Source organism: Sparus aurata, chromosome 3, assembly GCF_900880675.1.
Source record: "Sparus aurata chromosome 3, fSpaAur1.1, whole genome shotgun sequence".
Lineage (NCBI taxonomy): Eukaryota > Metazoa > Chordata > Actinopteri > Spariformes > Sparidae > Sparus > Sparus aurata.
Window position 1 is genome coordinate 16,014,903 of NC_044189.1, and position 60,682 is coordinate 16,075,584.

The following is a 60,682-nucleotide window of genomic DNA, read 5'->3' on the forward strand; positions in this document are numbered from 1 at the left end:
CAAGCTCTGGAGGCGTGGATGGGAAATTAATTTGCTAGAAATGAAGTTCTCGCTCTCGCTCGCTCCCTCCCTCCCTCCCACCCTCCCTCTCTTGTCTGGCAGGTTGGAACAGATGCCACTGGCTGGAGATGGAAAGAGATGGGGCAGCTATGGATTCTTAGTGCAGCGATGACAGGGAAACGGGATCTCACTAGATTTACCAGGTATTACTAGAATTTCGTCAGCAGTGTGTGACTTCACTGGGCCAATACGCCAGTCCTGTCCTGTCCTTATCTAGCTTGTGACATAGAGTTTTTGTTCAGGTGTTTTAGAGAGGTGTTGATTTCGTCTTTACGGCCGTTTCATTGAACTGTACTGCATAAAACAAAGAAGGGTTTCCATCATCGAGCCCACCCTTTTTGATATACATGAGGGGGACGAAATAATAGAAACACCTGTCAGGACAATACAATACCAAAATGCAGTATTCTAAAAGTATAACTGTTGAGTCTTCATGTAGGGTCAATATTGAAAACTTTGCGCTGCCAATTATATATCACATCCCTGTACTGACACACCAATGTGAAAAAAAACAGTTCATCCAGGTATTTACACTAAGAAGTCAACATGTACTGATCTGGTATCATCTGCTGCAATGTTTATTCTCTTATTGGCAATTTCATTAAAAGCTGCAGTTGGCACACGCCACAGATACACGCCACATGTTGTCAGGGCATCAAGACAGAGTCCAACTACATGGCTACACTGTTTTCCGTGTTCATTGGATGCCACCTAGTGACCGCAGAGTCTAATGACATCTGTGAGACCTGAAAAAGGCCAAAAAACCCATACACTGGAAATGGTAGCCCCATATCATTGGTGTAAGATTATTTGAATCTTTTACTTGAGTAAAAGTAACAATACAGCAGTGTAAAACCAATATCAGTAGAAGTAATAGGCCTGCATTCAAAAAGTTAGACTGCAGAAGTATTGCTAGCAAGCTTTAGAAATTATCACAGTAAAGGTATTTGTTTTGGTCCTGTGAGTGATATATTATCATAACTACAGTCAGTTAATCAGGCAGATAAATGGGCTGATGAAAAATAAACAGTATTTCCCCTTGAAATGTAGTGTTGTAGAAGTCAGTGAAAATGGAACTTACACCTGTCCAATTCATATTCAAGCATATAACCGGAGCAGCTAACTGCTGCTGACTGTAGCTGTCATTTGCTCAGTTGGCCATACAGCTAGCGGCTGACTCCTGTTAGCTGACCCTCGCAAGGCTTTACTAGTGGACTATCACCTCTTGATGTACAAGGTGTTATTATATGAAGGGACAGCCCAGGGCTAGCTGGTTAGCATGCTAACCTCAGAAGATACCTCTGCGACACAATACATAGATGTCTTTTAACAAGTCAATGGCTTAAAGTAAAATTCTGAAACACTGCATCTTTAAAGGGGACTGCGTAGTTTAGAGAAGAAATTCAAACTCAGAATGTTAATATTTTCAAGATTAATGAGGCAACATTACAAACTCAATAATGTTGTTTTTTTTCTATAGCTGAATCAACAAGCTGGAAAGTAAGGTCCCCAGAACACTGCTTGAAGCTGTAAAGGTGGCAGGGTCCGCCACATATAAACAAAGTCAATTGTGCTGCCCTTTAAGGTCAGTATGATTATTTAGTCCTGAAAACAGTTTGGTTATCCAGTTTGTTTCAAAATCAGTCAATGAAGACCCCTTCTTCTGTTGAACATTTCTTCCCCAAAGCTACATAGTGCACCTTTAAGTATTGAAATTGAGTACATATACTTTGTTACTTTCCACCACTCTACCACAATATTATACTTCGGCGTGTAACTAACAAAAATGCATCTTCATGTTGAGGTCTTTTGTTAAATTTGTGTAAATGCAGATCAGTGTGTACAGTTTTAATTCCAAAAATGAGATGTGATAGTGATTATACTGACGGATGGCACCTTTTCAATGACCTTGTGTTTATCTTGTAGCAATACCATAGTAGGAGTGTCCCTGCGTATTTAAGCACTTGTATGAGCAAAGAAGGGCGCGGACTGGAACGACCCGAACACTCGTCATCTTCATGTCCTGTAAGACACATGTAAATACGACATTCAGTAACACGAAGAACCACATATTCATCTCTTCATTATAACGAGTATATTTTTGCACCTTCTTCGGACTGATAAAATGCACACACTCCAGCCAGGTGGTGAGGAAGGGGTTCAAGCAAAGCTCACAACAGCTGCCAGCGGCCGCCAGGGCAGTTAAGGCCGGGTAGTGAGGAAGCATCCTGTGGACCAGAGAGGACCTGATCCTGTCCTCCAGCAACACAAATCTGGCAACCAGTTCCTGGCAGAAAAAAAATGAAGCGAGAACAATGAGGTGATTTCCTTGAAGTGTATAATGTTATGTGTTATTGTTAGGTGTTGAAACATCAGTTTACCTTTAACGAGAGCACCTCTGCGTCCTGCACCGCCGACATCGGCTCACAGCGCACAAACCTGTTGCCTTCACAGTGGAGCTCCCTCAGGGGCAGCAGGTGAAACTGCACAGAGGAATGTCCTGTGTCATGCAGCGAAGTTGCAATTTCTTTTTATTTTTTGATTTCACTGTGCCACAGCCTTGTGCTGCTGAATTCTAATGTATCACATACCCGAACAGGGAACATGAACAACTTGTTACCAGCCACATCCAGAACTTGGAGTTTTCTCAGGGCCCAAATTCCCTGGGGAAAATGTAAGGCAAGTGTGTGCTTATGTAGCCGCCAAACCGTACAGTAAAAAAGCAAAGCTGAAGTTAGAACTTGACTGATATGTGGGTGGTTCTTAAAGGGCAATTTCACCATAAAATCAAAAAAATGTCCAACAATTTTTGGTCTTGCCTTCTACAGGGTTCGTACACATTTTTCAAGGTCAAATTCAAGCACTTTTCAAGCACTTTTAAGGGTCATTTTTAAGATTTTCCAGCACCTTACTGCTGGGGTAAAATACGTATCTAAAGGAATATATATACTTGTGATTTTTTTCTTCACTTTTTATCACAATTATGTACATTGTATTATGCTGTAAACATCTAAAATTATATTCTATCATAGCAAAAACTTCAGAAATTAATTATCCAGTCTGAACCCAATTTTGTAAAAGACACAGAGTTATAATGTCAAGCACTTTCAAGCACTTAAACTAAAATCCAAGCACTTTTCAGACCTTGAAAACACAACATTGAAATTCAAGCACTTTCAAGGATTTCAAGCACCCGTACGAACAATGCTTCTAATTTAAACTGCAAAACAGACACGAAGCCTGTTCGTATTCTGCATCAAAAAACAGTGCTGGTGAATGACATTCATCATCACAGCCTACACCAAGAGGGTGGGTTACTGCAATTTTGGCGTTACTGATTGTACATCGTACAGAGGGCAAGATTATGTAAAAACGATAATCACTCTACATCTGGAATTACTGGCTGCATTGTTAGCTAGCTTAGTTAGCCTCGTTATTTAGCCTCTTGTCCGCGAGTAACTGCACGCTTTTCAGTCTGTGAAAGAAAGTAGTTCCAATATAAAACTGTTCACAACAAGGTCTGTGCATTATGTTAACTAACCGGGTCATGGTTTTCAATACCTTTTCAGTCCATTACATTAGAGAAAAGCAGAAACCTCTATGGCGTTATATCTCTATGTTTCCAAAACTCACATTAAAATAATCTAGATGGATAAATGGCACTACAGGTAAGAGGAAAAAATATGTATTTTATATTTTATGGTGGATTGACCCTTTAATATCCTAAAAAAAAAAACTACCTAATTTTGAACAAGAATAGGAAAGAGCTGTCAGATGTGATGAGAGCTCTCTAACGTCTCTGCTGACGGCGTTCTAACGATCACAGCGGCGAGCGAACACCCACCTCTGGTAGGCTGGTCAGCTTGTTTCTGGCTAAGTACAACTTGGTTAGCTCTTCACACTGGTACAGCTGCTGAGGGAGCCCAGACAGATTATTGGAGGTCAGGTTCAGCTCAGTCAGACTGGTGAGCTGACCCAGCTCAGCGGGGACCTCCTCCAGCTGGTTGTCCAGCAGACTGAGATGTTGAAGCCCATGCAAACTGATGGGAAAGACCAGGTTTGCATTAACATATAAATTCATTATGGAGATGTATATTATACACGAAATTCTTCAGAGATACAGATGTCATCAAGTTAATTCAGCCTTGCATCGAGAACAGATGTTAAATCAGTGGAGCTCTTGGATACAGCGGCGCCGTAAAGATACCTTCTAATCTCTGGTGGAAGTCTTTGAATCTGGTTGTGGTTCAGATTGAGCACAACGAGGTTGTGTAAGCCACCTGTAAAGCACAAATTACAATAAAGTGGTTCATTTACAGTTCTTTTTTAAACAAATCTTCCAAAGGTGCTAATCACGCAGAGGAGTGAGAGCCTACCCATCACCTCAGGTGCCACTACTGTAATTTGGTTGCTGAACAGATAGAGTTTCTTCAAGGACTCCAGATGGCCCAGAACAGCGGGGAGCTCCTTCAAGGCATTATTCCCCAAATGAAGCTCAGCCAGCTTGCAGGCGTTGCATAAGGAGAAATATTTAATCACAAATCTGCACGCCGTGTAACACATTTAAAGAGTTGTCTTGGAAGTGTTCCAGCAGACAGATGAGCTCGGGAGCAAAACGAACGAAAAAAAGAAGGGAGACTCACGCGTCGGAGAGAGCGCAGCTCCGCGGGCAGGGCGCTGATGGAGTTGTTGTTCAGCTGGAGGACCGAGAGCTTCTTGATCCTGAAGACACACTCGGGAACTGCTTTTATTTTCCGAGAGGTCAAATTCAAAGAGGTCCCCTGGCCATACAGAACTCTTGCCACAGACTTTTCCATTTGGGGGAGAAAAAAATAAAAAAACAATGTCAAGAGGCCGCGCTCAGGTTTCCATGGCGACAGGACGCTCGTTGGCTGGTCCGTGACGATCAGCTTCGAGATGGTAGTGGCCTCTAGCGGTGCAGCGGAGTATACCAAAAGACAGAAATTCTGCTTCCACGCCGATGCATGAATTATAAAGATCCACACAAAAATAAAAAAAATGTAAAGATCAAAAATGTCTGACAGCGTGTCATTTTCAAATCCGCTTAATGGGTGAGATGTTATTGAATGCTGAGCTGAAGACAACAAACAGCATCTAATGTACCTGTTCTTATTTTCAGGGTGTGTGAAGGAGGACCTTTATTAGAGCGGCTGTGGCTCAAGGGTAGAAGCAGCATCTTGTTATCGGAAGGTTGCTGGTTTGTTTCCCCTGGTCTGCATGTCAAAGAGTCCTTGGGCAAAGATACTGAACCCCAAACTGCTCCTGATGTGCTGCTCAGCACCTTGCATGGCAGCCACCGCCATCAGTGTGTATATATGAACGAATGTAAGTCGCTTTGGACAAAAGTGTCTGCTAAATGTATTAGAATAAATCATATTTTTCTCTTAATCTTGAAAAGCAACTGCTGCCTAAGCAGTCAAGTAATTGTAAAGCTGTGTCAAGAACCAAATTTCCCTCTGAAATGTAGTGGAGCATAGGTTTAAAGTAACATAAATGGAAAAATAGTCAAGGGAAGAGTTGAAGTACCTAAGAATTGTACTCAAGTAGATTACTTTAATAAATTAAATAAATGTGCATGGTTACCTTCCACCACTGGCATTTCCAACACAACTTATGGACAATATGAAAGGCAGCTTTTGATTATATGTGTGTGTAGTTTATCACAAGCAGATAACATATACATGTTTGACCATACCTTAATTTACTTACTTACTGTACATTAACCTGAGGGAGACCATTTGTGGTTAAAAGGCTTTTGGGGAGAGACTGAGACAGTAGTGTGCAGATACTTCTTCAGCTTTTTGTGCAGATATCTGTTGCTTAACAACTACAAAGAAGCCTTAGGTTAAAGAAATATAACGTGCATATTTCACAGTCTCACATTGAAAACAGTAGCAATTTAAAAACAATGAATATCATTTTCCTCATCGTAAAAAATGAATAAAGCAGTGACATACGTCAGTGGTATCGTATATGTTTATGTAACACTGATATGAGTTACAAGTTCGACAATTCAGTTCATTCAAAGATCACTGAAAATCCAACAACCCCCACAGTGTTGACATTTGGTTGAGTGACATGCACGCTCAAAAGCTCTTACATCCTCTCCTGCTCAGGTGGATTTTGATTTTTAAATTTTTTTTTAAACACGTGTTACACCTTTTTCTTCTCAAAATGAGCTGAAGGGAGGGTGGGAGGTCTTTGGGACGGACTAAGAGAGTCCGGTGTAAAATCATTTACACGTTAACTTCCTTTCTATGCTATTTTCATTAGCACGATGACACTGCTCCCAGAGGTGAGGAATTCTGCTGGATTTCTCTCGCCCCACTGATTTCTTTTGACTTCAAAACATAAAAGCACTGTTAAGCATCAAATGCAACATTCTCTGTCAACCTCAGCTTATCAATGTCGTCAATGAGGGGAGGTCTCCCTCCAAATACATTTGTATTCAGGGCCCCTTGGTGTGAGTGGTTCGAACACTCTCTGCGTCACACACACGGGTTTATGTCACACCAAGACTGGGCCGTCTCTCAGCTGTCCTCTGCATTGACAGGGTCCTTCAGCTGCTCCACAGAATTGTAGTGCTCTCCCAGTCCATAGGCGTGACGCATGTAACTGCAAAAGAAGGAAATACGTTGAGAACTAAGAAGAACTTGACATACGTTATGCATTGATTTGATGGAAGTCTGTTTAACACTGATTACACACAAGTATATTGTGTAATAGTCATGGTGCTATGCTCCATGAGAGAAGATTATTGTTGAGCCTTTAGAAAAAGCTTTTTTTTTTTTATTTTACATAATTACAGTTTGTATTTAAGGTATCCAAAATAAAAACATGCAATTAAAGCCTTGGCTTGTTTGCCACAGCAGCTTTTAACTGTCATACATCCAACCCTAATGTCTGATCTAAATGCAATGTTTCAGATAGATTATATATATATACACACACATTTTTCTACTAATTTAGCTCTATATACTTGAACAATCATGCCAGTAAAATCCCCTACCAAACATAACAACATATACACAACATACACAAGAGTGATGGGGTCACTATCAAATTCCTCCCCGATTTTTATAGTCGAGGCGTCGGCCTGGATCACTTCTATAGGCAACTGGAGAACTTGGGTCAAAGCGCGCAGCTGTTGGGGAAAAGACACAAAGAAGAAAAAATATGTATTTTTTTCATATCTTAATTTGCATGGCTCAAGAAAACATGAACATTTATCCGACATATGACTTGAAAAAATGCTTATACTGCACTCGATTTATGTAACTAGGCAAAGTGCGGTAACTTTAATCTTAGTGTCTAATTGTTGTTCTATTATTAAATTAATTCAAAATTTATTTTTTTCCTTTGCATTTTTTAAAAAGCTGTAATAGATCATACTTAATAAATAATTAAGAAATGTTCAAGCAATCTTCAAGTATTATTTTGGGTTTAATCTATTAAGATGACTTGATATGTCATTTTAATTGTAAGATTTATGTCAACATGTTGTAGCATCTGCTCCCTCAAACTCCTATCTTTTAAGACAAATTTGTCAAAAGACTTCTTTTAAAATAGACATTTCAAAGTTGGATTTCAGTCATAACTTTCCACCAAAATTATAGTTACTGTGCTTTGGCTTTGTATGCAGACCATTTGTAGGACAAGAACAGATCACTGTATCCGTGAATTTAAACCACTCACCTCCAGTTGTCCGCCCCATGCTGCTGTGTGCTCCACATCACTGCAGTATTTCTCAAACTCATCTAGAAATCAGTACAAACACTTCTATTAATACGGTGCACACACATAAGTACTTTCTAAAAACAGAATATGTCATTTTAAATCTGTATGGCTGGCACACTCGTACCTGTGGTCAGATTGTTTCTGCCAACCAAAACAAAGATAGAAGTGTTACCTGTTGTGTACATGTCCCCAGTGTTGGGGTTGGTGAGGAAAGGCAAGAAGTCATCGGCGTGGTTTCTCATGTGCTCGGCAGTGCGAGACCGCAGTTCTTTCACACTCTTTGACCCCGGCTAGAACAAAACAGAACAGAATATGTACTCTCTGTGTAGGAACTCATAACAAATGATTCAACTTTTATGGTCATTTGTCATTTTATTGTCATTGTCACTTTTGCCCATCACATCCAGATAGGTATTCAAACCACGGCTACATCCGTTAACACTCCAAACACTGTGTGTACCTGTGATCGCTGTGCCAGTTGATCTTCAACAGCTCGGTACATGCAGTGGCCATCAGAGGAGATCTCCTTGATCTGAAGCTGCTGCTGGGAGAGTTTCTGAGCCAACATCAAACCCTCCTGGTGCCTCACACCCTGCAGGTTTTCCACCTCGGCCTCAGCTATCCGGCTCTCCCTCTCCTTCTCCTGGGCAGCCTTCTTGTCCTGGAGAGGATCATTGAATATAAGACACCTTGAATTAGTAGTTGGCAAAAAAAAAAAGATGGTCGATTAAATTATCGATTACAAATGAAATGTTAAGGAACGAACAATAATCATCCTGCTGTCTTAGACATTTACATATCGTTCATGATTTGTGTATGGGAGTTCTAGTAAATAAAGGTCATAGATTATTAACCTGGAGTGTGCTTCCATTTTACATTGTTGTGTGCAATAACAAATGGGATTTAAAATTGTTTCATTCGAAGTGGAACATGTATCTCACCCGTCTCTTCTGGGCCTTGGACACACGTGACTGTTTGACCTCTTTTTCATCTTCATCCTCCATCTTCACAGTGTCCACTCCATTTATCACCTCCTCCACCTTGTGAGAATGAGAGAGGAGAGTTTTGGTTGTTTTGAAAATTGTCATTAATGTAACAAACAGACTTATCGTAAGCATTTATAACACTTGTTGTGCAATATATCATAAAGGAATTGCATTGAAAAGAGTACATATTTTAAAAGCAGTCAAGCCTCATAATGTGAAATCGTAATTAATATTCATCATCTGACCACAGACTTTTTACCTTTGTGTCAGTTGTAGGCTTGAGTTGCCTGATTTCCTCCTCATGTTTCTGGCTGAGGTCAGCCTCCAGTTTGGCGATCTCTTCCGTCAACTGTTTCCGCTTTTTCTTGTCGTTTTTGGGGACTGCATTTTTCATGCTCTGGATTTTGGCTGGAAATGAAGCACAAGAGTTCATAATCTGACAAAACAATACACTATATACAGAGTAAAGGTCTTGGACTGTGCTGAATCTTGAATGGAAAAGTGAAAAACTAAAATCCATGTCAGGGTGACCAATATGACAGAGGAAACACCTTATTAAAGCACCTTAGTGTTAGGTTGTTGTGCATTTTTATTTCAGCAATAAAGCAATGTGTTATCGAAAACTGCTGTTTGGGAGTTGGGGCGGATGCGGCTCACGGGCACAGCCAACTAACTTCTTGGTGTCGGAAGGTTGCTGGTTTGATTCCCCTGGTCTACATGTCAAAGCGTCTTTGAGCAAGATACTGAACCCCAAACTGCTCCTGATGTGCTGGACGGCACCTTGCATGGCAGCCACCGCCATCAGTGTATGAATGTGTGTGTGAATTACTGTAAGCCACTTTGGACAAAAGCATCTGCTAAATGCGCTAAAATGTAAAACTGCACTGCTCATATGTTAATGTGTTAAAGTAACGCAGCTTCAAAACCTCAACCTCTGCTGTGACACCACAGCTTGTATATGTCATTTGACATTAATGTAGGGAGTGCTTCCATCATAATAAAAAGCTTGACAGTATTAACCCACAGTGTTTCAGTTCTCTGTCCTCTGTGATTCTGTGTCTCACCCCTAAAGCTACAATCCTTGCGAGCTGCTAGTCAAAAACACAAACTGTACAAATGGACTGACAAATACATTTGAAGATTCATGAAACAGTTATTATAGTTATGGGTGCTACATTGTCCCCCCTGTGGTATAATATTTCAGTCTGCTGGTGGCTGAATTGGGCTCAACTCCAGGAAATAAAACAAAGACGTGAGCTGCAAACAACCTCATAGAACATGTTGAATTTGAACCACAAACAACGCCAGAGAACAGCTGGTGTTAGCTACCTTGCATGTCTTTCTTTTCCTTGCGGTGCTTCTTTGCCAGCAGCTCCTCTGGTGTCCCCACTGTCTCCTCCTCCATGACTGGGTGCTGCTCACTGTCTTCAATGGAAGTCTTTACGAGCTGTACGAGACCATAAACTAAACGACGTGTCCTGCTGTGTTATAAAGTCTGGCACAACACTGACAAGAGGTTCAAATATATATTCCACAATGAATAAAATGTGCTGATATGGCCTTAACCGGAAGAGACGAGGGAGAAGGGCGGAGCTTTGTTCTTCTTCGCCGGCGGGACTCCGAGATTAACGATGCTGTACCGCTGGTACCGCCCCCTGCGGCCAGTTAGTATACTGCAGGTCTGACTTGTAGCAGCCAGCCAGTCAGGTTTGTGATAATATAATATAATATAATATAATATAATATAATACCTTTTAAAATACACGATTAACCATAAAAACACCAATAATAATTATAAATGACAACTATTTTGCTTCCCGCATGATCATTTCAGGTTAAAAAAAAAAAATCATATCGCATTTGGGACAACATATACACAGATACCAATATATCAGCTATAGGCAAATGCAGCAAACCAATATATCAGTTGAGTTTTAATCATTATAGCTTCTTTCTTGTTGAATTTGGTATATCTTCACTTCTACATGCCTATTTAAGATAATACAATGAAACAACCTCAAAAGGGAAAATCCTCACTGCTAACAACTCATGTCCACATTCCAGGTGTAGTCTTAGTGTGGATGTCTGATGGGGGACAAAATAGAATGGGCCAAAAGGTGGATGAGAATGAAAAAACATCTCTGTATTGGATACATTACACGCTCTTCTCTTCTTAATTTGCATATATACGAGATAAAGGTATGTTTATTGTACCTCGGCTGAATTATAAATATTAGATTTGGCTATTAACAGTGCATTATTATCTAAATATCAGAGCCGGACTGATAGGTCAATACTGGCCCATCACAGGTGTATTGTATAGGCATAGTTTTACATATAAATAATGCAGAAAAATATGTTTTGGATAATTTTCAATACTTAAATTCCAAGTGTCAATTTTGGCAATATCTAGTGTAGTGTTAAACTGTCAAATATTCTGCCTCTGTCAGTGTGTGATAATCACATTTGACCTCCTAGCTGGTATCATCATCTGTGCCAAATATTAAGCATCTGTCAGGCGAGGCAATATATTCAAAACATACATGCAAATATTAAACCAATGATCCTGTACAAACATAGCAAGCCCTTCATCTGCAGGCAAATACAATATGCAATAATAATATTACATAAATGATATCTAGCAGTAAAACTTCCTCTGTTTTATTGGGATGTGATGGGCTGACAGGCTGACTTCTGGAGGGCAGACGTGATGTGTGACGTGGCACGGGGGGCGGAAGAGCTTGTTTGTGTTTTGGTTCTAAGGGGAAGTTGCGAGAAGAAAGAAAGGAGGAGACGTGACGGGATTGTTGAAATTATTTTCTTGGTTCCCAAACACCGCCTCACCACAGTGTCCCGGGTTCTGTGTGTAAATACTACAGCGGTGGTATTCAAAGTTCAAAACATCGTCTGGCTCTCAGGTAGCGTACTTGACATGATTCGACAACTTGTGGTTTCCAGTTGGCTGACTGGCTAACGCTAACGTTTGCCCAGTTGTCATCGGGGACTAACGCTAGCTAACGCTGTCGCTAGCTGTCTCCAGCTAATGTCGGTGATGTTTGATAGCTAGGGGAATGCAGAAATGCAGGCCGTTGTCACGTCCTGTGTAGTCCAGCTGTCTCCCTTCTGTATTGATGCTGTGTCATTAGCAAGCCTCTGATATTGTAAGCTGTACAGTTGACTTTGTCATAGCTAATAGCTAACTGGGTGGAATCAGGTCAGTGGGTGGAATGCTATCAGCGCTAGCGAGCTAACATTAGTGTTTGTCAGTTGAGGGTTTGGCTACTCCCTATTAAAACATTAGCAAACTAGCAAAACATTTCAGTTTAACACTATCAACCAATACAACGACTCGTTATTTAACCCATGGCATTCCCTCTGGTTTTGTGCAGCTGAGCCTGTCGCTTTAATGTGCTTTTCTGGAAGTGGTTGAGAAGCTGGCGTTACTTGCCAGTGAGAAAGCTACGGTTGGCTAACAGCAAGTAAGCTAACTAGCTAGACAACAACAAAAAAAAAGAATTTGGAAAATGGCGTCGCCTTCTAAAATCAAAACAGATTCAGCTTCATGACACCAACTAACGTGAGTGAAGTGTGTAACGTTACAGTCAATTAACGACAGTCAAATCCAAATATTTGTGAGCATGGCAGTGCGCAGCGTTTGTTGACAGTCCCTGTCATCAGTCTGAGTGAACGCACTTACTGTTTTTCCGCAGGAGTTTCGCATATGTGTTGGTTTTCTCATTGCTTCTTGGCAGTTTTATCTTGGTAATTATAAAGGATACACGCCTGAACTAACTGCCTCGCTGGTCAGCTTCATGGGCTTTGTCTCCCTAAAGCCTTTCATTTAAGAAGACACGTGGATATGTTTTGTATTGTTAGAAAATAACTTGACAGGTGTTTAAAATTAATTGTTGTAGGCTTATTTTATTATTAACACATGGGCTATTTTTCTACATATCAGATATTTGCTTCAGCTGTCCTATTTCTGCACTTGAAAAAGGGTGCTACATTGTCCCCCCTGTGGTATAATATTTCAGTCTGCTGGTGGCTGAATTGGGCTCAACTCCAGGAAATAAAACAAAGACGTGAGCTGCAAACAACCTCATAGAACATGTTGAATTTGAACCACAAACAACGCCAGAGAACAGCTGGTGTTAGCTACGTTGCATGTCTTTCTTTTCCTTGCGGTGCTTCTTTGCCAGCAGCTCCTCTGGTGTCCCCACTTGAAAAACACGAACATTGTTGTCTTAATGTGTAATCAGGAGATTATATTTAACCTGTTCATACTCTGATGTATTAATGGCTGACATAACCTCTGCAGTCATGAAACAGGCAGTTGACAGACTGACACAATACCACTGGTGATTAGACCTGATAGTTTTATATATAGATATACCACATCCCCTCCGTAATATACATGATATAATAAGCAGCTGTATGATCTAATACAGTCTAATTCTGCAGCCTTATATCATTTGATGCAGTGCAACATAGGTTGAGGTCTCGCACGTATCCAAGCCAACCCCTTTATCAGCAAGGGTAGTTTTTTCACAGTCATTGTACTTTATTGGTTTAAAAAGTATGTCTGAGAATGATAAGGGATCTGTGTCATTGTCAGCACACATATTATCTGTCTCCAGGATGAGGGAGGTGTTAGTGGTTGCCTGTTGGAACTCATAATAGTCAATTTTGTGGTCAGAGATAGGATTGCACAAAATAGTGCTCAGGACAAATTCTCCCTTCGACATCAACACAGACAGCAGTTTTCTCCAGACAACAGCTATCTGTTGTATTCAAATAAGTCAGCAGTTCAAACCTAAATAAGTTACTAAGAAATGCATGAATGCATGGCATGTATCCATACGGAGGTTCTCGCAGTTGTAAACAGGCTGGAGAAATGTGGGTGGGTTAAAACTCTATGGTGGTTCTTGACAAGGCTTCCTTTGCTAACTGTTACTGTGTGTGGCTGTGGTGTGGTTGTTGCCCTTTTTCATTGTGTCATTTGGATAGACACTGTACCACAACTGTGAAAAAACAGTAAATGATTACATTATTATAGTTTCAAAGGGCTCTGCAGATTTGAAGTGCTTTCAACATGGAGTTAATTGCTGTATTTGAATGGCCTGAAAAAAGTTTGACACATTTATAAAAAAATGTGTTCATTTTTTTCTAGGGTTTCACAAGATGGTCAGAAAAATTACATTGCCATCACATTATCTGTCAAAATGATCCCAATGTAATTAGTTGGAATGATCATATTTGCATCACAATTTTAATTTCACATTCACATTGATGTGACATTTGTTCTTTGGGGTCTGGACCAAACGAAAAGGTTTTCTGACATCTAGGGAAAACGAGATTTGTTGGCCAGTACATCTCTCCATCACTTCAGTACTTTATTATAATGCTGTGTTGTCACACATTTTTACCTTTGTTAAAAGACTTGCCACCTCCTGCAATTTTGGACATTGCATTTAGCCATATTTTGACTTTGATTATATTTTGATTAATTGTGCAGCCCTAGTTTTTTATAACTTGAAGACAAAAAGGAAGTGCAGTTACTATATACATTTTAAGTACCATATATTTTGTTAGCTTTTTATTTTATGAAATGTATCATTTTAATGTAAACCTATTTATTGCCTTCAAATGTTAAATTGTTCACTCGTTTTTTTTTTTGCAGTGGCAAATGGTAACCAGAAGATATTCTGTGTTGCTGTGGAAGCTCTGTAGAAACCTGGTGTTTATTGAAATGTCCTCTGCAAAACGTGTTAAGTTCACGATGTAAAGAAGTGTGATAGTACTCAGCTAAAATTCCAATTTGACATGTGAAAATATGGGTGTGATGCGTCACTTTGAATGAACTGGCTCTGCTGTGAGTGGACTCACAAGCATTGTCACTCAAAAAACAGGCAGGACCTCACAATACCATCAAAATGTATTAATAACAGCATAGAGAGTGTTTCTCACTACATTGACTAATGGTTCTTATGCTACTCCACTACATACAGTGTTAGAAATAGAGTAGAGCCTCCATGTTAATTACTAGGTCTAGTTTGTGAGCTTCAGATGATTTCGATGTACTGTTGTTAATTTTTGTCTCCGTGAAATTAAATGTTTAAACTAATTTATTATTCTGCCATAGTTTAATCTCGGAAATTGCAGTAGGCCTTATGTTTGTCCTCAGAATTCTTGAAATACCCAGTGTCACATGTTGATTAAGACATCCAGTGAAAAGGTCACGGCTTAGACTTGTGTTTTGCTCAGTTAGGGTAACATAGCCTGCACCCCGTTGACTTCAACGGAAGTAGACGAGTCTCGCTTGATACCCTTTTCTATCGTAAAGTTTATTTCTATAGATTTTTTATGCCTCACCTTTTGGCATGCCTGTATCTTGAAAGCACTGCAAACTGCCCACACAAATTGATTTGCTGTCAGTAGGCTTTATCTTTTCCTCTTATTGCACTCAGTAATACTGTAAATCTCTCGCCACACAGTGTCTCTCATCATATCAATTCGAGGAAAAAGACAGTTTCACAGTTAAGTCTAGTTTTGGAGCTGTTGACTTCCTGTTTCACTCTAAGCGGATGTTTATACGTGGAATTGTTTCACACATGTCCATTACTTGTATATGTTCATTACTTGTTTTCTTCTCCTGTTTCTTGAAGCAGAAGTCCTGATAGTGAGGTTTGGCACACAGGACACCGGGGGATCTGACTAGGTCATGGCCAATCGGGGAGGTGCTACGAGACCCAACGGACCCAATGCGGGGAACAAGATCTGTCAGTTTAAGCTGGTGCTGTTGGGGGAGTCAGCCGTGGGCAAGTCCAGCTTAGTGCTCCGCTTTGTCAAGGGTCAGTTCCACGAATTCCAGGAGAGCACAATAGGAGGTGAGCTTCAAATCAAAAGACCAGGCTGTTTCTCATGTGCTGCCAGTTGGTTGCAGATCAAACGGGTGTGTTTGTGTCTGTGTTTGTTGGATTTTGCTTTTGCTGAAGTACTTGCCTAATTATGTGAGATTCAAGGCAGCCAAATAAGTGCTCTGATATTGTAATTTTTATAATTTGAAGTTAGCCATTTTGTTTTGTAGTGAAGATCATTGCCACATTGTAAAATGGAACTTAAACCTCACAAACATCTGTTTCTTTTCCACTTCAGCTGAAATGTTATACTCCAGTGTGGGCCATAGATTGTGTCACGTAATGGAAAAACTGATAATGCTTTGTTTGGATATATATTTATGACCTCTTTTGTTTACAAAGTATTGTGTTGGTGAGGATATTGATTGTCTAACACTCGTTAACCCCTCACTTTATCCTCTTTTCAGCGGCTTTTCTCACTCAGACAGTGTGTCTAGATGACACAACAGTGAAGTTTGAAATCTGGGACACTGCAGGTCAGGAGCGTTACCACAGTTTGGCACCCATGTATTACAGAGGAGCGCAGGCGGCCATCGTGGTTTACGACATCACAAACGAGGCACGTTCGCTCACCCTTGACTAAGTGGTTAATTTCATACATTTTCCCAAACATACCTTGGAGTTCCACAGATGCTGCGTGACATATTAATGTGGTAAAGATACAGTCAGATTAGCTCAGCACTGTATAAAGAGTTGTAGTTCAAATACAGATGGTGGCTTATATGAAATGTCTGACTTGTTGCTGATAACATGACGGTATTAACGGATTGCGCTATTTTCTTCTATTTGCAGGAGTCCTTCGCACGGGCAAAGAACTGGGTAAAGGAGCTGCAAAGACAAGCTAGCCCTAATATAGTCATCGCCCTGTCAGGCAACAAGGCTGACCTCGCCAGCAAGAGAGCTGTCGACTTCCAGGTCAGAGCAAACAAACTGCGTCTTGGAAATTAGTCCTGTTTTTTTGGATTTCTTGGGAATACTCACCTCCTACATCTAATAGATATTGCTGTGGTTCTATTTGATTTGATTAAACCCAGAAGCTACATTAAGAGTGATTATTCCATTAGTCTTTGCAGCCAAGACTTGCAATCTCAGTTCCAAGTCTGATTGTCTCGTCTTGCCCCTGAATGTGTGAGAATGGATATGTGAGCGCGTATTGAAATCTCACGGTCGTTTATGTGTGTTGACAGGATGCCCAGTCCTACGCAGACGACAACAGCTTACTTTTCATGGAGACGTCGGCCAAGACATCTATGAATGTGAATGAGATATTTATGGCTATTGGTGGGTACTTTCCTGACACTTTATTCAATGAGTTTGCCAGTGCATTTGTAAAGTTGTAAACTTGAGCCAAATTGATTCATCCTGTTGGTATTTGTTTAAGTAGTAGTTCATGTTTATTCTGCTGAACTGGAGGGTTGGCGTAGAGATTATGAAAGTGACTTAATTTTTAACTTTTGCTCCCTGCATGTGAGAAGTTTATTGTCGTTTAGCTTGATTTGTTCCCCCCCTCAGCAAAGAGATTGCCGAAGAGTGAGCCTCAGGCTGCAGGAGCCAGTAGCGGGCGGAACCGGGGAGTGGACCTGACAGAAGCTGCCCAGCCAGCCAAGGCTCCGTGCTGCAGTAACTAACGTGAAGAACACCCCCCCCCCCCCACCCATCCAACATGTATAGCAGTAACTAATGCGGCTGATGCCCCGAATGCCACTGCAGTTGCTAATACAATGTGTTGTAATCTTATCTCTCATTTGCAAAGCAAGAAAAGAAGCTCCCCCCCCCAATGCCATTACACTGATTTCTGCTTCTTTTCCTTCATCACGATTCTGCTGCTACCTGGTTATACCCTCTGTCCATTTTTTTCCTACTTTCTGCCTCTCACCTTGTCACATCTATCAGTTATTATTGATAGATAAAGGATATTAGAGACGTTAGTGCACCCCGCCTTCCATCATCTTCCTTCTAATGTGAAGATATGAGTTTCATTAAGAGGAAGTGGTCACTTCCTTTTTTTCTGGGATAGCTTAAGACTTTACTACTGCATTTCTAATACCAGTCTTGTTTTTGTTCTTTTTTTAAAATAATTTTGTTAATTGTTTGTTCTACTTTTTGTCAAAATTATGGGTGCACATACTTGTATACTTACATGGCCTAAAATAGAAAAAAAAAGAAGTTTTACCTTTTCGTCTGCATTCGCACAGAAAAAAAATGTTTATGAGAGGGGTGTATTCTTGTGAGTCTGAGAAAGGCGGGGTTGAAGAACAAGAGAGGAAGCTCCACACTGCTCTCTTGTAATGGGACCCTTTTAACTTGGAGTTTAAAAACATTCATGAACTGTCCTCTCATATTCTGTGTCTTTCTCTCTCTCTTGGATTCCCTCTGCCTGCCCATGTTGGCCATGTCCTTTCCCCCACAAAACCTCAAAGTAGCACGAGTGTACATACTCTTCTACCACCCCCAAAGCTCCATTCTGGGGCCATGCCTGCTTCTTACTGTCCCTAGTGGCATTGTGCAATGTTTCACAGTATTTACTCTGTGACCTGAGTGTCTGCAAGGACCTATGCAGCACAGCAAAAAAAAAAAAAAAAAAACTCTGTTCCACCCAGCTCTCTCAACAACAAGGCACAGGGGCCTCTGAGATGCACATAAGTGTCACCGCCTCCCCGTCTCCTAATGCAGTGTCCTTTCATAAATCTTGAGTAGACCATCCCTTTGTGGTCACACTGGGATCTCTTGGTTTCTGTCTTTGGATGATTTAGTTGATGCAGATGTCCTTTTTTGTTGTGTTAATGTTGCTGGACCTGGTTTAAAAAAAAAAAAAAAGCAAAGGTGATGGTATTGAGATGGGAGTTGCAATATGAAAGGCTGCTTCATTACTCACCTTTCAGTCATAATTATTTGTTATCTCCTCTTGATTAGGAAGTGCTTTAGACACAGCCGTGTGTCAGTGTGTACAAACTGGGCCTATGCTGGCTGGCTGATGACAGATTTCACCCATAGACTCTGATCACATGTGCCCATTTATATGTGCTTGTGTGCTGTTTGGACACACGTTTGCACACGAACACGCACGTCACATTGACCTCTTCCATCGGAAAGAACTGAAACATTATTGTACATAAGCACACACGCACACACACACACACACACACACACACACACACACACAGTCTGTTACACCTCTTCCTCACCTTACTTGAGCACACCCTTTTTTCCCTGTCCCCCCACTGTACATTGTTACACACACACACACACACACACACACACACACACACACACACACACACATAAATATATACATAACAGTACATCTGGTCAATAACTCTTTTTACAAGTCTGTCTTACTCATGCCTTGCACTAATGATGCTCATGAATATATCCTGTCATAACAACAGCCAGTGTGATATAAATATACATATATAAATAAATATAAATATATAAATAATATACTGTAAATAGGGTGTTGCAGTGTAGTCTACCTTTTTTTTTTGATTTACCAGTGACAGGACTAATGCTTGCTAGGAAGTTGTCTAGATAATCAAAAAAAAAGAACTGTACAGTTAGCAGAAAAACAGCTACAATCTGGGTTTGGAGTTTTGTTGCTGTTCCTTTTTTTCACACAAATGGTTAAATTATAATCAGTGGTGGTCTTTATAAATGTATGTAGTGTTATTAACAAAAAAAAAAATGAAATTGCATTTATTTAGTCGTCTGTCTTGTATCTTTTTCTCAGAAGGAAAAAATAATAATATCCAAACATTTTGGTTTTCTATTTTTTAACATGATCTCTTTCGTGCATTTCACTAATTCTGTTTTTTTTTTTTCTTTAGTGGTGTCAGGCTACGATGCCATACTAATTCCTGTGAGTAGATCTGAACTTGCAGAGCCACCGTTTGTAAAAAGCTCCAGAATTTATCAAGCCAGACACGACCCGAAAACAGTTTGATTAACCAACTGTCTGCCCCACCTTCATAACATCTCAGTAACCTTGTGAAGACTTTGTAGGAACAGTGTAACAACTATCAGCAGGCAAGATGGTGATTTCATGAATAAATGAATTAACACATAAGGATGTAAATTGTATGTTTTTCTGTTTTGGTTTTTTTTTCTCCTTTTTTTTTTTGCCGTGAACACTTAATTGCAGCCGAAAACATTTAAATGCAAGCATTTTACAGTACTGTTATGTAATGACCAAATAAAAACTGAAATAAATTTGATCATTTATTATTGTACTCAGGCTGTGTGTGTGTGTATGTGTGTGTGCACGTGTGGACAGTTTGAGTTTGATCAGCTTATGGTCTTTTCCTTCTCTGACTTTTAACCTGACAATGTCTCTATAATGTCAGAATTTGATTAGATGCCATGTTTTCCTTTCTTTGAGAGAATTTGAGAAATTCTATGAACACATTGTATTTCTATTTTTTAATGTAACACTGGGATATTAAGTTTTTAATAGTCTTATTAGGATCAATTTCACTTATTGCTTTAAGCGCCATGATATCAGCCAGATCCACCAGACACTGCTGAGACATGGACCCGCCACATTTATTCTATTCCATTTGACCTTGAAATTTCGCTACAAATGGTTGCATTTTGTGACCTCTCCTCTCTGAATTGTGCTGGAATTGGACTATTCCATTTGAGTCCCCTAGCGGAGGAAAATGGGCCTACAGTGAGAAATTGAAAATAAGGATGAGCGCCATGTCTGATCCTCCGCTTGTGGAATAGAGCTGACGGCAGAGCGAATATTTCCCGGGCCGGGGGTCCCGTCCGGGGGTTCGGTGTGAATCATGGCCGACAGCGCTGGGATTCAGCAAGGTTCGCCGGCCATCGGGGCGGCGGGCTTGGTTCCGGCCGCTCCTGGAGCCGGGGGGACGGAGGGCTCCGGCGCCGCTGGAGGATCCGCACGTATCGCCGTGAAGAAGGCGCAACTCCGCTCCTCACCGCGGCCAAAGAAACTGGAAAAACTCGGAGTGTATTCGTCCTGCAAAGTACGCTCCATCTGCAGATAGCAGACTTTCTAAACACGGCGGTTCCGAGGGTCGATCCTGTATAGGTGGTGTTTCCTGCGCTCGGTTGCAATAGTTTACAAAATGCAAGCGCAGCAAAGGAAGCCATTGCCCTTCATTTTTTTTTCATTTGCATGCACGAACCACTTATTTTGGAAAAGCGATATCAGTAATCCAGCACATCTGAGCGGTATTACCACTGCAGGGGTTTGAGCATTTGTCCTCCAGCTGCAGGCCGTTTGTTCAACATTACTATGTTTCTGTCTAGGTGGGGGGTTGGTGAACGTAAACATTGGCTTGGCGCTTGTGGATGGGAGTAGCTGCTCTGTGCACAAGGGCTGCATCCCAGTGTGTGTGTGTATGAGTGTATATGTGTGTTTGCGCGCCGTCCAACCCTTTCTACAGGACATGTCCCAGCGTCCCCGCACCGTCTGTCAACGCACCGCGTTTCTTAGACAAGGCTTTATTGGGTTTATGCAGTGTATCATCCGCAGAGAGGGACGGGGTCTTTGTTTTGACAGGGTGACAGCTGCTGGGGGGGGCGGAGTTTGTTGTTGTTTCACGGCGCATGCTCAGTGCGCCGGCTCCAGCTGACGGTGACAGGGCCCTTATCCTTCACCCCCACCTCCTGACCCGGTCCGGAGTCAGTCAAAACAAATCTCCATGACCCTGCGCGCCGTGGTCACGTCTTAAAAATGTGCGTGTTCACATGCAGCTGTGGCCTGTTCACTGGTGCCAGCCGTACACAGCTTACTTCAGTGGCACTGATGGAGTCAGAAAGAAAGGGGCATTAACTCCATCAGTCAGTCATGAAGGATTAAAAAAAACAACAACTTCAGAAGTAACTTTGCTCTTAGAAAATAATTAATTTATGCTTTTTTTTCCCTTTTAAGTGAAATGAAACTTTTACTGTGAATGTGGAGCTGCAGCAATTGACTGATTAGCTGTCATTTACCAAACTGATCACCAACTATTTTGAAAGCCGATCGATTTTGATCAATTTAAGTAATTTTTTTAAAGACAAAAAAAAATCACCGATACCAGCTTCTTGAATGTGAATGTGTGTGGTTGTGGAAAAAACACGATTTTAGACGACATTTTCTTCCACTTTGGGAAACACTTTTTAGCATTTTTGTGACATTTTATAGACCAAACAACTAAGCGATTAAAGGAGCAATATGTAGGAATTGTATGCCTATGTGAATTCTTACTCTAAACCATTAAGGGGGGTCAGAGCATCACCACAGTAACCGCTAACTGCTGCTAACTGTAGCTGCCATTTGGTATTTAGCTCAGTTAGCCATGTAGCTCGCCGTCCAGACTGGGAGCTTGGAGCAGCGGAGGAGTTTCGATTTTTACATCGACAACTTCGCACTCCGGCGGGCCAGGGCTAGCTGGTTAGTATGCTATCTTAGCATAGTACCATTATGACGTATCGAGACATCTAATGAAGTTAGAATGCTAACTTGCGAGTCCTGGTCTATAGCTCCTGTGCTAGCAGTGTAAACAGCAACACTCAAGCTTCCAACTTGGAAGGCTAGCTGCACAGTTAACTGAGCTAACTAGCTAACATTAGCTACAGTCAGCACTCTAGTGATTTGCCGCCCCTTTTTTCGTGTGTGTGTTAAATTTCAACAGGATGAGAGTTCTATATGTTGTACAGTTACATTGCAACACTATATAAACCAATATTGCATGGATTAAACAAGTGGATAGTTTGACATGAAGTGGATTTACCCTCCTCTCATTCCTGCTTGTACTCATTTAAACTGTGTTTTTTTTCCCCCTCTAGGCTGAAGGAGCCTGCAAGTGCAATGGCTGGAAAAGTCAGAACCCCCCTCCTACACCTCCACGGACTGACCAGCAGTCCAACACCGTCAACCTGCAGGAGCCCTGCCGCAGCTGCTCCCACACCCTTGGTACGTCAGCGAGTGTAGGAGAGAAGCTAGAGTTGAGGATAATGCTTAATGGTGCAAGTACGCCACATATATGATGACCAACTGACTAACTTTTGTAACAACGGCAGATCTAGGTTCATTCTTCTTCTTTTTTCCTCAGGTGATCATGTGACCCATCTAGAAAACGTTTCCGAGGAGGAGATGAACAGACTTCTTGGTATTGTCCTGGATGTGGAGTATCTCTACACGTGTGTACATAAAGAGGAGGACGCCGACACGAAACAGGTCTACTTCTCCCTCTTCAAAGTAAGCCTCTGCTTTTTGCAATCACAGCATTAAAACGCTGGATTTTACAGCCCGAACTGTGTACAAGTGAACACACCCTCTCCCTCTGCCTGTTCTCCAGCTGTTGAGGAAATCCATCCTGCAGATGGGCAAGCCGATGCTAGAAGCACAGGAGAGTCCTCCGTTTGAAAAGCCCAGCATCGAGCAGGTAATCACTTGTGCATCGGCTGCCGAACAAAAGCAGCACTAATGAGTGTTGTGGTGCGTCCCATTCATTTATTTTGTCTCTCCCAAACAGGGGGTGAACAACTTTGTCCAGTACAAATTCAGCCACCTGCCGTCGAAGGAGCGTCAAACCATAATGGAGCTGGCCAAGATGTTCCTCAACCAGATCAACTACTGGCAGCTGGAGACGCCCTCCCAGAGGCGCCAGAGGGTTCCCAACGATGATGCAGCTGGATACAAGGCCAACTACACCAGGTAGCAGCGCTGCCAGGTGTCCTATTTGCATGCGCCACACCTGTTCACGGGCACAGTGTTTAACCTGAGTTATTGTCCTCGCCATAGATGGCTCTGCTACTGCAATGTGCCTCAGTTCTGCGACAGTCTGCCCCGGTACGAGACCACCCAGATATTCGGCCGGACGTTGCTGCGCTCGGTGTTCACTGTGATGAGGAAGCAGCTGCTGGAGCAGGCCAGGCAGGAGAAGGACAAGCTGCCGCCTGAGAAGCGCACACTCATCCTCACGCACTTTCCCAAGTGAGCAAAAAACAAACGCACAGGAAACCCTGAGATTGCACACAGATATGCTCCGACTAGCATGTAATCAGCCACACAGCAGAGAGGCTCGCTCCCACAGAAGCTGCATATGGATGCTTGACACACTTTTTTTGGAATATAGTAAAGGTGTGGTTGTGGTTTGTTTTCTTTGACTCAGGTTCTTGTCTATGCTGGAGGAGGAGGTGTACAGCCATAGTTCCCCGATCTGGAGCCAAGACTTCTTGGCAGGAGCGTCAGGAGGGCAGATTCCTATCCACACAGGTAACACACACCCCCTCAGACACACCCTCCCACGCCTGAGCCATATTTAGACTGTGTGAGAAACGCCACTTCAGAATATGATATGCATAAACACCTTTTTTTTGCTTTTTTTGCTTTGTAGTTATCAGTGCGCCCCCTGTGGCCAGGCCGCTGTACTACAGCACCAGCCCCGTGTCGGTCGACCCATCCACCTGCGGGAGTGTCAGCCCCGCCCGGAAAACAGCTTCTGTCCTGGAGCCAAACCCAGGTATTAAAATAAAGCCTGCAATTACTCCGAAAGTTGCAGTCATCCCACGCTATTGCACAACATCGCACACGCAGCACACAGTGAGCGTCAGGGTAAAGATATCATTGTGTTTTGCATTTAAGTGTAAAAGTGGCACTTGCACCTGACCCTCAGCAGCCAACTAAGATTCCTCCGTCTGACTTCTTCATGTCAGTCTATTAGGTCAAACAGATCTTTTTTTTTTTCTCCCAACCTGAATGTCCAAAAAGTGCGACTGACCCATTTCCTCAAATACCTACTTGAAATCTGGCCTAGAAACAGAAGTGAAATACTGTCAGAGCTGCTCCCAACACACTGAAAGTAAGTCAGTTCTGCCAACAACTGGAGACGAGACCCGCAGTAAGCTGACCTGGTGCGGTGGATTTAGATACAGTGCTCAAGACGTAAAAAACAAAAAAAGAGCCATGTAACGACGTGGATCACCTTCCTCTGTGTCCGTGCACCCTAGTCGGAGAAAAGCGCAAACCGTCGGAGCCTCTCCCCCATGAGGAAAACAAGAGACCCAGGGTGGTGGGTGACATCCCCATGGACCTCATCAATGAAGTCATGTCAACCATCGCGGACCCTGCTGCAATTCCAGAGGTGAGCAGTCATCCTTTCGTTACGATTTCACAGTAACAGGAAATGAAGTAACCCCTTGAACAAAGTAGACAACAGAGACGATATAAGCTTTGTCACACTGTCCGATAGAGGACACATCGCATCACGTTAGTGTACGTTTTCGTCAAATCACTTTCTCAGACTTTGGAAATATGATGCAAAATATGTAAAATGGCCTCACTGAAATTTGACCCCAAACTGTACAACCCGTGCCAAGTCTCATGCTTTTGTGAAAAAACATTCACCTCACATTTGGTACATATAACCTGGACAAGCGTCACTTAAATCCACTGCTTCGGTCGATGTAATAGATATAAGGCAGAACAAAGGATATATGTTTGACGATGTTTTAATGTTTCACTCCTGGCAGTGCTTCATACTGTTAATGATCTAATTGTACTCTGTAATAGTGATCCAGACCCCTGTAAAGATATTTCTTCTGATAGGGACACTGACTGAGGAACAAATGTGATCCTAATTATCTTTCTCCCTTCTTCCCCTGCAGACCAGCCTGCTGTCGGCTCACTCTGCACGCGACGAGGCCGCCCGTCTCGAGGAGCGCAGGGGGGTGATTGAATTCCACGTCATCGGTAACTCCTTGAACCAGAAGCCTAACAAGAGGATCCTGATGTGGCTCGTCGGCCTCCAGAACGTGTTCTCTCACCAACTGCCCCGCATGCCCAAGGAGTACATCACGCGGCTGGTCTTTGATCCGTGAGTGTAAAACCGTAACCGCAGTTTATCGATAAATCCTAAATTGTCATCGGATTCAGGGATTTAAACAAGGTTTATCCTGACCGCGTCCCTCTGTTCGACAGGAAGCACAAGACGCTGTCGCTGATCAAAGACGGCCGTGTGATTGGAGGGATCTGCTTTCGGATGTTTCCCTCGCAGGGCTTTACGGAGATTGTGTTTTGCGCTGTCACTTCCAACGAACAGGTCAAGGTGAGAGAGCTTTGTTTCCAGGCTCGGACTGGGCTGCAATTAATGATTAGTTTCACTATCGATTGGTCTGAAGATTAGTATGTTACATCCACCATTTATCAATCAATCTTTATTTGTCAAGCGCCAATTCACGACAAAAGTTATCTTGTGACTCAAAAAGTCAAATATTATGAAAGATTTCTCATCGCTGCCCAAAGTGACATCTTCAGATTGCTTCTGTGGTCCAGCTAGCAGTTCAAAAACCAAAGACACTTCATCACCGTCATAAATGACAAAGAAAAGATTCAAATCATTACATTTAGGAAGCTGGAAGCTACAATCCTTCACATTATCTGATTCATTTTGACTTTTGCCTTGTGTCGTCGCAGGGTTATGGGACCCATTTAATGAACCACCTGAAGGAATATCACATAAAGCATGAAATCCTCAACTTCCTCACTTACGCTGATGAGTACGCCATTGGCTACTTCAAGAAACAGGTAACGTGTCGCGTCCCTCGGAGTGCGTGGCACAGTCTTGTCACATGACGCACCATTCTTTCTTTCCTGAACATCTCAAGAACTTTCCAAAGACAAGTGGGAAGAATTTACCCTTTGAATTAGGACGACTTCACTTGTTTGCAGTGCAAATCCGCTTGTTGTCAAAGTCTAATCGTAAAAAATGAATGTTCGAGTGGTTGCGTGGCCTTGTGTGAGCGGCCGCAAGAAAACTAGAAATCTCCTCCCTCTCCAGGGTTTTTCAAAGGACATCAAGGTTCCCAAGGCCAAATACGTGGGCTACATCAAGGACTACGAGGGAGCCACACTAATGGGCTGCGAGCTCAACCCCAGCATTCCCTACACCGAGTTCTCTGTCATTATCAAGAAACAGAAAGAGGTGTGTGTTTTTCCCTCACATTTTGATATACAAGTTTATAAATGTTTACTTCTCTGTTTTCCGCATCTTTCATTCCTCTCTCACCTGTCGCCCTCAGATCATCAAGAAGCTGATCGAGAGGAAGCAGGCTCAGATCAGAAAGGTCTACCCAGGGCTTTCCTGTTTTAAGGAAGGAGTTCGGCAGATTCCCATTGAGAGCATTCCTGGCATACGTACGTTACTTATTGGCAACTGGCGTGACAATGCGCCATATATCTTTCTCACACGATATCTCACATTCATCTTAAAGTGTGAGAGATGACACTGATTCATGGTTTCTTCGTATAAACAGGTGAAACTGGCTGGAAGCCTGTGGGCAAAGGGTACGTGTTACTCTACTCTTAGAGATTCTAACTTAGCAGGGGGCCCTTTTCATCCGTTGGTTTGTCTCGCCCCTCATCACTGTCAACTTGTTTGTGTTCCCCTGTGCTTTAGGAAGGAACTGAAGGATCCGGATCAACTGTACAGCACTCTGAAGACCATCCTCCAACATGTGAAGGTGAGGGGGCGGAGTCACATAAACATGCAAGAGCGCCTGTGACGCATAAACGTGCTTTGTTCTCACCAGACGGGTCTTTATGTGTCTCAGAGTCACCAGAACGCCTGGCCGTTCATGGAGCCAGTGAAGAAAACCGAGGCACCTGGGTACTACCAAGTGATTCGCTTCCCCATGGGTACGTATGCAGAACGCCAGGAGGGGAGGATATGAAGCAGAACACATCGTCCAATAAGAAAACCTGATTATTTACAACAATAAGTGATTCAAAACCACTCGGAAAGGAACAGGATCTAACGAGCGAGATGCCGTAGATGAGGTTTCGAGGACACATTACAGATGCATGCTTATAAGGATGGAGTTCCATAACGTCTACAAAATATTTAACTTACTCGCTGGCTTGGGTTGACTGAAAATCTACTCAGTACTGCAAAAATGAACTTATCTAAATATAAGAAGTAAAGCAGTGATTTAAGAAGACACGGATTAAAAACACGCAAAGTAACAGCAATATTAGCAAGAAGGCTTTGCTTGACAAGATGTTTAAAAAAAAAGTTGAAATAAGTGAGAAAAGAAAAGGAAAAGCTGGTTCCTGGATCCAACCCACTTAAGTTCATGTAAAATCAGATACTTAACACTCGAGCACAATTCATAAATGTGACTTTCACTTTTACCAAAGTAATATTTGGGCACGATATCTTCACTTTTTACTCAAATATTACTCATAGGTACTTTTTTTTTTACAACGCTACGCATGTCCCTGTCTTCTTCTGTTGTTGACGCGGTGATTGCACTATCCTAAACTCGAACAGCAACGCTTTGTGCTTCATAAGAGAGAGCGCTACACTTCTGTGCAACATGTGTGTGACACGCTCCAAATGTTTCAGCCCATTCGTAAAATGTTTGCTCTCGTGTTTTCGGAGTATCTTTTGGAACGAGTACTTTTTAGCACATTCTGGCGGTTCTCATTCATAAGCGCTGTCCAGTGGAGGTCAGGATATGAATGGCGTGGGTCCTGTGGGCATAAAGAAAAAAGAGATCAAAAGCTTGCGCGCTGTATGAATGATAGAACTTGCTTCTTTCTCTCCCCCCTCGCAGACCTCAAGACGATGAGCGAGCGCCTGAAGAGCAGGTACTACACGACGCGCAAGCTGTTCATGGCTGACATGCAGCGCATCTTCACCAACTGCCGCGAATACAACCCTCCGGAGAGCGAGTACTACAAGTGCGCCAACCTACTGGAGAAGTTCTTCTATACCAAGATCAAAGAGGCGGGCCTCATCGAGAAGTAGCCGAGAGGAAGAGGTTTTTTTTTCTTCCCCTCACCCTAGCGAAGGATGTCCTCACACTAGGCGATGGTGAAGTTGTTACGCTAAAGACAGCTACACTGAGAAATAGGACTACTGATTCTGGAGCGGATAGGTTTCAGAAAAAAAAAAACATATCTTAATGTAAGAGGTGAGAATCAGCGCTTGTTCAATGCTGGATGCACACTGGCCCAGATCCTGAATCAGTAGCTCCGACTGATATTTACACTGAAAGACGGGCCACGAGGGGACGGTCCAAGCTGAAGGCCTGCAAAGACTTTTGCTGATGTTGCGCGGAGGAAACACTGCGTCGCCATATTTCATCACATATCCCAGAGTCCCACGGAAGAACAGGGCAGCGTTAAACACATATTAAACAGGGCAAGGACGCCTCCGTTGTTATTCCTGCGCTCGCCGCCGAAAGGCAACGCAGGACGACAGCTGATTGGAGATTCACCACACACACCTTATTACTTTGTCTCTCTCCATCTCCCCTCTTCTCCAGCCGCCTGCCTCATCCTCTCAGCAGACTCAGGTGGAGCTGTCATCTTACAGTGCGTTAAGTCATTAGACAAGTGTTAGGAGCGCGACCGAGAGTTCAGCTCTGCTCCCGCGAGCGTGCGCGGCATCAGCGAGGTCGACGCTCGTCCGTGATGAGTTCTGATCCTGCCAAAAGAGGAATACGTAGTTTAAATTTGTACAGATTTGAATTATTTTAAAGCACTTATACCCACTGTATATTTTAAATATGTATATAACATATATTTTCATTTTCAGAACTAAAAAAAAAAAAATAATCCTCTTTTCCCAATAAGCCACGTAGGGCAGTTTGACTATCAAAATGCACTTTTATTTTTCCAAGTATTAGTTAACATGAATAAGAGCGTCTTCTTTTGTTTGACATATAAATTACCGCTGTTGACTAAGGACTAATTCAATTATCTAGAGTTTATTCTTATTTATGTGCTGTAATTTAAATGAATTATGCTAAAGACAAGGTCTTAATTTATTATTTTTTCTTATTTTTGTCCTGCAGATGGAGATTGATAACTTTATACTTTGGAGATAAATGAAAAAGATTGTGCAATACTATGTAGTTTTGCTGTTTTGTAAAAAGGTGTTTGTACTTTTCAAACTTTAGGAAACAAATTACATTTTGTAAAATGTCTGGAAAAATGATTTCATGCTCTTTGTACAATTGGTTTTAACGACATAGTATTAGCCTATTTTATAGACTGAATAAAAGAGAAGTGAGGCTAATGCAGTGTCTGTAGTGTTTCATCACAGGGACATTTAAAGGGCCTCTGTGTCCCAATTCGTAGCAATTTTGATGTTTTAATCACTTTTTTATAGTAACGTAATGTGAAAAATGAGACCTTTACAGTCCTGTGGATGATTTGTTTGACTTGTTTAAAGCCGCTGGACTGTGGATTTCTTTGTGAAGGACTCAGGTCGGAACTTCTGTGACAGTTCAAACGATGGGACGTTCTCCTGTGTCCCTCTCCACAGAGCCCTGATAAGTTGTTTTTTTTTTACATCGTTTTCCGGTACAAACATGACAGGGCACTGGGGCTACAACTAACAATTATCTTCATAGTTGATTCAGTTGGTTGATTAATCAATTAATAGTTTGGTCTATAAAATGTCAGAAAATACCAAATACCAAGACAAGGTCCTCAAATATCTTGTTTAGTCAGCAACCAAAGTATAATGAATTTACTGTTGTGGAGGCCTGAAGAAACCAGAAAATCTTTACACTGAGAAGCTTGAAGCATAGAATTTTGACTTTCCCCTTTTCTTAAGACTCAAAGAGTCGTTTATCAACATAGCTGGCATTTAATTTTAAGGATTTTCAGATTAAACAGAAGACTCTCCTCCAGTAAAACTCATATTCATTTATTTCATGGTCATCATGTATTGTGACATCACACAGTAGAAAATACGATGGACAAAGATACAAGGTGGAATTTATTAAATCACAGTGATATACACTCATATTCAGGATCTCAATCGAAACGAGAAGATGAAGACGATGACATACAATTGGAAAATCATGCCATATTAATATAATAGCCATCACTACATTTAGCTTAGCAATAATGGAAACGAAATGAAAAGATAAAAAGAACTGCAAAATAAGCAGCCGACAACGTCACATAAATGACATCTACGAGTGAGCACAGTTCATCACACACAGAAATATGACCTTGAGACCGAGAAACAAAATGATCACATTAAAACGGCAATGCCAGCCAACAGTGAGGGTTCAAAGAGGACAAACCAGGTAGCTGCTTTCAGCGACATCCAACAAATGACTCATTGTATTTCTTGAAAGGCTGCTGGCCGCTCATGGAGTTCCTCGATGACTGCACAGACTTCCTGCTGCCGGACTTCTGCTTGAAAATAGGCGAGCGGAGGAACTGCAGGTCTGTGAACTTGTCTCCACGCCGAAGTTTCCTGTTGAGATAAGAATGGGATTGTTTAACTTCAAAACTGAACACATCTTAAATCTTACACAATAAGAGCAGCGTTAATGTGTGGACTTACGCATTAAGTGTGGGCTCCTTGTAGTCCACCACCATGGTGCAGCGCCTTTTGCGAGACGGAACGGGGGTGGAGCATCTGGCGTCGGAGGGGCGTGAGCCGCCACAGGAGAACTTGCGATAGGCTGCAGGGGACAGATTGGTCACATCACACAGACTCAAGCCCCGCCCCGCTGGCCTTACACCAAGCCCACCTGTAGAAATGTGGAGGAAGATGTGATCCGAGAGCAAGGAAAACAGGAGTTGTGTGTGTGCACCAGTGAGCAGCTAAAACAGAGTGCAATGAAGCCAACACAAAGAAAGGTGACAATACAGTGACTGTGTGATCTGGCCGAGCCTCCCAAGTGCTCGCTGATGTGATAAAGCACTCGTCTTTCAGCTTTAATACTGTGAGGTTTTATAGAAATAAACGTACGTTTCTTGCATGTCTTGACCCTCTGGGGTGTTTGATGGGGTACAAGAGAAGGAGCCTCCCCAGACGAATCTCCAAAATTGGACAGGACGCTGTCTATTCTGATCATCTCAGCTTCTACCAGAGGGCTGACGGGAGGCAAACAATCCTTCTCTATGACCCTTCCATGAGGCTCTGAAAAACCAGGACAAAAACACATTTACGCATCTTTAATTCACAAATAATCAACCAAAAATATCTTTGTTTTAGGCAAAGGGAGTTGTCAAACAGTGAGATCGTGAAACAAGTAAGACAAGATGGTTATACAAGGCCAGCTTTTGGATTGCACTATAGATGAAAACATAAAGCCAGATAAGGATTTTACGAGGGGGAAAAAACGAGGATTCCTAATTATGTGCCATGTGTTTTTTTAATTCAAAAAGACACAATTAGTCGGTTAAAACTGAAAATCCTTCATTCAACAGGAACATGACAGACGGACAAAACCCTCTTTGTCTGACATGTCTGGCAAACAGAGGGATGTTTGTAAAGTATCACACTGACTGAAGGTTGGATTCTCTGTGACACCTTTTATATGTCTTTTCACTTTAACGATAATGGTTCGTTATTAATATTTTCATCTAGTAGCTCTGACAAATCCAGTGAATGCTCAGCCCGGTACGAATGAATATCCCATTGAAACAAGTGCATTAATACAGTGTTCACAAATGGACATCGAAAAGGGTATGTAAAGGCAACATACAGGGTTCGTACACATTTTTCAAGGTCAAATTGAAGCACTTTTCAAGCACTTTTAAGGGTCATTTTTAAGATTTTCCAGCACCTTACTGCTGGGGTAAAATACGTATCTAAAGGAATATATATACTTGTGATTTTTTTCTTCACTTTTTATCACAATTATGTACATTGTATTATGCTGTAAACATCTAAAATTATATTCTATAATAGCAAAAACTTAAGAAATTAATTATCCAGTCTGATCCCAATTTTGTAAAAGACACAGAGTTATAATGTCAAGCACTTTCAAGCACTTAAACTAAAATCCAAGCACTTTTCAGACCTTGAAAACACAACATTGAAATTCAAGCACTTTCAAGGATTTCAAGCACCCGTACGAACCCTGAACATACATCTACATATCTGCACAGTGTTTGTTTTTTTTTACTCTCCTTTGTGGTATTAGAATCCACTATAGCACTATAAATAGCATTATAGAAAACACAAAGTCAACATGTTCCTGATCATTTACTCACCTTGGGGACTTTGTTGTCCTAGTTCCACTGGGTCAGGGCTGTTGGAGAAGCTGGGGTCAGGGGAAGGATGCAGATGAGCTTCTTCTTTTTCAGGCTCAGCAGCCTTAGGAGTTGACTCCTCTCTAAAGACTGCAAAACAATGAAAATAGTTGTTTGATTTCAACAATTCAATTTCTAATAAAGACAACGACATGATAAACATGAGGTTAAGGGAGCAGAACCTAAAAACTCACTAGAGATCTCCTGAATTGGAGGGATGTTTTCTTTCCGTGTGACGACTTTAGAGGGTCGGCCTCTACGGGTGGTGATCCCTTTGTTCGAGTCAAGAGAGTTCTGTCTCCTTCTAGTCTTTTGAGGGACATAAAGGCTGTCCTCTGATTCAGAAGACGGTGAGGACAAGCTGGATTCATCCTGTTTGGGAGCCACAGGGGAAGATTTAGTCTGGGTTCCGCCCCTCTGGGGAGTCTCTTCGCTGATGGGCGTGGCAGGCTGATTGTCTTCCGCCTTGGCTCTGAACGGCGTGACATGAACCGTCTCCTCGCAGTCAAAGTCGAATGTGTCATTAAATCCCAGCGAGGTGTTGAGGTTATTCCCCTGTGATCGAGTTGCCGTTTTGACCCGTGTGGCTGACCGGTCCCGACTCTTGGAGCGGGCCCTAGGTTTGGGATTCTCCCATGGTTTCTTTAACGGGGCTCGCTCTGCTTTGCGGCCTCTCTCTGGTCTCCGTACAGCCGGTTCTGGTTTGATGCGGGGCTGCTGCTGGGCTTGTTTCCTGCTGGGCCGCTGCTGTTTTTTGATTGGAGCAGGTTCAGGGGTCGAATGCTGACACTCCTCCATGTCAACGGTGTCTGCGAAATCTGGTTCTGCTCCTTGCGAGGGCTTATCCTGATTACCATCGTCACTGAGAATAGGACTCGCTATCAAGGCACCCAAGCCTGCGACAGGGTCCCCCTCACTCAATGACCCCGCCTCTTGCACACGCTCAGACCTCCTCCGGCTTCTTCTGTCTGCATGACGACGCCTCACACCCACTGTAGACGGCAAGGTGACCTGCTTGTTACCTTCAGACCGTGCATTCTTTTCAGATGGCTGAGGGTCTGTGAAGAAGAAGACAAAATCAATATTTTTATTACAACAACCTAGTTTTTAAGATGCATGTAGGCAATAGCTTAAACAAAAAGGAGTCTATTATACAATATTTGCCATGAAAAAAAATAAAAAATCAAAAGTCATTATTTTCTAGTGATGAACCAAATAACAATATGTCTGATAGCCAATACCAATGTTTTTTTTGGTCATTGCAATGTAAATTTTGGTGCCAGGAAAATAGCTAAGTTTTGTTGGCAGGGATGTCAAGATCTCATGAATGTGTCAGCCCAAAATTGATGTAACACAACAGATAAACACCAGCCACGGCCATCGACCAGTGCCATCGTTTTTGCTGATAGCTGTCCGCAAAGCTCAATTATCACCTACAATAATAACATGGTGTAAATGTGTGATTCCTCCTTTTATCCAGGAAGTGAAGTTTTAATGCCTTTTTATTGATACAAAAGTCAGGATTGTTCAAAATCGGTGAGTGGAGTGACAGGGCACCCATTGAGCCAGTGTTGTGAAGTGCTTTCATCGAGCTGTCAGAGTTGAGGCCATGGTTACGATTTGAAAACAGTGGTTTCCCTTGATGGTTTGACTGATAAATGGGGAGGTCTGATAATGGTATTTCTTTGCATAGAGCTTGTTCAGTTTCTTACCAGAGATGCCGTATTTGGATGGGTTGAGCCACTTAAGTGAGATACTATAGTTGATTGGTGAGGTGATGAAATACACCCTGGGATATACTGGCCAATACAGATGTTTAGAAGGTTTTTTTCGGTCATCCCACTCTTTTAATATTTTCTTTCTTTTTTTTTAAATTACTTCACCAATTGACATTGGACACTAGCCTACATTTAATTTTGTTCTGTGGATTGGTTGAAGAAAAACAATCTTGGCAGAATGTTTATCGACTTAATTAAAAAATATAAATTGTATGAAAATACTAATTTTACAATACTTGGCATATCTTGCGTGTGTGTGTGCGTGCATACCTGCACAAATTGGTGAAGCTTCACACACCACAGGCTCATCATGGTTCTGGCTGCTCCGCTTCCTCCTGTAAATTGAGCGGTAATGTATCTGGGATTTCTCATACATCTTTCTTACCTCACAACCCAAGGATATAGGCCGTCATGAAATGTTAAGTGATTAATTTTTATTTAAAAACCTTACCTGGCAGAATTCACTTGCGGTTGGGGTTGGGGTTCAGCACAGATGCTTGGAGGTTTAACCTACAGCAACACAAAATAAGTCACATTTTTCCCTGTCCAATCGCATTAAGTACTTCAAAATCCTCTGCATGTCAGTTGTGGTCATCTACACAATAACACAGATCACAGGTCTTCTATGTATTACCTCAGAGGCATGCACTGCCAGAGCTTCCTGCTCTTTGAGCTTCCTCTTGAGCAGGAGCAGGTGGAGGAACAGGGCCTGTTGCTCCCTCTTCAGCTGCAGGATCACTGCATTGGCCTGCCTCACTTTCTCCTTTTCAGCTTGCAGGGCTAAGGCGAGCGTCTTGTTATTCAGCTGGACCCCCTTCAGGATGGCGTGGGTGGAGTTAGCCACTGAGAGAAAACATGGAAACATTTTATTGGCATCTTCATCTTGGTATCAACATCTAAGCCACATCTGCATCCATCCCTGTGATAATAACAAGTAGATCCCTTAAGCCTATTATCAACATAGTTTATTACGTTACGATTATTGTATGAAAAGTCCAACAGGTAAAGATAAACATGGTCATAAATGTACCGCTGCTTTTGTTGGTTATTCTGGACCGTCCTCTGCTGGGAGCTGAGGCACTGGCCAGCCGTTTGTTCCGCTTCTCCTTCATCTTCTCCTTGATGTCCTCCAGACTCTGCTGGAAGGACTTCTTCTGAGCCCTTTCTTTCACCATGGCTCCGGATCTTTTAGTAGTACAAAACGTTCATTATTTATTTATTTCTATTTTATTTTACATTATTCATTCTCTCAGCATCGCTGCGTAGTGGTAAACCTGAGCAAAACAAGAGCAAGCTAACGCGCTAGCTAGGTTAGCACGCTATTTAACAGCAACGTCGCGCATTTCAGCAGGCTCTCTTCGGTAGCTGCACTCTGGCTTTTTAATTTGACAGGCAACGTAACATTTAGACTTACCGGTAAATTATTATTGCCAAAGCTATTCGGCGTGTAAATTATCGCCTCAGTAAAATGCGTTTGTGACAGGGAAATGACCCATTTTATCGCAGCTCCTTCAAGTCTCCCCGTGAGTTGACGTTCAAATTTTGAGCCGCGACCTCTGATTGGTACAAACTTCAGTAACGTCATATCCGTCAAGCGAAAAGACAGCTCGCAAGATGGCGCTGCTGTAAAGGAGAAGTTGAAGTGCGCCTCCCTGCAGAGGAGATGTAGCTGATTAGTTATTCATTATTCGTCTGCATACTCCGCTCCTTTGAGACTAAATACTGCACGCAACACAGCAAATATCTAATTATATTTCTTGGCGTTTCAATGAGCCTCTTTTCACCATTTCCCTGTTTGTCTGCAGGGAAACAAACAAAGCAAGCGGAGAACAGTCACCACTGGGGGATGGAACAGTGAATTTCTTCAAAAAAAAAAAAAAAGAAAGAAAGAAAAGAAATTAGATTAATACTCATCAGGGGTCAGGCTCATTCAGCCTCTCCAGAATGACTAATTGAGTATTTATAATTGACTGCTGAAGATAAGGGCTGGAGCGGTGCTGCATGCGGATAGAGCTGATGATTGTGTTTATCTTTTATTCCTTGAGGTTTATTTGAGACTCTTGTGGCTCTTGCAAAATGAGATTACACAGTTGCTCCGAAAGCAAGTCAATTATTAGATGAATGCAAATTTTAATTTGAGCAAGTAAGTCTTATGACACTATGCTCCAGTGTCCAGCCTATATATATATTATGTATATATGTGTGTGTGTGTGTGTGTGTATGTATATATATATATATTTATATATATATATATATATATATATATATATATATATATATATATATATATATATAGACATATATATTTATATTTATATTTATATTTATATTTATACAGGGCCTGTTGCCTACACACACAACCTTTTAAAGGATAAGTTAATTACAGGTTGTTTTTTTTCTACTCTACTCTAAGTCTCTATCTACTTCAGCTGTGTAGGAGAATACTGCAACATTGTTGTGCTGTGAAGCTCCAGAAATCTTCTGTGGAATATTAAACCTCACCTGACTTTCTGTGGGTGAGTAGATAATGAATGAATTTGAGTGAACTTGTCCTTTTAATGAAACCTGCCTCCATATCAATACCATTCTCAGGTTCTGCTTAATAAATGTTCTGAAAATATTTGATTACATTGGATATTTAGCCATGATGTCATTAACTTTCCCAACTCTAATACTATTCCAACAGGCATGTCTTACTTGGCAGAGTGCAGGGAAGAAACTTGCGCCTACCTTTCCTGCTTGGCACCGCAGCTAATGTAATGTCCATTTGGACCTTCTGTCAGTGAGGATCCAAGAAAGTGTCTGTGACAGCCCACTAAATGGCATGTTGAGGCTACAGAGGACGTTTGGGAACGCATGGGTGTTGTCTGTGTCACCCACTGAAAACAGATGACTTCAGCAGGGCACCTCAGCTGTGGAACAGACCTGTACTTTCAGGCGAGACCCTTCAGTAAAGCTGCCAGACTTAGCTTGATTTAGCTGACTTTTCTCACAAATACTTGTTGCTTTTAATGTTCTCACTGGGACTGTGCCATATTGCATATGCAAGGATATGTAGCACTTAAGCTTTATTACAAAAAAATGAACAAGATTTTATTACATTTTTTATTACAGAAAATCCAACCTAGGCTGCAGCTAACATCATGTTTTTTAGAAACAGGCGTGCACATTTAATAAGAGTTAGGGATTTGTGTTGTAGATATGAGCGCCCTGTTACTAAGTGAGCCATACAGACCTGTAATGACTCACTGTTTTAATAATAAGATCACCTCTGTTTACCTAAAAGGTGTATTATTCTGGCTAAAAAGCAAGGAAATGTTAGAGCTGTTGCCTCACAGCAGGGAAATAGTGAGTGGTGCGTTTTGTGTGAGAGGGTGCTTTTGTGAGTTAAAAGGGGGAAAAAAAAGAAAAAAAGACAGACAGAGAAGGAGGGAAAGAAACAGATAGACAGCCAGAGGGACTCCACAGGTTTCAGCTCAGCTTGCTTTAATGGACAAATCAATCACACCGTCATTTCATGCCACCCCTGACTATCCATGAGTCAGATACAGATGGAGAGGAACTTATTATCACAGGCACAGAGGAAGGACAGAATAGAACAGACTGATTAATATAAAAATAGGAGTGAGCAGCCAGAAAAAATTAGGACGCATGTGTAGACACAAAGAGGTGATGAGAAAAGACATCCACACGGATGAATACATTGCCTTTTTTGGTGCAACAGTAGCCGGGACGCGTCCATTTCTCTACTGACGTGTTTCACTGATATCTTTATTAAGAGATCACGGAGACTCATCTCCGTCCAGTCAGATCTCTAGCTCACCCATCGCTGTCCAGACAGTCTGAGCAGCCAATGAAAAGATCATCTGCCTCTCTACCAGATGAAAAGTATTAGCTCTAATCCATGCACTCGCCTCAGCAGAGGCCAAGAAAACACAGCCCTACTTTTTAATATGGAAAATGTGTGCATGGTGCCATACTCACAATTTATGGTAATGAAATCACAACACTGGTTGTGTAATGAACCCCAAAAGAAGCCCTTATGAGAGGAACGGCTTAGGCAATCCGATTATTACTCAATTTATGAAGAAACTGTAGGACAGAGAGGCAGCCACCTACATCTTTATCAAGGAGGACATCAAATCACACAGATCCAACAAATGTCATGAACAAGTCCAAGACTTCGATGTGCAAAAACATACTTTGCCAACCTTTGTTCTGGCAATTGGGTGGCTTTACACAACCATAGATAAGTTTAAATACATTTTTTTAATCTCGCAATGATACGTTTCTTAAGGCTCCTTGTCACAATGCTGCACTTATGCCCTGATAAGGTTTAGGCAAAACACAGAAAACATCTTGTTTTGGCTTAAAATACCAGTTGCATCACCACAGACCAGGCCGCAGAATGTCCAACTTCCAGTCCGATTTATCAGTTTTTTGGCGCCATATTAAAAAGTCTGGAAATTGTCTCGAGGTCCCCGTGAAAATATCTACTGGTGGGACGTTTACAAATGTTGAAAAACCAGGGCGCCCTTAAAAAATATCCAGTGGTTTCACACAGACAGATGTTTCAACACAGACTCGAACCGCAAACTTCCTCTGAGCGTGCATGTTTACTTCGAGACACGAGTTTCCGAGACATGTTGTGCCGAGTTTTATAACGTAACATCTGACAAATTGTTGCAGCAACCTACGAGAGGCCGTTTGTATTTACGACAGTGGCGTAGCACTGAGAAACTGTTTCCGTAAGCATTTTTTTTTTAACTATGGGAATTGGTTACTAATTAAACCTCAGCAAGCACAACTCTCTCTTTAATCTGGTTCTGTGTTCTGTCAGTGTTAGATTTAAGAGTCTGTCATCCAAAGAGGCATCAAACGCCGTCATACACCTTTACTGAAACACAGTCATTCATCTCATTTCTAATTATTCCTAATCATCTAATCTAATAAAGTTGATGTGATAACTGGTCCGCTGGTGCAGTGATTACTAAATCTCCAACACCCCGCATTGCATTCAAATATTGCAGAGGAACTCTAACATGGCAATTTATTCCCCTCTGTGGGTGTGAGGAAGACCAACTGCACTGCTCACAATTCAAATTGGAGGAGCACTCCTTTACCATCACGTCCCTTTGAAACCAGACTCAAAACAGCAGCACTGAGCCCCAGACACGCAATCAACTCGCCGTAGGGAGCGGCTGGGTCATTATGCCTTACAGCCTGCTCTTGAACACCCTGCCGAGCCATTTATTTCACAGCCAGCATCCCCTCCGTTTACTGATCTGTTGCTCCGTGCCACGCTGATGCACTGCCTCCGCAGGACCGGAAAAGGCTTCACTGGGACTAAACAAATCGTGTCTGGGGCTGCGAGGGCGACAATCGCTACTCGTAGGAGAGAACTGGAACTGACAGCTGTGTTTGAACTTTTAACTTTCGCTCCCTCGACGTTCTGCGGAAGCGCGTTGACCCAGACAGATGGTGTCTGTGCCACGGCTCCACTCCGCCCACTCACCTTTTGTCTAGCCACTAGAGCCGGAGAAGCACGGGTATCATGGGAAGCTTTTACAGGTGCTGTGGTGTAGGAGTTCCAACCTTCAGATGTACAATATCGTACTAGATGTATAATGAGGTCTGGACAGCTAAATCGCTATGTTACCTCCCTGTAAATGCACACAATAACACAATGAGCATGAAATCCTCCCCCAGGGTGGGTTAAATGCAGAGAACCAGTTTCACTATGCTGTGCATTTGAGGATATACGATAAATGAAAAATATTCGTCTTGTTCAAGCGGCAATAGACAACTTTTTTTGCTTTAACTTATGATTCCAAAGTAAATGCCGGCTACCCCAGTGTCAAAAATCTGGGTTTCAAGGTCAAATTAAGATTGTTATGGGAGTTTTCATCAGCGGAAGCCATGATGCTAATGCGGTCTTTTTGAGAGCAGCGCCGACAGGTAATGCCACATGGAAAATGCTAGTAGGTGGGAATACGAACCGTTGTCTGATTCTGATTCTGCTTTTACGCAGACCGCGCTGGCTTGCCTCACAAATCAATCTTAAAGGAAATACTTGCTTACTCGCCAAAATTCAGAATAGGAGAAACAGCACGCCTGTCAAGTGTGACAGTCGTATCAATCTTGCCTTTGAACTCGCCAAGAGAGTGCACTTCACCGAAATGTTGAACCAGTCTTTCAATCAGTGCTCCGATTTTTCTCCCGTCTTAGAAGAACTAATGATATCTGCAGAATATATTTCAGTTGACTGTACGATATTGTTGAATTTAACTGACTTTAACATAGAATATGCAACTTTTCCGCATTAAAATTTTTTGAAATCAAAAATACAATTTTGTTGTGTATTTTGTTGATTTGTGAACTTTTCTGCACGTCGCTCATTCTCCGAGGGGGTCTGTGTTTGTTTTCATGCGTGTGAACAAGGACTACGACAAAAATCAGAAGAAGCTGCATTCAACACATTGGTTGGACCTCAAGGATTCTCACAATGCACAAATGTAAAAAGAAAATCCACTGGGTACCTTCAACAACTGTATATATACAACACATGTTAGAGGGCAGACTTTAGAAAGTACTTTGTAAAGAAAGTTTGGGGCCTGAATGCTTATTGCAGTATTTATTTTGCGGTTTTCATACATTTTCTTCTGTCGGTTGCAGTCTAACTTAGCAATGACCGCCTTTGTTTTGTGATAAGAAAATGAACGTGCAATGTGCAGAAGTCAAAATGCTGCATCCTCATGCCAAGAGCTTATTATAGTCTCTTTCGATGCACTCACATGGCATGCACAGCTCTGCTTTGTACCTTTGTACTCTCTCCAGGTAGCAGCGAAGGAAAAAAAAATCCCCGGGTGCCAAGTGAGGCTTTTGTTTTGCTGACATATGTTTGTGCGTGCACGCGCGCTCGCTCGCCGTGGATTCGGAAGAGCGGCGAGAGACAGGAAGGCGGGAGAGAAGAGGAGCCGTGGATGTGTTGTGAGATAACAAAAGAAAGATGACAAAAAGCAGGGGAAGACAAGGCGGTGAAGGCTGGTGAGGGAATAAGCCAAGGAGTTGAGGGGCCAGAGGAGGTCTGGATTCCGACAGCCTGCGGAGAACCGAGCATCCCACACACAGATGTTCACCATCATCACCCCAGACAATTAATAATAATAAAAATGACTGCAGAGGCAACTGGGGAGAATCAGTGACTGATTGGAAGATAATTCTGTGGAATTATTTACTTTGGAGCTGCTGCGGGAGGCAGGAGCAAAAATAATAAAAAATCGAACTAATTAGTTCAGTTTGGTGTCAGTCGCCTGATGAAAGAGCGAAGGAAGGAGGAGGGAGTCTGAGAGGTCGTAGGAAGTTGAAAAAGCAGCCCTTCATCTGATCTCGTGGCAAAAGGTCAGGCTCTGACCTTTGAGAAAGGTTGAAAGCATCTTGATGAGTTCAACATGGAATCTCATCAGTAATCTCCGAAATGTGTTCGTGATTAAAGTTTACAGTAGTTTAACTCTCGCAAAATTAAAACAGAAGGGAAAAAAAACAACCCTGAGACTCTGCTTGAGGTGAATCCAGGCTACCGTAACCCGTAAATCTGCTACAGATCTTCAGGTCAGAGTTTGTACAGAAGCAGCTGTACTCTCCCTCTCTCTCTGTGTGTGTTTCATCTCTATACCTTCAGAATAAAAATGTAACTTAATTTGAAACAAAAGCTTCCCAAAATGAGCTAGACATTGCTCTGGGCTACCAGTGCAGTGAACCTCATCAGCAGGACAGACAATAAAGTCCGACAGAACATTCCTGCTGTGATTTATCTCAGAGAGCGAATCATGAGGGGACGCAGGCAAAGGTCTATCTGTACTACTATCTGTGATAAATAGTTGAAAAATAAAGTCCTCAAAGTGTTTGGAAGCCAAATAAAGCCTGTGAATGTGTCTTTTTCGTTTTTTTTGTTTTTGTGGGAAATACTTGAGAGACATTTTTGCGGGCTGCTAAGTAGCATAAGAGGGCGAAAAGGGCTTAAGTCGTTGTCTGGAAGCGGAGAGTTATGGATTTGGGAGGAGGCGATGCCTGACTGCCTCCCGGCGCGTTGACATTTCTGGCAGTGTCGGGAGGTGAACACGTACGCAAGGGGCTGAAAACACTGACATCGAGGTTTGCTGCTGCATTTGCATCATATTTGTTGGGAAAAGGTGTAACTGGTGAACAATTTATTACTCCCTGAAAGGATATCCAGTGAGGATTTATGTCGAGGTTCTTGAAATAAGCGTCAGTTGACTCATCTTCTCACTATAGTTTGTCTTCATCGATTGACTTCAGTCGCAAACCACTCTAACCCCAACTGCCCAACTTGTAGACTGATCAATTTATAGTTCAGTATGGACCGTATAGTATAGTTTAGTGTGACCTTTAGTGGCTGTGTGCTGTCACCACAATGTAGCTTATTCATTACATGACGTGAAGCTTTTTACTCCTGGCAATTTCATTACGCTTCAGAAGTCATAAAAGTTCAAGATTATCTAGCTGAACAAAATGTGTTTGTATAACACAAACGTGTTTGCAAAAGATGTTATTTCTAATCCCCAAATTATCAAAAATCCCACAGGCTTCTTGTTGAGGGAAACAGGATGATGCTAACTTCCAGGTTAGCCTAGAAAAATACGTCATCCACGTAGCACTCTACTTATAAGAAAAAAACTTTAAAAAACACTAATAAAAGCCTCTTGAGATTCATTTTTTTGCATTTATAATAACATTACAAACACTTATTCTGACTAATCTAACTAGCTTCCCTGTCAAGTCATTTTCAAACCTTAACTCAGTGTTGTGTTGCTTCAGATGAAGAGCCTTCAAATGTTACTCTGTATTTATTAACAGGTAACTCTTCTAAAGTTGAGCTAACAGGTGTGAAGAGAGACGATGCCTAGTGAGGGTTAATGAATCCTTCATAATTCAAAGTGTTTGGAAGCCGCATAAAGCCACTACAACAACTGTAAGAAATGTGTAAGGCTTTTATAGACATTCTTAAGGAGTCCCCTTGTAACAGTTTGCAGCAGTTATCAAGTATTAATCACTTGTTTATTGGCCATGTGTGAGTAAGTTGTGACATGACACGAAATATGAGACCTTCCCCGTCTCTCTCTCGGTTGCCTATACGAGCCTGTGGGGCAACTCTTGAAAGTCGTTTAACGCTGCGGGACTGTGGATTTCTTTGCGAAGGACTCGGGTCAGATTTTCCACGGCAGTCCAAAGGATGTGACTTTCGTGCAGGCTCTCCAGTGCCTCGTCTCAGCGCCACCGTCTGCTCTGCTAACAGAAAGCAACAGCCGCTAACGTTTGTTTAAAAATGGAGTGCAACAAAGAAGTTCCTGGGAACCCCCTTAAGCGACGTTGCCTGTACGTGCTTATAGATGTTGTATAGTCCAAAAATAACACTTGTGCAGTCTTACTAACACATAATTATCTTATAAAGACTTAACGAATGCCAGTTAAGCTATTGCGAATGGAGCATTGAATTGACATTAGTCATTTTCACCAGTGACGCTGTGAAGATGCGATCATACTCAGAAAGGAAGCAAATATGAGTATCCACAGCTATTGTTTATTGGAAAATAATAAACATATTCAGTCAGACTTTATCCGATTCATACTTCACACACACACACACACGCACACACACACAAACACACACACACACACACGGCCACGCACACACAGTTATAGTCATCATTGAAGTTCACCATGATGCGTCTTTCTGAAACTGAATGAAACTTCTTCCTTGATTGTCATATTGATCATGTATTTATAAAACGTGTCTATCACCGGAGGAATGGAGCGGTAGCGCGGCAAACACAATGTTTAAAGCGGGACCTCCATGATGGTTATATCTGTGTGCTCACTCACACGCGCTCACATCAGAAAAGACTTTTGCTCCTTTGCTGCTTTTCCTTCCAACCCAGCCTGCTTCGGGGCTCCCGGTCCGTGACACGCACTGTATCTGTTGTTACGCGGAGCTCGGTGAGCTTTCTCACGTATCACATCTTGCTCAGGTCTTTTTTTAGCCGCAGTTCAGCGCTGATTGAGCTGTCGACGTGGTCAGTAGGGGGAGAACAGAACAGGCGTGTGTGTTGAACAGATGGGTCCAGGGGCCGGATGCAGCAGCGCCTGGGGTGGGAGGGGCTGACTCTGAAACAGGGCGGGGCTCGAGGTGGAGGCGGGGCGGAGGGGGAATGAGGGCAGCGATGCCATGGCGGCAGCGACGGAGAGCTGACGCTGTAGGAGGCAAGAGGCCAGGGGTTTGTTCAGGTCCTGGTTCTTCTGTAGAGCCAGACGGATCTGAGGAGGACAAGACGGACGAGGTTCAGTCAGGGGTTTTATTGTTGAGTGGGAAACCAGAGAAGGACAAAGGGGATAAAGACTGGCCAACAGAAGCACAAACTGTTCGAGTTACTGCCAAACAATCTTATCATGAATCTGACCTGGATTAAAACAAATTCACTGACAATTCGTCTCACTGGAAGCGGAGATGGGAGCTTTCCGGGAGAACACAATGGTGAGGGATGAACGTAGAGAGGACTCACCGCCTGGAAACTCTGGTGGCGCTGGGTGGGAGGGTAGGGACAGAACTTGGGCTTGGCCGGTTTACCTGCCGCTCTGTCCTTGTGTCTCCTGCTGCTGATGTGCTGCAGTGGAAGAGAGGAACGGACAAACACACCCGAAAAAGAACATATAAATCCAGTCAGACACAGGCAGCAGCACAAAGACGAGGTGGACAAAGAGAGCTGCTCAGAGATTTGAATAATCACTGATGAGGAAATTAAAGGAATCCTGATCAAAGCTCCTACTTAGACCATTCAGACTGCAAAGTGTTGATGTTTTTTTTTGCTGCATCTGACGTTGAGATTCAAAATATTCATTAGGGGCGGGTTTGTAAACCTTTCGGATTTGATTGACAAGCGCAAACAGATGGCTACGACCGGCCCGGCACACAGTCAGCGGTGAGCTGCTAAATATTCATGAGCACCTGGCCAAAGTTAACTTTTAAATAGTCGGCTGCGAAGACCAACGCTGTGCATGCATATCACGAACAGAGGCGCTAACACCGCACTCAGATGCTCGCTGAAACAGACCCGGCTTCGCAGCTTTGTGCTCATTATCCCGGGGGATTCATGATTTGAACTCACCTGCAGCAACAGGTGCGAGATGTTCGCTCTGTGATTGGAATAAAATATGCATGATCCCCGAATGGCTGGACGGAGTGATGATGGCTGCGCTCAGCTCGACAGCGCGACAGACCTTTGCATGCCCTTAAATTCATGAGAGGAACTAACCAGTGACGGCTGTTAGGAGACATTCTCTTGTGTCACCTACCAAGTTACAGTTCCTAGGGACTATTTGTTAAGATTCTGCATTGAAAAACATATAATAAGCTTTCGAAATACGTCACACTTTGCCAGTCTTTTCTGGTTTGTGACCAATAGACAATCGACTGTGTTTCCTCAGGGCCCCTCGGCATGTTTGAGATGTTTATGAGTTGTTAGCAGTCCCGCCAAAGAGAGATTCCCCCTCTTAACTTCTCACATGGTTTCATTTAAATAACCGGTCAAGGCCCAAAGATGTAAAATATGCTTCAGTGACAGTAGAAAAAATAAAATAAATCCAAATTCTTGAAGCAGAACGTTGTTTTTCCTCTAGTCCTTTATCTGGGGAGGGGCCGAACCCATATTTTTGGAACAACTGTTTTAATCTACCAACTACACATTCACATAATATGTAAATAACATCAGATACAATGAAATATTTCAGTCATGCCAGGTATATGCTGTTGTGTGACAAGTATTTACACTTTTATCCATTTCAGCACATTTGGCTGACGATACTTCTGAAGGAAAAGTAGGAACACAAATGCAAAACTTGTGCTTATATTTACATATTTTTAAACTCTAGTGTTGGTTCAGGACGTGAGTGCTTTTTTTTTCACCTCTGAAAAAATATAAACATTCTACAAAGTAAGAATTGACAACGCAAACCAGAACTTGTGTTCTGTCCTAAGCTCTACAAAAGTTTTCCAAAATTCAGGTTCACTGCCTGTTGAGCACAAACATAAACAAAATTTGTTGCAACTGACGTTTGGAGAAATTCATAACTTGGTTAGTAAATACAGTTCTTAAATAAACATTTTTGGTTGGACATTTTACGGTTTCACTTGCTAATGAATGTCTCAAAAAGCACGCCATTGTTTGTTAACAGGTAAATAACTAATTCATATTGAAGACCATCTATGTATTAAGTTTATAGGTTTTCAAACTGTTTTACTTTTTTCTTTATATATTTTTAATCATTTGCCCAGTCTGAATAGTTTCATTATATGGTTTGGTTTATTTCTATGTATTTTTGTCTCTGCTACTCAACGACCCAAATGTGTTTGTTTTTACACCAATGTTGAAGTGCCTTGTTGTTTGTATTTACTTTGTTCAATAAAGCATAAATGACAAAAAAGAAGAAAGACAAGATGGTTATTCCAAAGTGTTACCAAACACTTTGCAAAAAAATCTTATATTAATAAATATATATAGCTATAATTATATATAATCTATATATATAAATCTTATATAATGAGCAGTAAAATATAAAACTGACTATGTCTTCAATCTCACAGCCAACCAAATCATTTTCAGCCGCTCACCTGTTTGAGCTGAGTCTCCGAGTTGACGTGCACGTCGCAGATCTCACAATGGAAAGTCTTGTACTGGAGTCCTGTCGACACCTCAGACGGCGGGGCCAGCTTGGCCTTCACCCCCGTCCTCGGGAAGGACTTGATGGCTCCGTCGCCGCTCCTTGCCTCCAGCATTGTCTTGTGCTTAGTGCCTGAGCGGACATAGAGTGACGTCAGCAGAGTGTCAAAAACACAGCGAGGAGAAGCTTGAACGACAGCTTGGCTTCGCCTACGGTCTCTCACCGCTATTGTGGGCCTGCAGCTGGGAGGCCGAGTTGACGGCCACCTTGCAGAGGGAGCAGTAGAGAAGACGTATGGCTTTCTCTTCCTCTGTTTCTCCCTCCGGAGCCGCATCCACCTCTCCGCCTCTTTGTGTATCGGTCTCCGGGGTCGGAGGGTCAGGCGACAGGGAGGGGTCGGAGGGTGCTGTCACGGTTTCAGAGGGGCCGCTGCCCGACGGTGCCGCCTCCGAGGTTGGGTTGGGGGCTGATGGTTCTGAGGAAACCGAGAAAAGTTCGACTTCAACATTTTTCCACTTCTACGAGATTCCTCAACTCTTGCCGCTGACAATGAGAGGCGCCGACTTCGTGACATGCTCGAAGACAGAGATAAAAACTCACCAGGCTACAGGTGATTATGAGCTCTATCAGCTCTCTAATCGCACTAATAATCAATGATTTCCCCTGGGAGCCTCCTCCCAGCACTAAAACTGAACAGTTTTGCACAGAGATGACTCGCCTCTATTATCTTCTGAGCGACTGACTTGAAGAGGTTCCCTGGAGGAGCGCGTGCTGATATAAGGATTCACTCTTTGCTAATAACAATGATTAGCCCTGCTTTGCTGAGTGGGTGTCTGTTTGTTACCATCGATTCCCCACTCTTAGAGGCCAATGAGGTTGTTTGCTCAAGTAATCTTCAAAGAGCTCTCCCGCCGCCGCATCCACTTTGCCGAAGCTACCTCCAAACTGGAAGTGATCACTCGTTCCCTCTGCCCTCGCAAAAAAAAAAAAAAACAAACCCTCACGTCGGCCACGTCGAGCGCGATTCTCCAATCTTTTTTCGCTCTTTAGCTTGCAGCGGAATGTATTATTTTCAGTCCTCGGCGCCCACACACATGCAGGAGTAGCACATTAGGGCTGGCACGCGTTACATACACATTGTCGGGTAAGCAATCTTCCTGCACGAACACGCGCTATACACACATTCAAAGCATTTTTTTCCTCTGTGCGTTTGATCTCCCGAGGCCACCGAGGAGGTCAGTGGATGTAGACATGAGGAAGGAGCAGGAGATAATGCCCAACCTTTAATCTCCTCACTGTGAAACCCGAAGCAGCAGGAGGCTTTTCACATCAAAGAGTTAAAGTCGTGACTGGGAAAGGAAGGTTTGAGCCGCGCGTTCATATATCTAACGCTGTCTTACATTTGATGTCTGCACACACACACACACACACATACACATATACACACACACGTGGGGGGGGGGGGGGGGGGGATTGCGTGCCTGCAGAGACACACACCTCCTGATGCCGTGTCAGAGCTGGAGGGCTGCGTGCAGAGCGACGGGAGGATTGGCGATGCGGTTTCCTTGGCGACCGGTTCAGAGGTCCTGATCTTTGAATCCGGGGCGTCCAGAGCTTTCAGCCTTTTCGCGTGTTTGGTGCCATTATAATGGGAGGAAGCCTGCGCCTGTGTGCACAACAGCAAAACAAGAAGACATGAACGGACTGGACGCAATTATTCAGCAGTGTGAATCTCACCACGTTTTTTTTTTTTATTATTATTCCGAGCCAAGTTTATCGAGGCCGCTATCACTCCCACGTTGATTGACAGATGTGTTAATATACAGACCAGCAACAAGTAAATCACACATTCCTCGTTGTAATGCATGCTTACATCAGTTTCAAGTAGCCCTCTTCTGCGTTTACGTGTTCTTTGTTTTTCCAGCTATTCTTTCTGACAGCGACTCTGTCAGCTCAGCACAAATAAGTGCTTGAATTATGAGTCAGTCTTGAAGCACATTAAAAACAAACACATAATCATATATAGGTGTGCACATTTCATTCGATAATTCTTCTCACCAGGATAAAAGACAAATAACAAGGGCAGGACTCCTAAGCCAAGATCAACTGTCAGGCAAGGGTGTGTATGAGAACAGAGACGCCCTTCGAGAAAAGCAATTTAAAGCGTGTATTTCTCACAGGACAACACCCACATCGGAGTTGAACCTCAGCCGACAGACGCCGCAGGAGCTGGCCTTCCTCTTCAGCTGCGAGGTTAGCCCGAAGGCCGGGCCGATCAGAGTTTTATGGACGCGATCCATCTGCGACAGAGGAGAGGCGTGGAGTTTGAGTCGGGACTTGTTTATGATTGTGAAAGACAGAGTCAAAGTGGTCAGCTGAGGTGCAAATCACATGCTGTCTGCAAGCTGATGGGCTGCTCTGAAGAAAACAAGGAATTTATTACAGCTCAGGTTAGTTTATCTGGCACCCAGACGTGCATGAACACAACAGCAGACACACATCATTCACTCGGAGGACAACATGACAATATAAGAGTGTGTAAGGACATGCCTTGCAACAAAGAGAGGCTACACCTAGAATAACCCCAACGGGTTTATTAGTGTCACTCCACCTAAAACGTGTTGTCTGATGCGGGTGGCTATCAAAGTCAGAGGAGGGATTCTCAGAATGTCAATTGACTCTAGTTACATGTTACAAAACATTTACACAAACCCGCCAAACCACTCCTGTGGCATAATCAAACCTCATCCGCATGTTCTGAACAACCACAAGAGTTTAAAGATTTAACTCTTAAATTTCACAATCTATCAAGCCTGCGAGCAGCAGTGTGTGCATTGGTTAGAAAAGCACCAACAAAACAACTGACTTAATGCTGTGCTTCCTTTTTTAAAAAAAAAATTTTTTTTTTGGCCTTTATCAATAGATCAGCTGAAGACTTGAGAGAAAAACAGGATGAGAGAGAGGGAGAGTGACACGCAGCAAAGGGTCCCAGGCCAGGGGTTGAACCCCAGTCTGCTGCACATGGGACATCTGCTCTACCAACTGAGCTAAAGGGCTGTACTTCCTAAACAAAATGCAGCGTAACTGAATAGCATTATGCAGTGTTATCACCAGATACAGACAGGGCTTAGAAACATTACTCTCAAGGTGCTGTATACCTTTGACATTATGCATTTTTAAATGTGATTTCTGCTGCTAGTGGTCTCTATATGAAAACATAAATAAAAGACTTTTAGTCTGGCGCAGAGCTGGCCCTTCTGGAGGAACAAACACCCAGAGTCACATCGGATTCTGCTCTGACCTGGAGCCCTTCACAGACGGGAGGAGAGCTCAGAGATTACTTTTGAACTTCTGGGATTACAAAGTGGACATATCCTCACTCCGGTTTATCAACCTGACTGCAGCGGCGATCCATGGAGGTGACCACCATCTGTCGGGTGTAATGTTGACCGCTGACTGGAGATGTTACTTTACTTCACGGATGTAATGTCACAGGGAGGAGAGGCGAAAAGAACAGATAGAGAGCTGAAATCTCTGGTGTTCAGCCTGTGCTCACGTTCAGTCTTTCCTGCTGACTTCTTCCCATAGGCGACCAAATGAAACGCATCGTTACCTTGGCTAGACATGTGGATGCGGGATGATGTAAGCGCAACTCAACAGCGTATGTAACAGCGATCATTTTTAGACATTTCATTGCACAAATCTTATAAATAACATGTTTAACATACCAAAGGAAATACATTATAAATCTACGTGTTGTGCTGTTCTGCAACAAGAACACACTAGAAACGACTGACTAAGAAAGAAACATTCAGGTCCTTTCAACCCCCCTCCAGACTCGGTTTATTTATGAGCCCTGTGCACTTCTGGACATTACCTACTGGAATGTTTAATGAGCACATATACCCAACGCAATAAAACCCAACTGGCCTTTGTGGAGCAAAACCAACCTATTACCTGTGATGAAATGTAGGGAGCCGCATAATCCGCAACAACCTGGGAGGCTTCATGGAAATCTGGATGGGCGGTGACGTAAAACTTTATGCGTTGTTGTGGGTCGGCCAAGTGGTTCTGTAAGCCCCCGGAGAACATACAGCACGGCGCTGGAGACTGAGCTTATTTTCTTCAGCGCCCAAAGATGAATTACTGTGCGCACCCTTCAAATGTTACGGACACGTCAGAATCTGTCTGTACGCGTGTGTTTGTGTGTGTGTGTGTGTGTGTGTGTGTGTTCTCATTTTCTTTGATCATCACTCCAGGCAGCTGCACACGAATGCATCTCTGCAGTCTCTTATCTCCCCCCGTTTCCCTGCAGCTGTTTGTGTGCACACAGTAAGACCCGCGCAAGCATGCAAAAGAAAAACAGTAATAGAAAACAAAAAAAGTGAAGTGAAGAAGAAGAAGAAACTATTAGTTAGACGTCTGTCACAATAACCTTGACATGGATATAGGTGTGTAAATGTACAACATCAACAACACGGCCACATCAATGTTAAACATTGATGAGATTGTGACTTTTTATGCTTAAACGTGGGTAGAAAGCCGGTCTCCCTCCCTCCTCAGCCCCGAGGTATCGCCACCTGACCTCCCTTCGCACATTCCTCCCTTCACCCCTCCATCTGCTCCCCTCTGAACTCGCTGCCTCTCCCCTTCGTCTCCGTCTGATCAAAGTCACCTTCCTGCCTCCCAACTGGACTCACTCTCTTACCCTTCGCTCCCACTCGCCGCTTCCGGGAGCTGGACCGGCACCTGTGGCAAAGTCGTTTCACCCTTCTTACTCACCGCCTCTCCCTTTTCCTTTTCTTCCGAGCACACACCTCTGCCCATGCTGCTTTATCGTGACATTACGAGCAGAAAGAGCAGTGAAGTAGTTGAATAAAGACGTGTCACCAGCGCGCAGCTCCGACATTAATCACGCTCTCTCTCACCTCCTCACTCACAGCGGCGGTGGCATGTCAGACAATGCGAGCGCGGCGTGAGTTATGGCTAAAACATATGGCCAAGTGAAATAAAGCAGACTGTTACCTGGAGCGCAGTCAGCGTTCATAATGATGTATGTGCCTGGATTTACACGGTGTACCAGCGTGACAGCCACGTGTGAGCGCGCGTGACGTCAAGGTGATGATGAACGAGCTGCTGCTTTTGGATCTTTGTCTTTTTAAATGATTATCTGCTTGGAAACAAAAGCACTATGTGTTAATTATTGCAACTAAAAATAAAAAATAAAAAAGAAACTGTCCAACTACATGCCAAACTCTCCAGTAAGGTCCCAGTCTGCAGCTGGATCTCTGGCTCACGACAAACATCCATCCACACACACACACGCACATTAGCGCAACCTTGTAACCATGACAACCCACATGTGGGCACCAAACAAACGCTTCTACGGAGGCCAGCGTGAAGCGAAGAGGAGGAGAAAAAAAATGCAGGCTTATACACACTCACGCATAAGCAGAAAACACCCCACACATGAAAAAAAAAACAAACACACACACACACATTCCAGGAGAAAATGCAGCCAGCTATGGGTTCAGCTGTGTGTGCCCACTTGTAACACCCACAGGTTCAGATGAGAGGAGGGAGACGATTCTCTTCACACTGCAGCGAGACATCCAGCGTGAAGACGAAATATACTTGAGACAAAATGTTATTATATTTCTCTCTGTTTGTTTTTGTGCTTAAAAAAAAGGTGTCACTTGTTAAAATATGTCCAGGATTTGAAGGTAGCAGAGTGACCGACAACTGCTGCTTCTCAGAGCCAGTGGTCCTGGAGTCGTGGCGACCTGGAGACTGATGTTCGGTGCTCACCTCAGCCTGGTTTGACTGGGACTGAAACGCAGCCTCTGAGACTGACAGATGCCAGTTTGAAGGCTGTGGATAAAGTACTGGGATGTACAGTTGTTGTTTCTTTTTTTTTCTCTATTACACTAACCAGAAAATCGCCACTGTCTTATAATCTCCCGGCTTAAAAACTCCCCTCTTGTGGTACAAAGTGGCATCAGGAGACAGGACAGGCCGGGGGTTAACAAAGATGTATCTGATGTTTTCGAAGGTTTCATACTGAAATTCTGGCTCTAACTTATAAATTAGCTTCTTTAAATCAAAACCTCAAAAGCAACTTTGAACCATGACCTCAAAGGTGTCAATCAGTTATCAATTTATGATGAGACAATCGACTAGACAAGTTATCTGGTTCCACTTCCTCCAGTGGTTTGCTTTTCTTTGGCCTATATGAGTATTAGGGGTTTGGGACTGAAGATACAACGAGACACTGGATGTGTCACACCAGGCTCTCATCGTGTATACTATAATACAGACTGAATAGGTTAATGCAATAACTTCATGGAATAATTGCTAACAAAAATAACCAACAGTTGCAAACAGGAGAAAAAAAGAGTTACAAGCCATAAACCTCGCAAATTAAACACTACCGGCAGAATGCATTGTAAAGGTCAGTGGCTTCTACAGGGCTGCAGAGTGGGAGAAGTATTGGAAATGGAATAAAATGAAAGGAGAGTTATAAATAGGTGAGAGGGGGTGTGACTCAGCAGGGGGGAAGGCGATGCGAGATGTTTGGAGAAAATCATGCGACCTGTGGTAAATATCACGCAAGATGGCTTTCCGACTCGACGCCGGGGGGGGGGGGAAGGTCATCTGACCACGAGGAAGCCGAGAGAACTCCGAGACAGAGCAGTCACGTTTGATTTTTTTTTGGGCGAGAACAAAAGACGGAGAAGGAGAGGCGAGACGAGACGAGGAGAGGAGAGGGATGAGGGAGATGACAAAGTGGAAAAAATGCGAGAGAGCGGAGCAGAAGTGAAGAGGGTGATGGAGCAAGAGCAATGCAGGCAAAGTGGAAGAGGTGGGTGGGGACGGCGGAGAGAGGAGACCCGGAACGATGGGGCGGCAGAAAGGCTTTCTGACAAAGAGCGAGAGGTTACACACACATACAGCACGCGCACACACACACAGAAACATGCACGCAATCCTCTCTCGATTTAGAAAGAGCTGCTTCATTTAAGGCCGAGGTTTTGTGATTGCATCGGTATTAGTGAAAGTGTGAGGACAAAAAAACCCACACATCGTGATTTCTTGGCCGCATGTGCCTCAAAACGAGCACACTCCTAGCGTAGAGGTGTTAGAAAGTGTTTTGTACTACACGGTGCAGCTACATCATGTATACTACACTGACTGAGGCAGGGAGAATGAGTGCATACATCATACAGCCAGGGAGCATATCAAGACGTACCCGCGTAAACCAGACGCCAGCCCTCAGCCCTGCCTGACACATTGACTCTCTTTTGGGGCTTGCACTTGGCCGCCGCTCGCTCTCTCCACCTTCACCCTTCACAAGCACCTGGGGCAGACACGTGTGCAAGGAATACCAAGGCATCAGCTCCCCACCACCCCCACCCTCCCTGCCCCCCGGGTTGTGTGGAAAATGTCATAGCTCTCTGCATCAGAGGTGATATATTTGGAAAGGTGTGGGCAGCTCGCTCATGCATCTGTGTACTGGAAAATAACTCCACGCAGGCAGACTTTCTCCACGAAAGAAACTCCTCCACTTGCAGCGTGATAAAGGGAGCGACTGGGGTTTTTCAATTTGCTTTTTCTTTGAAGGAAAAGTGGCAGGAGGGCACAGTTAGGATGACAACAGAGGTGACCGACAGTACTCACGTCTGTGAATCGAGGCAGCAGGTGGAAGGGGAGGAGGGGCTTGGCGTCCGGGGAGGCCTGGGTCCTGCCCAGCGTGGGACGAGCCAGCGGCGGCAGAACGCCGTGACACACATTACCTAGGAGACAAGCGCGGCAGGGATGAGACAGGTAAGACAGATCAACATATGGAGGAGTGACTCAATAAGGAATGAGGTGATCGTCGCTCGTGGAGATAATACGACGATGATGATGAAAGCCAACTGCACCAGAGAGATGAAGACATCCCGCGCTCAAAGGTTTTTGCGCCCAGGGTCTTGTCACATTGTATTGTTGGTTTAAGATCGTCAGAACAAAGCGTCGGGGCGCCCTTCCTTCAGCTCGTCCCACTTTTCCTACCTTGCTGTGGAAGCTTGTTATCCTTTGTAGGTTTAAAGCTGCATCAGGAGCTAACCCTGGCATGTATACATTGCATACATAAAAAAAATAAATCTGTCAATTATCTCTTCTGATTAAAATTTCTTCTTGAGAACTACATTGTGCGCCTTCAAGTGCCGGTGTTTGTGAAACTTGTAGACACACGGGGTAGGTGAGTGCCTTCATTTACGCAAGTCTGAAGTACTTGAATGTTTCCATTCATTAGCTACACTTGAGAGTTTAATATTCTTGGCGGAATAAGACTTTACATACAAAACATTTTATAAAATGTGACACATTATAACAGATTTGAAAGCTGCCTACACATAAAACCATCGGTAATGACCCTGACCCTGCAGAATTTCATTTCATCATTGCTGACTGAAATGCCAATCGTTTCATCATTTTTGTCTATAAAATTCAGTTACAGTTACAACAATCATGGTTCATATTCACCATTCACAAGTCCCTCTTCTTGAGCTATGGCTTAAATAATTAGCAGGACGTTTTTTGGCAGAACATTGATACCTTTTTAATGTAAAACTTCAAAACTCTGTCATTTTTTCCGATTACACATTTGTGTTAAGTTTTGTCATTATTCCCATGTGGACTGGTGAGTAATAGCCAATCATGTGTTTTGTAAAACTGCAGCGTACTTGACCTTTTACCACCGAAATTGAATCAGTCCATCCTTGAGTCCAAGCGGACATTTGTAATGCATTTGTCGAAACTCCCCCGAGGCGCTCTTGAGATATCGCGTCCACAAGAAAAGAACGGACGGACAAGCTGACGACGGGAACACTTCCAGATCAATTTTTCTGCCAATCGACAAACTGATCACTGGACTCATATTTTCATCTGTTTCCCTGAACAATCACAAACATGTTTACATGAAACGAAAGCTCATGAGCTCTTTTGAAGCATGGGGACCTTGAAGCTGAAGTGGTCGGGCCTACTCACAAGGCTGAATGTGCTTTTATACACACACACACACACACACACACACACACACACACACAAGCACTCAGGGCGACGTTGAAGGTTAATGAATACTCTACACAGGTGCACAACTACAGCCACGGTCAGGGTGCACGCACACGTTCCAGCTTCAATGAGGCGATTACTAAAGTGCTGCTCGATAAGCGTCTTGTTTGTGTTGCTCAGCGCTGATTATGGAAGCTTGTTTTCTGGTTTATATGTTCTCTGGGCTTGATTACAGTTTGATTCAGGACCAGCCTGCATGTGTAATCATCATAATCAGAATCGCAACACACCCATCCGCTCAGCCATTAGTCTGATTGCCTTTAACTAGCCTAAGTCGTGTTCGTGCGCACGCGAGTGTACGAGAGCAAGACAGCTTTTCTCTCAAACTGAGTCAGCACAGCAGCCGTCAGGGCGGACCAAACTGTGGCTCTCTTTTCATTACTTCTACACTAAAATGCATCCAATCACCAGCAGTTTTCGACAAAAACTAAAATAGAGAAGACCAACTGCAGATACACACTTAGCAACGCACACACCCAGGTGGTTATGCTTTTCAATTTCATTCCATGTAAACGACTGTAAAAAAAAGGGCAAATCTTTGGACTCCATTGAGGGTCCTCTGTCGCGCGGAGGACCTGTTTTTCTCACGCAGGTGGAAAGTTTCTGACCACCGTTCACACGATCAGATGTCCCTCTTGGACCAGTGAATGTCGGATGTCTGGACATATCTGACGAAGACTGCCAGAGAAGGATCTTGGCGTGCAAAAAAGTCTCTCTCCCAGCTGGATTACTGGGGACAAAAACTTCGATGTGGATGAGAACATGACGGGGTTATATGGCACTTCTGTATTTCTATAATATGCACATGTGTGTTTAGCTTGGTGTTGCATTCCTGGAAATACTTTGGTTTTAATCTCTGAATTATACAAGGCAGAGACAGAAACAGCCTGCATTGTTTGTGATGTAGAATATTATGACAGGATAAACATGATTAAATCCTAATTCGCTCGTGGTCGTCTCGAGAAGGGTTCACAAAGCGATTTTTCGAGGGGTTACAAGTGTTGATTACTTTTCTAATAATACTTCATACATAGACTGTTGACTTTGGTAATACTGTTTCTATTTACTGCATTCTGTGTGATGACTGCCACTACATCCGTATGATCAGGAATATTAAAACCTGCAACGACTCAGCTGCAACTAGCTGTCAAAATAGCAAAAGCGGAAAAGAAAGAAAGTCTTGAACATACAGGATTTACACTCATGATGTACTTCGTGGTGTTGACTTCACTATGGTATCAGTCATGCATCAGCTTCAGACACTGTTGATGTCCACCTGTCTGTCTCAGTGTGACAGTATGAGGATCCCAGTTTAAGGAAAATTAGGTATCAATATCCAGCAAAAACAATCACTGTGCACATAATCACGGCGGTTTCTGTGTTCTGTGTGGCTCGACAACGCACAAACTGAAGGTGGAGGCTGCAGATGGAACAGATACCTGCTGCCTTCAGATCGCTGTGACAGCCACCATATGGAAAAATGCCTTTAGCCGAGGCTGGCGTGAACTGCAGAGCTGCAGCATTCACACATTCCTGACTGTCTGGCGTTGTAGCTCCACAATCGGAAAAAAAACAACGAGGAACTCAACTGGCACATGACTGACGTCGCCACAACCGCCGCCGCGCCTCTCCTCCTCTGGGAGGACTGTGGTGCAAGTCACACCCTCGAGGTAGATCAATGATAATCCTTTTTTAATAACTTGAGAAAACAATTTACAGAATAGGAGTTTGTTATAAATGTGCCTATGGAATAAGTCGCAGCATGTCACTACTGGACGCCGTGTCCCCCTTTTGTTTATTTTGCCTCCTGTTTGCCTTTAACATGGGGTGTTTGCTAGTTACGTATAGCGACTCAGAAAACACAGTCACGTCTTGAAACCGAAGGAGAAAACCAGATTATTCTACAAAATGTGCAACATGTGTCACAGTTGAACCAGCGGAATCAGACATGTACAAGCACTGGAACACACGCTCGTTATTGTCTGTTTTCTTTTGTCTTTTTATCAGAGATTATTTAAAGGCGCACTATGTATTTTTTTTTTTTTTTATAGCTGTTACGACTAAACACTAGAAATATACAAACGTTTTGTTTTCATGACTGAATAAACCGAATGAACAAACCGACCTCAAAGGACAACACAATTACATCCCGTTGTTTATAAGTGGTGGACCCTGCCGCCTTTCTATCTTCAGACAGCATTCTGGGAACTTCATATTCCTGTGAGAACAGCTTGTTTATTCAGTCATGGGAAACAAATAAACACCTCTGTGTTTGCATCATTACCACATTAGCATTGCAAATACCAAATTCTTCTTCTTCAAAACTACACAGTGCTCCTTTAACACCGCATCATTTCCACTCTCTCTCCCAGCAGGGGGCGCTGCGGCCCCTCGCCTGCTCTGTAAGAAATGACTGAGGAATTTAAGAAAGAGAGATCCAGGAGAGACAAGAAACACGTGGATGTGATGACACACATACCTGAAATGCGCAGATACTAAAGTCTGATCAGACCTGTGCATTTACATAATCAATCACAGTTGAGACTCTCTTTTTTGAGAGCTGTTCTGCTTTTATATTAGAGCGTTATGACAGGAGGGCTCTCCCCCTGAACGCAGCTGTCATGTCTCAGGGGGATTGTTGGAGTCAAGCGTAAAGAAGCTGGACCAAGATCTATCTGCGCCTTGTGTTCCCAGCATCAGCCGCCTCTCCTCTCCTCTCCTCACCTCACCTCTCCTCCCTCCGCTGAGCAGGTGACTGACTTCACAGAGCTCTCATACACCTCGTCTCAACGTAGCAACAAGTGACACTCATCAACAACAACGGCAACAGCGACAAAACTCCTCTGACATCGAGCCACAGGACGCGTCGTTCACCTACCGAAATACATGTCTGCGATCCGGCTGCTCAGCGCGTGTAAAAAGTGCGTCTCATCTCCAGGCGGGAGCCGGGGCTCTGCGTCTTCCTCCTCCAACGCTGTCGGTGTGTATCTACCTCGCTCCTGCGCCGCCGGTGCTGCTCCTTCCCATCTGGATTCCCTCCTCCTCCTCCTTCTAACCACCCGCCCCCACCTCCCCCTCCTCCTCCTCCCCCTCCTCCTCATCTCTTCAGGAGTCGTGCGCAAGTCTGTCCCTGTATCTACATCTCCCAGAAAGCTGTCTTTTCGTTTTTTTTCCCCTCGCTTCTTTTTTTTTCTTTTAAATTCAGTAAACAGAAGGAAATGACCTTAATGAGCGCGCAGCACCACCCTGGAGTCAGTGCAGCCGTCAGTGCCAGCGTGCACAAAAGCAGGAGAGTTTGTTGTTGGGGGGGGGATGCAGTGTGTGGCTCAATAATAAAAACCAAACATACCACACAACAGAAAGAAGGCATCGCCTTCTTCAATAAGTTGTCCGGCTTTTAATAAGATAAAGATATTTAGAGAGAGAATGAGGGGGAAATCCGTCCAATTCCAGGGTCCCTCTTCCAGGGCTTCCTCTCTCTCCGCTTGCAGGACCCCCTCGCCCCCTTCTGACCGGTTTCCCATCCTCCTCTGGGGGCCCTTCTTTATTTTTAGGTGCGTCCCAGAGCTTTCACTGCACAGAAAGGAAGCTATACGCACGCAAAACAACTAACAGTGCACAGTCCGGCTAAAAACATCACACACAGTCACGCATTTATGCAGCTTATGCATATATGCATGTGCTCACTCACACTGAGGAAGACCAGTGATAGTTCATGGCTTTTCCTACACACACACACACACACACACACACACACACACACACATCTGCTGGGAATTTGGATGTTCTCTATCTCTTGGCAGTGACCTTGGCTCAACTTTCTTGTCGCGAAGCCCAAGCATGTTTCCCCCTTTCCCCTGTGTGTGTGTGTGTGTGTGTGTGTGTGGGTGTGTATGTTTGTCAGGAAAGTGGACAACAACACGTGTTTTCCCACAATCTCCATGCTCCGGGGAGATCGGTTCAACAACTGTTGTTCTCACACTGCAGACACACTGCCTCTGTGCAAGGATTCTCCTCCTCGGTGGTGCAGAATCAGAAGAGGACGTGTTTGTGATGAGGAAAAGTGCGGGCCTCATTACAAGGACAGACACAACAAAGGAAATCAAGGGAGATGAATACACTCGGGGTCAGTCAGTGATGATTCACTGGACCAAAATAGCGTGACAAGTCCTTCTGTACAGATGACCGTGGTGAACGTGCTGGATGTCACCAGGGCTGTAGCTCCATCAACGGACACGTGGAAGCCTGTTACTGCCAAGAAAAAAAACAAGTAGTAGCCTTACTTGTTGTGTCATAATCATGACTGTTATC

At 43.2% G+C, this 60,682-nt stretch overlaps 6 protein-coding genes across 11 annotated transcripts; 2 read left to right on the plus strand and 4 right to left on the minus strand.

The window, feature by feature from the left end:
- Window positions 1-615: 615 nt before the first annotated feature.
- lrrc69 (leucine rich repeat containing 69) lies at window positions 616-4,939 on the minus strand. 2 transcript variants are annotated; one of them, XM_030411378.1, is made up of 8 exons: window positions 4,704-4,938; window positions 4,437-4,563; window positions 4,268-4,340; window positions 3,905-4,100; window positions 2,652-2,723; window positions 2,442-2,543; window positions 2,168-2,347; window positions 616-2,083 (listed from the first exon to the last, which is right to left on the minus strand). In XM_030411378.1, exons 1-8 carry the CDS (start codon window positions 4,875-4,877, stop codon window positions 1,976-1,978), a joined length of 1,032 nt encoding a protein of 343 aa, XP_030267238.1. In that variant the 5' UTR covers window positions 4,878-4,938; the 3' UTR covers window positions 616-1,975. The 2 variants fall into 2 exon arrangements, with proteins under 2 accessions (XP_030267238.1, XP_030267239.1); XM_030411379.1 differs by lacking the exon at window positions 2,652-2,723 and having other exon boundaries at window positions 4,704-4,939.
- A 1,100-nt stretch (window positions 4,940-6,039) lies between these two features.
- On the minus strand, window positions 6,040-10,412 carry otud6b (OTU deubiquitinase 6B). Its single transcript, XM_030411070.1, has 8 exons — window positions 10,134-10,412; window positions 9,064-9,212; window positions 8,760-8,858; window positions 8,279-8,479; window positions 7,991-8,108; window positions 7,777-7,838; window positions 7,119-7,225; window positions 6,040-6,696 (listed from the first exon to the last, which is right to left on the minus strand). The coding sequence occupies exons 1-8, from the start codon at window positions 10,207-10,209 to the stop codon at window positions 6,612-6,614; spliced, it is 897 nt and encodes a 298-aa protein (XP_030266930.1). The 5' UTR covers window positions 10,210-10,412; the 3' UTR covers window positions 6,040-6,611.
- A 1,109-nt stretch (window positions 10,413-11,521) lies between these two features.
- Window positions 11,522-19,927, plus strand: LOC115578545 (ras-related protein Rab-5A). 3 transcript variants are annotated; one of them, XM_030411553.1, is made up of 7 exons: window positions 11,522-11,722; window positions 15,299-15,340; window positions 15,473-15,691; window positions 16,129-16,280; window positions 16,514-16,636; window positions 16,909-17,002; window positions 17,234-19,927. In XM_030411553.1, the coding sequence occupies exons 3-7, from the start codon at window positions 15,526-15,528 to the stop codon at window positions 17,347-17,349; spliced, it is 651 nt and encodes a 216-aa protein (XP_030267413.1). In that variant the 5' UTR covers window positions 11,522-11,722; window positions 15,299-15,340; window positions 15,473-15,525; the 3' UTR covers window positions 17,350-19,927. The 3 variants fall into 3 exon arrangements, with proteins under 3 accessions (XP_030267413.1, XP_030267412.1, XP_030267411.1); XM_030411552.1 differs by lacking the exon at window positions 15,299-15,340 and having other exon boundaries at window positions 11,523-11,722; window positions 15,470-15,691; XM_030411551.1 differs by lacking the exon at window positions 15,299-15,340 and having other exon boundaries at window positions 11,526-11,722.
- A 331-nt stretch (window positions 19,928-20,258) lies between these two features.
- kat2b (K(lysine) acetyltransferase 2B) lies at window positions 20,259-29,757 on the plus strand. The gene is made up of 18 exons (XM_030411547.1): window positions 20,259-20,706; window positions 22,517-22,643; window positions 22,783-22,928; window positions 23,029-23,115; window positions 23,206-23,387; window positions 23,475-23,666; window positions 23,845-23,948; window positions 24,070-24,195; window positions 24,683-24,816; window positions 25,340-25,548; window positions 25,653-25,779; window positions 26,148-26,258; window positions 26,512-26,655; window positions 26,753-26,867; window positions 26,987-27,017; window positions 27,130-27,193; window positions 27,284-27,368; window positions 28,289-29,757. The coding sequence occupies exons 1-18, from the start codon at window positions 20,506-20,508 to the stop codon at window positions 28,480-28,482; spliced, it is 2,379 nt and encodes a 792-aa protein (XP_030267407.1). The 5' UTR covers window positions 20,259-20,505; the 3' UTR covers window positions 28,483-29,757.
- Window positions 29,758-30,372: 615 nt separating this feature from the next.
- sgo1 (shugoshin 1) lies at window positions 30,373-36,095 on the minus strand. Of its 2 annotated transcripts, none has more exons than XM_030411550.1 (10): window positions 35,937-36,095; window positions 35,553-35,707; window positions 35,157-35,365; window positions 34,974-35,032; window positions 34,793-34,857; window positions 32,939-33,802; window positions 32,706-32,834; window positions 31,456-31,626; window positions 31,045-31,165; window positions 30,373-30,954 (listed from the first exon to the last, which is right to left on the minus strand). In XM_030411550.1, the coding sequence occupies exons 2-10, from the start codon at window positions 35,695-35,697 to the stop codon at window positions 30,792-30,794; spliced, it is 1,926 nt and encodes a 641-aa protein (XP_030267410.1). In that variant the 5' UTR covers window positions 35,698-35,707; window positions 35,937-36,095; the 3' UTR covers window positions 30,373-30,791. The 2 variants fall into 2 exon arrangements, with proteins under 2 accessions (XP_030267410.1, XP_030267409.1); XM_030411549.1 differs by having other exon boundaries at window positions 31,045-31,234.
- Window positions 36,096-44,103: 8,008 nt separating this feature from the next.
- Window positions 44,104-59,425, minus strand: LOC115579452 (zinc finger protein 385D-like). 2 transcript variants are annotated; one of them, XM_030412989.1, is made up of 8 exons: window positions 59,250-59,425; window positions 54,935-55,050; window positions 49,450-49,557; window positions 48,755-48,923; window positions 47,481-47,732; window positions 47,208-47,389; window positions 45,103-45,204; window positions 44,104-44,857 (listed from the first exon to the last, which is right to left on the minus strand). In XM_030412989.1, the coding sequence occupies exons 1-8, from the start codon at window positions 59,257-59,259 to the stop codon at window positions 44,618-44,620; spliced, it is 1,179 nt and encodes a 392-aa protein (XP_030268849.1). In that variant the 5' UTR covers window positions 59,260-59,425; the 3' UTR covers window positions 44,104-44,617. The 2 variants fall into 2 exon arrangements, with proteins under 2 accessions (XP_030268849.1, XP_030268851.1); XM_030412991.1 differs by lacking the exon at window positions 49,450-49,557.
- Window positions 59,426-60,682: the final 1,257 nt, after the last annotated feature.

Bases quoted from the DNA above. Each gene is read 5' to 3' on its own strand.
- lrrc69 (XM_030411378.1), bottom strand. From the start codon at position 4,877: ATGGAAAAGTCTGTGGCAAGAGTTCTGTATGGCCAGGGGACCTCTTTG. The intron at 2,544-2,651 runs GTATGTGATACA...TCCTCTGTGCAG, and splicing joins TGTTCATGTTCCCTGTTCGG to TTTCACCTGCTGCCCCTGAG. The intron at 2,084-2,167 runs GTGCAAAAATAT...TGTGTCTTACAG, and splicing joins ATTTTATCAGTCCGAAGAAG to GACATGAAGATGACGAGTGT.
- otud6b (XM_030411070.1), bottom strand. From the start codon at position 10,209: ATGGAGGAGGAGACAGTGGGGACACCAGAGGAGCTGCTGGCAAAGAAG. The intron at 7,226-7,776 runs GTGAGTGGTTTA...TTTCCCCAACAG, and splicing joins CATGGGGCGGACAACTGGAG to CTGCGCGCTTTGACCCAAGT. The intron at 6,697-7,118 runs GTATGTTGTGTA...CTTCTTTTGCAG, and splicing joins AGTGACCCCATCACTCTTGT to TTACATGCGTCACGCCTATG.
- LOC115578545 (XM_030411553.1), top strand. From the start codon at position 15,526: ATGGCCAATCGGGGAGGTGCTACGAGACCCAACGGACCCAATGCGGGG. The intron at 15,692-16,128 runs GTGAGCTTCAAA...TCCTCTTTTCAG, and splicing joins CCAGGAGAGCACAATAGGAG to CGGCTTTTCTCACTCAGACA. The intron at 16,281-16,513 runs GCACGTTCGCTC...TTCTATTTGCAG, and splicing joins TTTACGACATCACAAACGAG to GAGTCCTTCGCACGGGCAAA.
- kat2b (XM_030411547.1), top strand. From the start codon at position 20,506: ATGGCCGACAGCGCTGGGATTCAGCAAGGTTCGCCGGCCATCGGGGCG. The intron at 25,780-26,147 runs GTGAGAGAGCTT...GTGTCGTCGCAG, and splicing joins CTTCCAACGAACAGGTCAAG to GGTTATGGGACCCATTTAAT. The intron at 27,018-27,129 runs GTACGTGTTACT...CCTGTGCTTTAG, and splicing joins TGGAAGCCTGTGGGCAAAGG to GAAGGAACTGAAGGATCCGG.
- sgo1 (XM_030411549.1), bottom strand. From the start codon at position 35,697: ATGGTGAAAGAAAGGGCTCAGAAGAAGTCCTTCCAGCAGAGTCTGGAG. The intron at 35,366-35,552 runs GTACATTTATGA...GTTTTCTCTCAG, and splicing joins AATAACCAACAAAAGCAGCG to TGGCTAACTCCACCCACGCC. The intron at 31,627-32,705 runs GTGAGTAAATGA...CTGGTTTTTCAG, and splicing joins AGGACAACAAAGTCCCCAAG to AGCCTCATGGAAGGGTCATA.
- LOC115579452 (XM_030412989.1), bottom strand. The intron at 49,558-54,934 runs GTGAGTACTGTC...CCTCTGTCGCAG, and splicing joins TGCTGCCTCGATTCACAGAC to ATGGATCGCGTCCATAAAAC. The intron at 44,858-45,102 runs GTGAGTCCTCTC...TGTCCTCCTCAG, and splicing joins GCCACCAGAGTTTCCAGGCG to ATCCGTCTGGCTCTACAGAA.